The sequence below is a fragment of the Lethenteron reissneri genome, chromosome 62 (genome assembly GCF_015708825.2).
Source record: "Lethenteron reissneri isolate LAM-NWPU_2019-01 chromosome 62, ASM1570882v1, whole genome shotgun sequence".
Classification (NCBI taxonomy): Eukaryota; Metazoa; Chordata; class Hyperoartia; order Petromyzontiformes; family Petromyzontidae; genus Lethenteron; species Lethenteron reissneri.
In genome coordinates, this window is record NC_083840.1 from 935,108 (window position 1) to 1,007,196 (window position 72,089).

The window sequence follows — 72,089 nt, forward strand, 5'->3', positions numbered from 1 at the left end:
TTAAAAATTCCACGATATGACAGCTGTGCGCAGCAAGCTGGGGCTGTGCGTCTATCGTTGGTGGGGTTGTTATAACGTGACGGGGGATGCGTCTTGTGACCCCCAGCTAAGGGAAGCTGGGGTGCACGAATGGAGAAAACTGGCCACGTGTTCGCACGTTGGGCCGCCATTTTGCGCGCACGCGGGGTATGGCGACGATGCGCTTTGCGGAAAGGGCCGCCATTTTGAGTGCGCGCGAGAGATTGCGCGAACGCGCTGGGCGAAGGGGGACGCCATTTTTGAGCGCGCGGGAAAAACCGGGGTGGGGCAAATATTCCATCTGTTATGCCTGCCATTGTTGATTGGGTGATGCACGAGTTGTGGTCACATCGGCCTATGGCTGATGGCTGACCTGACAGCCCGGAGGCGAAACCTCCGTGGTATGTCTTAAACTAATGGGCCATGTGCTCATATGGCTCGGGGAGTCATGGTTCAGTTGTGCGGGGGCAGACTGAACCTGGTGTGCCGGGGGCTCACGGGATCTGGGTTAGGGTGTTATTGTCTCTATAAGAGAACATTGCCCCGTGGGGGGAGTACAGGGGGTCTGGCATTGCTGGGGGATGAACCTTCCCTGGGCTATAAAGCATCGGACTATACGAGGCTGGTGTGTGTCCATCTCTGATGGGATAGTAAGGGAGGAGCGTGGCCGAGTTGCTGCTCATCCCCGAAATTGCACTAGCTGAGAGTATGGTCAGTGGATGTTGCTGTGGGTTGACGACCACGGTGGGGGTTAGGGCGAGTTAAACGTTACCGCTGGGGAGCGTGGCTCTCTCCACGCGAGGGTGTGCGATTAGGCGTTTTGTTGGGTTGCTGAGAGTGACCGTGGGTACATGCTGTGTATGTGCGATGTCTGCTGGTCCTCAAGGGAGGACTGCTGGTGGGTAAGAGCAGGAAATTTTGTTGTTGTTGTTGTCACGTGTAAATAATATTGTTGTTAAAATGTAAATACTGGGGCATCCATTGCGTTATTTTGGGTATTTATGGGGAGTTTTTTTTAAGCGGGCTGGATTTACATCATCTCCACTACCCTGAGGCCGGGTGGCTGTCGTGTACGACATGCGGATGTGCGTTGTTGTGCTGTGCCTCAGGGGATTGGATTCTCCTTCTCGTCACAGATTCTTCAGCTCCCGTCGCACTGGGTGTTACCTGGTGTGCTAGCTGGATGAGGACTTGAAGGAGCAATTGAGCGCCGTTCGTCATTCTGCTCTACCACTTGCTCTTTGACGTTGGACTTGAGCCGAGCGGATGGAACTGCAACATGGACACGCACTAAAACATCACATTTCTGGGTTGTGCGCGTTGGCCGTTCTTGCGTGTCAGTTGCCGTTTTTGTTCATTGTGCCATTCTTATTCTTGTTGATGTTGCGCGGAGGACAGGCCGGTGTTCTGTTCCAGTTCCTGATACCTCCCCTTTCGTTGCTTGTGTTGTTGTTGTTATAATCTCCGTTGTGTCTGGGGGACCCCTGATTGTGATGCCTTCGCCCGCATTATTTTGTTCTGTTTCAGCCGAGGACGGCTGGGATTTTCTCTACGGGGGAGGGTAGTGTAATGCGGGCGTAAATGGGCGGGGCGGATATGACGATCCGAGAGGGAGGAGTCAGGGTGACGTGGGGGAGAAGTTATAGCGGGGAGACAGGAAGCTATCTGGGGAGTCGGGGGAGTGAAGGGTGGTGAACACTTTGGGTGGTCGCCGTGCCTCAGCCTGGTGGCTGAGGGGCTCATGACGGCGCCAGCCAGCGGGGTGGAAGAGAGAGTGGAGGATTGAGGTAGGAAGTGGCGAGATAGCCACAGAGGCCACGAAGGGCTGAGGTAGGAAATGGCGAGATAGCCACAGAGGCCACGAAGGGCTGAGGTAGGAAATGGCGAGATAGCCATAGAGGCCACGAAGGGCTGACATTGGGAGGTGGCGAGATCGCCACGCACGGAGGAACAGGGAGCAGAGATGGAGCTGCTGGGGGAGCAGCCAGAGGGCTGTACCAAGAGCCTGCAGCGGAGCTGCAGGAGCGTGGAAGGCTACGGGAGCGAAGGCAGATGTGGGGCTGCCAGGGAGAGAGTCTCAGGAGGAGTGCCGTGTGGGAAGGAGAACGCGAACCCCAAATAAAGGACACGGAGTCAGCAAGAAGTGTCTGAGTCCTTTTATTACATATGGTAACCAAAACTATCACGTTACCATACATAGCAGGCGTGACCAAAAAGATCTCCAAAATTCTAAACAAACATAAGATCCAAGTCCGATTCAGTACAGTGCATAAAATCCGTGATCTGATTCCATCTGTGAAGGATGTCGATCCTGACTTACAGTATCCTGGAGTCTACAAATTGAGTTGCATTTGTGGTGATTGCTACATTGGTGAAACGAAACGTCATGTTTCTGATCGTGTCCGCGAGCACAAGTCAGATCTGAAACACGGCAGAACTGATTCTTCGGCCGTTGCCGATCATTGCTACAACTCGGTGGGCTCTCATGAAATTGTCTTTTCCGAGACCAAGGTTCTCTGCAAACCTCCCGGCTACCATCAAAGGTTTGTACACGAAGCCATACAAATATACAAACACAGACATAATTTCAACCATGATGATGGGTACAAACTTAGTAATCATTGGAAAGATGTTATTAACCACGCAAAAAAGACTTAATTACACTTTTTTGGACCATCTTATCTGACAGCCACTATCTTACTTTACTTTACCGAGTGTTAACATCCCCAATATTTAACAGTACTCTCTTCATTGTTCAGCCAGCATTGGTATAAACATGGGCATTGTTGTTCTTTTCTATCATGTGTATCAGGCCTCCCCTCCCCCTCTCTGTCCAATGCGTTGGCGTTGTGCAACAGCGTCGATGCCGTCGTGCACTCTATGGTCCCGCCCTCCCCCTCCCGATGCGTTGCACAGTTTTGGCCCCGCCCCCCCCTCCCCCTCCCGATGCATTGTACGTTGGCACTCCTTGCCGTCTTTGAGCCCCGCCCCCCCTCCCTCCCGATACGTTCCATTCATTGGCTACCACATTCTGATTAGCTCCCCCACCCCACTCTTCCCCCTCAACTTGCTTGTTAAGGGATTACATCTTGAATCATTGCCTCACTTGATGCAGCTAATCCGGCTGTGACGGTCCCACCTGATGACGGAGACTTGTGTTGCCTCCGAAACGTCGTGATTTTTGTTTTATTTTATTTTTTATTAATTTTGATGTTTTACCTACGTGACTTTACCGAAAAAACCTAAGAATACATTAATAATGTGTGTGTGCAGACAACTAATATTTCGATTTCTTGCTTCTCTCGCTAAACTCACATTTAGAAAAACGTATTATTTAAATAATCACCTTGCAAATATTACACTAATCATGTTTGTATGCCGACAACTAATATTACTATTTATTGCTTCTTTCGCTAAACTCACGTACATAGAAACCTATTTAGTTAATAATCACCTTGTAAATATTATAATTTTTTTGTTTGTGTGCTGACAACTAATATTTCTACATTAACTTAGTGATTAATAATTTATTTATTATTGTGTCTAAGTTTTTGTGTGCGTGTGAGTCCATGTACGTGTCTGCGATGATGTTAGTGTGTGTACGTTCGTGTGTGCATAAGTCAATGTGTGTGTGTGCAAAAAAATAACTTTGCAAATATTAAATTAATGTTTGTATGTTGACAACTGCATATTACATTAATAATGTTTTTCATAATAAAGGTTTCTGGGTTAGATCGCGTTATTTATAAATGTGTCGCAACCCTCCACCACCCGACACGGCCAATCGGTAAAAAATGTGTCACGTTGACAAAAGATAAATAGTTAACTGCTTTAGCCCACCGGTGTGTTGAAGCGTGAATCGCTAACAGTATTCGCCCCAACAGTTTTTTTGAAGGCTATATGGGGATCTTTGTCTCTTGTGCGCTGTAGCCTGGTGATCGACGCCCTGCGTGACATCGACCCCGAGCGGCGCTGCTACCGCATGGTGGGGGGGGTGCTCGTGGAGCGCACCGTCAAGGAGGTGCTGCCCGCCCTGCAGAGCAACAAGGAGCAGGTGGGGATGGAGGGGTCTCCGCTCCGCATCCCACTGTGCGGCGTGTTGCGCCGTGTCGTGTGTCGTGTTGTGCCGTGTCGTGTTGTGCCGTGTGTTTTGTCACTTGTTGTATCGTGCCGTGTTGCGTGTTGTGAGGTGTTGTGCCATGCGTCGTATCCTGTTGTGTCTTGTGTCGTCAGGTGTTGTGTGTCTTGCCGCATGTTGTACCATGTCATGTATCATGTCGTGTGTCTTGTCGCGGGTTGTATTGTGTCATGCGTCGTACCGCGCCGTGTATTGTGCCGCCTGTTGCACCGCGCCACCTACCGTAACCGTCCGCCTATATCCCCGCGGTCCCGCCCCCGCAGATCTCGCGGCTGCTGGAGGCGCTCGCCCAGCAGGTGTCGGCCAAGGGGCGCGAGATCAACGAGTATCGCGAGAAGCACAACATCCGCGTGCGTGGCGAGGCCGACCCTATACCCCTCGCCGTCGCCGGCAGCAGCGGCGGCGGCGACGGCAGCGACGGCCAGATCCCCGCCAAGCCCAGTGCCGCCGGCGTGCTGGTGTCCGAGACCGGGTAGAAGACGCGGCGGCAACGGGCGCCACCGATGGAGAGCGGGGGGGGGGGGTGGCGTGGGGCTGCGGTGATGGGCAAATCTGGTGGAGCGTGCGTGTGCGGACATGCGTGGCAACTGGCGTGAGCGCAGCGTGTGCACCGCCTCGCACCGCCGTATGCGCAGCATAGCCGCGGCGCACAGTAACGCGTCGTGGAACGCAGCGTCCCTTTGTTGCACGTGTTTGTGTGTATGTGGACAGCAAATGAAACGCAACAACAAGCAGTTCAACACGGAACACTCGCACACACTGCACACACTGGACGAGCACACAGCATGGTACAGAGCTGCCCATTGCTGCACACATCCAGCACCACACTTAACACCGCACCACCCTTAACACCACACCACCCTTAACACCGTTCACTACTCTAAACACCGAACAGTTACATAGTGTTCCATAATTTTACACACTCTACGATGCAGCACCGCACCATTCAACGTAGCACTGCACTGCAGAACCGTTTACAGCACAGCAAATACACGCTATGCCGTACAGCATAGTGCAGAAGTCTAGTGCGTATCACTGGACTGCACACAGCATAGCACGCTTCACCCCACGAAGCGGCAACACACTGCGAGCTACGTACAACACAGCTAGTGCAGCATGCGACGGCACCACCGGCGAGACTGATGCACGCACCACACAACAGGTCTCCCCCGCCACGCGATCGTGTAATTTCTTACCGATAGTCACGAAACCCTTGCGACGAACGAGTTGAGCGCCCTGTGCGTGTGTGAGAATGTGTGCGTTTTTTTTTTATATAAGTTAATGTCAGCGTGTGAATCCCCCCCACCCCCTTCCAAATGCATGGGTTTTCTCCGGGCACTCCAGTTTACTCCCCTCCGAATGTTCGAATGCAGTGAGACTCTCCCACCAAAGAGCCTCGAGGCTTACGTGAGGGTTTGCCTGGGTCTTCTGAGAGAATTATATTTGCTTGGGCGCGATGGTCGTCGATTCTCTGCTCATGGCCAACACTACCAGTAAATATATCTGAGCCGGTCCGAGGCTTCCCCGAGGTCGACTCGGCCTCAAATGAATACCTGGTACGGTGGAGACAAAGGCGGCCGGGCGTGGTGCTGGCCACCCACCCCCTCGTGTGCTGTGCCGGCCTTCATAGGTGCTCCTCGCCAACGGCACTTGCCCCAACAATCTGTTGAGGCTATACGGGGGGGGGGGGGGGGGGAGTCTTTGTGCGTGCGTCAGTCCACAGCCGCTCCATGCACAGCTCGGCGACGTGGTGGAAACTGGAATCTAACCTCCCCTGTCACTTCGAGCAGCGTTCGTCGTCTTAAACCAGGGCTATGGGAAAACTATTGACTTCATTCCCCTGTGGCCACGCGGTGCCATTTCGCATGCGGCCCAGCACTTCCATTCGAGTGCGCAGATGACGGTGCTCCGTCGCTGCAACAAGTCGCATCGCGGCCTCGCTCGGGTGCTAGAGAAGGGGAATGACACGCGGCGAGCCTGACGCAGCTCTACTTTTCTCATATCCCAAGCTCTCAAGGCAATTTGCGTCACTGCAAGGAATTTTTTTTGCAGTGACAAAATCCCTGAGGTGTATTGTGTGTGTGTTAATGCCTGTTTTTTTCCAGTAATTGTTCCCCAGCCCTGCTCCTAAGCGCAGAGAAACCACGTTCACCAGAGCGCAGGGCTTCAGAGACACTGGTCCTCTCGGCCCCCAGCCGATGTACAAATACACACATACCGATTGTCGGCTACTGGCTTGCAATGACCCCGCGGAGTGGTGGGATGCTATGGTGAGAGAGCATGGCTCGCTTGTTGGAAAGTTCAGAGTTAAAATCCCGGCCAGTGGACAATTGGACTTTAAATCCCTCCAATGTAAAAATAAAGTATCGCTTTCTAAAAATGCAACAGTGACTGTTCACTACTGAGTGGGCACCCACCCCCACCATATGAATGTGGAGTTGCCACCACAGTCTGAGAGATTAGCACCTTACCACTCATTTAAGTGGGCAACCACTTTAGCATGACCACCCGTGATGTACCATGACTCTGGACTGGCTGCCGTACATCAAGGAGCCTGGTGAAAGTGTGGAACGTTGGGCCAACGGTTCCAACCGCATCGCAACGTTGGCTCGACGTTGCGTATTTTCCTGGGGGGGGGGAGGATGGGTGATCGGTTGCAGCGTTGGCTGCAGTGGGGGATGGGAGCTTTGGAAATCCTGCACCAGATGAAGCTGCCAGGCTGCTGCTCTTGCTGTCGGTGTCGATACAAGAGTGAACGATTAAACGGCAATGGTTTGTTGATATTGTAAGCTTTCAGTGTTGTGCTTATCATATGTGATCATGTCAACTTACAGTGCACTGCCGCACAGTACTCGATCGTAGAGAGAGAAAATTACTCGAGGGTGCTAAGAGGAACCACAGACAAGGCAGGTGGTGAGCCAACGCCAGGAATTGCCAAAGCCCTGTGGTCCTATACATATTAAGGTGTTCATTGGCCAATTAACCCGTTCCTGTCTGCAAGTTGCAGGGTGTGTTCGGTCGTCCCGTTCACCGCCGAATCTCGGAACGCGCGAGCGTCTGCATTAATTTTATTTAGAGAGGCGTCGTAGCAGCGCCGTTGTTTTTAAAGACGTACTCTCCAAAGAAAACCGTAGCGACACGACCGCCACTGCATCAGGTGCTCGTTTAAGGTGGAGTCGACCTAGGGTAAGACCCAGGACCAGTTCGGTTATTCTTTCAACGGTGTGAATGGGAATCAAACTGGCTACCAGAATTCGTAGCGTTGCACGCTTATCACCGTGCCATCGCTCGCCCAAAATTGTTATGAAAGAAAGGGTAGCACCGTTTAGAATATCCCTCGCAACCAGCTTGATGGACAGATCTAGCTCCATACAGCCCACAGGCATAATAATATAGCACAGCATTGCTACCGAATATGGGCGAGAGAAAACTTTTGCAACACACTGCAAGATACTAATTTCCAATCCAGCTGTCTCGTCCTTTGTTCTGTTATCTCCGCTGTCCGCCATATCTCTCGGAACTCTCCCTTGAACTCCTCGTTCCAAATTGCTGCTGCGCCCTCCCCCACCCCCGGGACGTCGTCTCCGTGCCCTGTTCTGTATCACGCGCTGAGCTCGTTCTTGAACCCTACTCATGTCCTCCGCTAACCTCTCCTTTCTGGATACCTTCCCACACCTCGAACCGACTTTCCTCCCCATGCGTCCAAGTTGAGCGGCGACTCTGTCCTCGCCTTGCCACCTTCCCCCAGCTCTGCTCCGACTCTTTGTCCTCTGTGGGGACTTCCAACTTATTTTTTTCTGCCCACCGCAACACTCCAATCCACCACGTCCCTCACCATCCTCACCCGGTTTTTCTCTGCACCGATGACTGGGGACCGCACTCAGCCGCGTCCCAACAACGCATGGAGGGAGAAGGGTGTGGATATTTCACCCAGGGGACTGCACCAAATTACGAATGTGGTGAGATGCAAACCACCATGCATATATATCAACGATGACTACCCAGTGCACCGCGAGTATTCTGGTGGAACAAGTGGACTCCACTCATCTTCCACCCCATACGCTGTCTTGGAGTGGCTTACACACAAATAACATAGCTTTCGTGACTGCAGGGATTCATCTTCTTGGTTCTTTCGGTAAAGTCACGTAGAAGGGAAATAATACAAATAAAACAATACAATTCTCACGACGTTTCAGCCACAACGCAAGAAGCCATCCTCAGGTGAAGAACAGGTCTGTCGGAAAGACAGCATCTGAATGAACACCACCAAGCTTGGCAGCCTATATTTAAGCTGGGTTAGGGGAGGAAGGGCGCCTTGACAAAGAAATTTGCATATCAACAGAGTAATTTAGCATATTTATGGAAAATGCAGATATGGGATTAGTCACCACTTGTGGATTGCGTAGGAGGGGGGGTCTCAAATTCATTATGCCCGTGCATTATGTAAGATTAGCAGCAATGTAATGCGGGCGTAAATGACCTTCCGGATGTGACGTCACGAGGGGGAGGAGTTACGTCACGTGGGGGTAAGGGTTCAGGTCTTAAAGGGGAGAAACCGGAAGAGGAGGGGAGTGATCGGAGACTGGGCTGGAGTGGGGCCACGCAGGGCGAGAGCTGGGGGTGGCGAGATCGCCACATACACAGAGTACGGTCGGCACCGTCGGCCAGCGGTGACCGACCCCGGAGGAACAGGGAGCAGCCGAGGGGGCTGTAACGAGAGCAGCCGGAGCGGCTGCCCGAGAGGACCAGCAGCGGGGCTGCCTACGAGAGGGAGAGACAGCAGCCGGAGAGGCTGCAGCGGGAGCGGCCGGAGAGGCTGCCTGAAGAGTCCAGCAGCGGGGCTGCTGGAGAAAGGAGAGATAGGCTACAGCAGCGACAACAGCGTCGGCCGCAGAGCGGAGAGTCTATGCGAGAGAGCCGTGTGGGGAAAGAGGAGGCGAACCCGAATAAAGGACACCAAGCCAGATACCGTAGTCGAGTCCTTTATTACAGCAACAAAGGAAGGAGGTAGGGTTATCCGTAATAAAGGGAAGGGATTTTAATAGCTGCAGCAGCCAAACCACCACGTAAAAAACTAAAATATAAACTACATCAATATCATCAATATATTAAATATACTCTCAAATAAGCTGAGCTACTAACAGTAAGTCATACATTACAATTCTACGTCACAAAACATATGCCTCCAGCTAAACTTTTTCCTTACATCACACGGATCTACCCCATACTATATACTGCCATAGACAAACCCAACATTAAATTATATACTGCATTACTATACACCACCCTATACCTTGGACTAATACATTGTAATATTACACTATTATTCTACCCACCCTACTGTATACCACACTGCTGTATATTCACTATACAATTACGATACTATATATTACCTTATACATTATATTAAACATTACACTTTTATACTATTTATTATTATACAATCTGCTATACACTATACCATTGACCGTCGCGTGAAAAGTACTAAGAGGAAGCAACGAAATATGCCAATGGGAGAGTGGTGGCAGGAGACTTGCAGCGGAGCAAAGACTCCATTTCCTGCGGAGAATACAAAAGATATATAGTCAATGCCAGTGAGTGGACTGTGGTCTGAAAGTCACCGTAAACGTGAACACAATCAGTTAAGATCCGAAATGGTTTATTACGTCCTTCCAATGATTGCTGAGCCAGAATCCATCTCGGTTGAAATTGTCTCTGTACTGTATATGTGTATCATGAACGAATCTCATGGTAGCCAGATGGCTTGCAGAGAACCTGTCTTGGAGAAGTCAATGTCACGTGAGCCCACTGAATTGTAACAGTGGTCTGCCACGGCTGAGGTGTTTGTCCTACCGTGTTTCAGGTCTGCTTTATGTTCACAGATGCAGTCCGAGACATGTCGTTTGATTTCTCCAATGTAACTGCTACCACAGAGGCAACTTAGTTTGTAGACACCAGGGTACTGTATGTCTGGTATCACATCTTTTACAGGCAGGACCAGATCACGGATTTTATGTACTGTGTTGAATCGGACCTGGATCTTGTGTTTATTCAGGATTTTGGAGATCTTTTTTGTGACCCCCGCAATGTAGAGTAAGGTGATTGTTTTGAATGGCTCCTCAACCGGATCCTTCTTGATGGTTGGAGTGATGGCTTTGCGGATTGTGTAGTCGGAGTAACCATTAGCCTTAAGAGCTTCACCTGAGGACGGCTGGTTGCGTTGTGGCCAAAGCGTCGTGAGAATTGTATTTTATTATGTTTTATGTTTATTATTTTATTATTTCCCTTCTATGTGACTTTACCGAAAGAAGCAAGAAGAAGAAATAACATAGCTGTCAACCCATACGGTTTACCCGTATTCTTGTACCGGGGGGGGGTGACCAATAAGGTCTGAATTGGGCTGTAATAAGGTAGCGAGCCACTGTATACACAGCACCACACGTGTTCACACTTCTCAGCGAGATCACACGAGGCCACGATCAGCTATTAATGATTTATTCTCGGCTACCTGGGAATTGATGTTAAATCAGTATGAATCGACGAGGCTGGTCTACCCTGATACCCCTGGGCCTATTCCCTATTTATCTGCTTACGATACTCTTTCACCTTCTTACTCACGGTTCGAAGTATTCGGCGTCCCGTGGGTTTTCCTCGCTGCTCGTCTTGACACGTCGCACGGACGTCCGGAGGGCAGAGCTGGGAGCCGTCTTGACCGCTGGCTGCTTGGAGTCCGACCTACCTTGCTACCTTCGCTTTTTATCCTATCTCCCCGTCCCAGGGCTCCGCCTCCCCGAGCACTCTTCGCTCCCTCCCGCGTTTATGCGCGGCGCATATTCTAATCAGCTCCATTCTCATGCCTCCCCATCACAATCGGCTTGACTGTGCCGGTGCATGCCTTTGTTATGCCAATTAGGTCGCGGTGTCCATCACAAAGGCTTGCCGTGGAAATTTGTGCACGAGCCTTCCGCGTGCCTCTGATTATTCGTAATTCCAGCTTTTACCCTTTAACTTCCCTAAATTCCCTTATAATGGCGATCACGCGCTCGAGCCCATTCTCGCTCCTCCCCTGCCTGTCTCGTCGATACGTGTGTGTGTGTTGGGGGTGCGTTTCAACCGCGGTGGCCGAGTGCCCCTCGCCGCGACCATGCAATCTTAATGCCTGTCACAGCGCCGTGGTGCGAAGTAGCATCGGGGGAGGTCGTCCAATTCCCTGGTCGCCGGAAACTGTGAAGGTTAACTCCGATAAGGGCTTCTCGGGTTAAAACCGGTCGGCCAGGTGATTTCCCCTCGGAGCTCTATTGGGGGGGGGGGGGGGGGATGCGTGCGGGTGTGTTTATGTGAGTTGAGGTGAGGGGGACGCGGGGTCGGCTCTGTCACTTGGTGGTGGCGAGGTCGGGGGTGGGGCGCCCGCCGAACGGCTTCATGACGGCGGCATCACATAAGTGGTGGGCAGCGACCGCGACGGTGGTGGGTTTTTCCACCAATCAAAGGGCTGCCCAGTAAAAATTTGCATGATAATGTAAGATCGTCGAGCGGCCTCCACAGCGGGCGTCCTGAGGAGGCGATGTTAATGTGAGAGATTAGCATGTTAATGCGGGATCGCAAAGCAAAAATCCTCGAGTTCAGTGAGCGAGGTAGCTGTGTTAGGGTGAGAAATTTTACCTATTAATGTAAAATCAGAGAGCCGAAAACAACTAATATCGGAAGGTGGTAGGATGGGAACATCACAGCCAGTTACAGTGAGGGAAAAAAGTATTTGATCCCCTGCTGATTTTGTACGTTTGCCCACTGACAAACAAATTATCTTAAGTCTTAAAGTCTTAAAGTCACTTTATTGTCAGGTGTGTTACATGCATGACATACAACACAGATGAAATTACAGTCCTCTCTCTTGGTCCCACGGTGTAACCAAGCAATTAAAAAATTAATCACAATTAACAGACATAAATAAACAATAAACAATCGGCGATCAACACAAGATAAATAATTAAAAATGTAATAAACTTAAAATAAACAAGTCAAGAATTTTTAAAATGTAAAATATTATTTAAATAAAGTATTTAAAGAAATAAGATATTTAAACCAGTGTGGTAGTGCGATGTAGTGCAATGTGCAGTCCAGAGATCAGGATGTACGAGTGAATGTGTGTGTGGGGGATGGGGTCAGGGGGCAAAGGGGGGTGGGTGGGCAGAGGGGGGGAGTGATGGTAGAGCAGGGAGGGAGTTGAGTCTCCTGACAGCCTGGTGAAAGAAACTGTCTTTGAGCCTGCTGGTCCTGGCTGGAAGACTCCGCAGTCTCCTCCCTGACGGCAGCAGGCTGAAGAGGCTGTGAGATGGGTGGGTGGGATCACCTGCAATCTTGATTGCTTTGCTGGTGATGCGGGTGTTATAAATGTCCAGAAGAGGGGGGAGAGAGACACGAATGATCCTCTCAGCTGCTCTCACTATGCGCTGCAGAGTCTTGCGGCAGGACACGGTGCAGGTGCCGTACCACACGGTGATGCAGCTCGTCAAGATGCTCTCAACGGTGCCTCTGTAGAAGGTGTGCATGATGGGGGGCGGGGGCTCCTGCTCTTCTCAGTTTGCGGAGAAAATACAGGCGCTGTTGGGCTTTTTTGGCCAGTGATGCAGTGTTGTGACTCCACGACAGGTCTTCAGAGATGTGCACACCCAGGAACTTGGTGCATCTCACCCTCTCCACTGCAGCACCGTTGATGGTTAGCGGAGTATGCTGGGTGTGCACTCTCCTGAAGTCCACGACAGTCTCCTTCGTCTTCTCAACATTCAGGTGGAGATTGTTGTCCTTGCACCACGTGGCCAGCCTGCTCACCTCACTCCTGTAGTTTGTCTCATCACCGTTTTTGATGGCACCCACCACAGTTGTGTCATCCGCAAACTTAATGAAGAGGTTGGAGCTGAATGATGGTGTGCAGTCGTGGGTCAGCAAAGTGAAGAGGAGGGGACTCAGCACACATCCTTGGGGGACCCCTGTGTTCAGTGTGATGGTGCTGGAGGTGTTGCTGCCAACTCGAACTGCCTGTGGTCTCCCTATCAGGAAGTCCAATAGCCAGTTGCACAGGGAGGTGTTGAGCCCCAGGTGGTCTAGTTTGTGGATGAGCTGCTGGGGAATGATTGTGTTGAATGCTGAGCTAAAGTCGATGAACAGCATTCTGACGTAGGAGTCTTTAGTCTCCAGATGGGTGAGAGCTGAGTGGAGGGTAGCCGAGATGGAGTCATCGGTTGAGCGGTTAGACCGATACGCAAACTGGAAAGGGTCCAGGGCGGGGGGAAGGACAGACTTGATGTGTTGTAGGACTAGCCGCTCGAAGCACTTCATAAGGATGGGAGTGAGTGCGACCGGGCAGTAGTCATTGTGGCAGGAGGGAGATGACTTCTTCGGGACCGGGATGATGGTGGTAGCTTTGAGGCACGTGGGTACAACAGCCTGTCTCAGCGAGGTGTTAAAGATGTCGGTGAAGACATCTGTGAGCTCCTCCGCACAGTCTCTCAGGACACGACCCGGAATGTTGTCAGGGCCCTGGGCTTTCCTTGGGTTCGTCCTTCTGAGGGATCTCCTCACGCTATCTGGGGATAGCGTCAGCACCTGATCACCGGGAGGTGGTGGAGTCTTCTGTGCTGGGGTGCTGTTGTCTGCCTCAAAGCGAGCGAAGAAGTCCTTCAGCTGGTTCAGCAGAGAGGTGGAGCTGTCACAGGTCTGCGGAGAGGGTTTATAGTCCGTGATGGTCTGCATCCCTCGCCACAGGTTCCTGGTGTCTCTGCTGTCATTGAAGCGGTCGGCGATCCTCCTGGAGTACTGCCTCTTGGCCAATCTGATGCCTCGCGACAGGTTGGCCCTGGCTGTCTTCAGGCCCATCTCCTCGCCAGCTTTGAAGGCGGCGTTCCGAGCCCTCAGGAGCCTGTGGACTTCCCCTGTCAGCCATGGCTTCTGGTTGGCCCGAATGGAGATGGTTCTGGTGACCGTGACATCCTCCATGCACTTCCTCATGTAGGAAGTGACGGTCTCCGTGTACTCCTGGAGGTCTACGGTGTTGTTGTAGGTGGCTGCCTTTCTGAACATGTTCCAGTCGGTGGTGGAGAAGCAGTCCTGGAGTGCCTCTGAAGACCCCTCAGGCCACACGCATATCCGCTTTATAACTGGTTTGGTGACTTTAACCAGCGGCCTGTACGCTGACGTTAGCAGAACAGTGGTGTGATCTGAGGCCCCAAGGTGGGGGAGGGGACGGGCTTTGTAGGCACCTTTGTGTGTAGTGTAGACATTGTCCAGGATATTGTTTCCTCGTGTGGGAAAGTTGATGTGTCCCTGGAGTTGTGGAAACACGATCTTGGGGTTGGCATGGTTGAAATCCCCAGCCAGAATGAGGAAGGCATCTGGGTGGGCTGTCTGCTGGTCACCGATGTGCTGATGGAGTTCATACAGTGCCTCGTTCCTGTTGTTTTCGGAGCCAGGGGGGATGTATAGTGCCACCAGCAATATGGCACTAAATTCCCTCGGCAGGTAGAATGGCCGGCATTTAATTACCATAAACTCTACCGATGATGAGCAGTGTTGGCAGACCACAACAGCGTCGCGGCACCAGGCATCGGTGATGTAAACACAGAGTCCCCCGCCGCGAGTCTTCCCCCCCTCGACGAGCGCTCTGTCCGCCCGGTAACATGTTAGCCCGGCTAGCTGAATGGCATGGTCCGGGACGCTGTCGTTAAGCCATGTCTCCACAAACACAAGGACACAGCACTCACTCACAGTCCTGGAAGTTGTACGAAGAAGGCGGATATAGTCCAGTTTGTTTTCCAGCGAGCGTACGTTGGCCAGTGTGATGGTAGGGATAGCCGGCCGGTGAGGGCTAGCCGCTCGCCTAGCCTCGATACCTCCGCGCTTTCCCCTCTTCTGCTTCCTCATACACCGCCTGTGGCGCTTCCACTGTAGGCTGGTTGCAGTAGTAGCGGTCGGTGGTAGAGCAGGCCTCTGGAGCAGACCGCAGTCGCGTAGCTCTTCCGCGTCTGCTGGGTTTATATCCATGAGTGTGGTTCTGCCGATGGCGAGCAGAAATTCGCGAGAGTATGTGCGCCTTACGTTTAATCGACGTGATGATGACGAACAAATGCACGTAGATGGATAACACAAAAAACATAAAAACACCGATCTGATGGCAGAGAGAGGAGCCGCTGCATGTATACGCGCCGCCATCTTGGGCCGAGCTATAAGTTTAATGGTAGGTTTATTTGAACAGTGAGAGACAGAATAACAACAACCGTCAAATCTTGGGTGAGAACCTCCTTCCCTCAGCCAGGGCATTGAAAATGGGTCGTGGATGGGTATTCCAGCATGAGAATGACCCAAAACACATGGCCAAGGCAACAAAGGAGTGGCTCAAGAAGAAGCACATTAAGGTCCAGGAGTGGCCTAGCAGTCTCCAGATCTTAATCCCATAGAAAATCTGTGGAGGGAGCTGAAGGTTCGAGTTGCCAAACGTCAGCCTCGAAACCTTAATGACTTGGAGAAGATCTGCAAAGAGGAGTGGGACAAAATCCCTCCTGAGATGTGTGCAAACCTGGTGGCAAACTGCAAGAAACGTATGACCTCTGTGATTGCCAACAAGGGGTTTGCCACCAAGTAATAAGTCATGTTTTGCAGAGGGGTCAAATACTTATTTCCCTCATTAAAATGCAAATCAATTTATAACATTTTTGACATGCGTTTTTCTGGATTTTGTTGTTGTTATTCTGTCTCTCACTGTTCAAATAAACCTACCATTAAAATTATAGACTGATAATTTATTTGTCCGTGGGCAAACGTACAAAATCAGCAGGGGATCAAATACTTTTTTCCCTCACTGTATAAGGAGAGGCAGGGGGAGGACTCGAGGTCGGTGTGGGAGCCTGGAGTCCGGACCGCATCTCCGCCATCTCGTCACGCCACCGGCCACGTGGCAACTTCGAGTAGGCCTCGGCAAGGTAAAGTAATTTACCATTTTTACCGGGTAAAAGGGAAAAGGTAAAGGGTAAAAGTGTCGACATGCCAAGGGGTAAGGTAAAGGGTAGGGTGAAGGTAGCTTGGAATAATCACCCGGTAGGGTAAAGGTAGCGCGAAGTATTACCCGGTAAATACGGTGCCTTGTTTACCGCTAAAAGCTCCGTGGCACAGTCCGTGGCCTCCATTTAATAATTAATATTTTAAAAAACTTTTTTAAACACACTTTAATGATACTAGCGGTAAGCGATCATGGGAACTGTGATAAAAATTTAACAATAAATGACTTCCACAACGGTTTGAGACTTGCGTCCTTTCTTTATTTAGTGACTAGCGGTAAGTACCCGGCGTTGCTCAGGCGAAAAAGGCAGAGACACACATTGACTTAACACGCAGACATCGACCCACACACATAGAAACACATCGACTTAGACGCACACACACATATATGGTTAAACCCAGGATGGATTGTTAGCAGGCCAGCCTAAATGTTTCTAACCGGCGAACATGTTCCATTAGGGGGGTCCAAGTTTTGCAAGGGTAGAGAAGGGAGGGAATGACCGTGGCCGAGAAGACCTGAAGCTTCATGCGGAGTGATAGATCAGGTAGCTTCCACACAGAGTTATGCAACCAATGAAAATATTATGTGGCTCGACTGATTCGGAGTGAGACCTCTGCTGTTAAACCGGAGCCGGTCATGCGCACAGTGGCCAGGTATGGGAATCTCGGCCATCTCTCCACAACTGCCGCATCACCAATTGTGAGTTATGGGGGTGGATTGTTCGATGGTACAAAATACCCAGGCAGGTGCTTAGTTTTGGTGGGGCTGATGGTAATGCCCCACCTCTTTGTGGCAAGCTCCAGGTTCAGCAGCAGTGAGCAGCAATCACCAGAGCATCGGCATACATAACATGGTTGAGCAATAGGGAGGCATCCTTTGACCGCACCCGGGTATCGATCAGCCTCCCATTGTATCTGTACCATATGGTAATTCCTCGGGTAGAGCCATTGAAGGCTTCACGAACTACGTGTTCAAAAGATGTTAATTAGCGGACATCCCTGTCACACCCCAAGGTGTAGAGGGAATTGCTCTGACTCACGGCCACGTAGTTAGACGTGGGGCCGCTCACCATCATGAAGGTCCTTAAGGATGGTGATCAGTGGGTCATTGACTTGGAAAGCACGAAGAGCAACCCAGAGGCCAGGCCTACTGATGGTATCATAGGCCTTGAGTAGGTCAATAAAGCACACGCATGGACTAAGATGCACACATGGAGCTACAGACACGCAAAAAAATAAAGTTACAAAGACTAACATGGAGGCATGCACACACAGCGACTAACACACGCACATGGATTGAGACACACACATATCGACTCACACACAAACACATCGACTTACAGACACACACACACATGGACGCACACACACATAGGCATGCACTTGAGATACACACACATGGAGTTACACATATCGACGTACACACATACAGGGACTTACACATACATACATAGAGTGACACACACATTGCCGTACACACACATACGGACTATCACACATAGACATCGACTTGAGATATACACACATGGAGTTACACACACATATATGGACGTACACACATACAGCGACTCACACACACACCGACTCACACACACATTGACGTAAACACACATATGTACTTACATCTTATATAGACTCAAAGACGCACACACGGACTAACACACATCGATGAGCACAACAACAGCTGCTGCCCGCTGCGCGGGTCACGTGGCGTGCCTCAACCCCGCACGTCGCACGCCTCGACCCGGGGCACCACCCTCCATGGGGGCAGCCCCCCACGTCCCCCGCCCCTCTCCCCCACGCCACCCGCCCCTCTCGCTTTGTTTCAGTCGTGAACGGGCATGCGCGGGTATTTAAGCGGTGACTCATCCCGATCCATACAGGTTCTAGCAAACGCATCGTATCCCAAGCAAGACGTCGTATTGTGGTAAGGTAAAAGGTAAGGCAAAGGTAGGCTTGTTTTTTTATGTTTTAACTTTTACCTTACTTTGCCGAGGCCTACCTCGAGGCCCGAAGCTCTCTCAACTCCCTGAGCGCCGTCAGCCAGCGGTGCGCGGGGGATAGAGCGAGGGGAGCCGCACGGGGACGGAGGACGAGTGAGCGCGCGCATGCGGCGACAGGGAGAGAGGGTGACCTTCCAGAAAGGGAGTGCTGAGCCGAGCAGTCATCTTATTCTCTTCTTCTTCTCTCTTCTCTTCTTCTTCTCTTCTTCTCTTCTCTTCTCTCTTCTCTTCTCTCTTCTCTTCTCTCTTTCTTATATATATAAGTCTCCACGCGCTCGCGCTTGCGGGGGATTTGGCTCTCGGACGGTGGCCTTAACGTAGAAAAAAAATTGCCGGGCGGCACGCCATAAGCCCCGCGGTGGGAATAGGCTATTTCATTTTCCCATCCCTAAACGCTAAAGTAGTTTAATTAACGCATTTGTGCCGTTTCTATGATTAATTATTTACTTTTGCGCGCCGTCGACCGTACCAAGTGACGCCAATTGTGTGGGGGGGGGGGGGGGGCAAACTCTGCCAAGTGATGCGCCTTAGCTCCATCTCACAGGGACATTTTCTTTTACGCGTTTAAAACCAACACATACACACATAACGCTGCGGATATTTCTTCACAGTGTCACGTCCTATTCGCTCCCCTACCCCCCAACACGATGTGTCCAGTTTATACTACAGATCATATTTTTGTTCTTCTTGCACGCCCGGGGGTCCGGGGGATTCTGGGGGATAGCGGCCCAGCCCCTAGCCTGGCAACGTGCCATCTCCGTCGCCTCGCCAATGTAGGCCAGGACGGGGCTACGCATGGCACAATGCCTCAGCATGGCTATGGTAAGTACAAAGTTCCTTGCTTCTTATGCTAACAACTCAAGTCCATTGTTTTCTATTGTTAAACACATTAGTTGACAAACATTACAATAATCATGTTTGTGTGCATATAATTTATCACGTTCATTGCTTAATATTATGAAACAAATACGTTGCCAGATATTACTATATTTATCTTTGTGTGTACATACCAACTCAGGTTCATTGTTTATCTTTCATTTATGCTTATTTCTGCTTATTTATTAAATGCATTTCTATTGTTTCCATCGCTCACGTCACGCTATTTACTCATACGTAGTACTGCGATACTGATAGCTGTGCCATCATCGGGGATTGTTGTGCCCATCGATGTGTGTTAGTTAATGTGTGCGTCTTTGAGTCCATACGTTTATGCGTGTAGAGCCATGCGTGTCTTTAACTCCATTTGGGTGTCTGTCTTTTTCGAACGGACAACGCCCGATGTGTGTGTGTACGTCGAAGTGTTTGTGTGTGTGTCAGTCCAAGTGTGCGTGTCAGTCCATTTGTGTGCGTATCAGTCGCTGTGTGTGTGTTAGTCCATGTGTGTGTGTTAGTCGATGTGTATGTGTGTGTCAGTCCATATGTGTGTGTGTCAGTCCATATGTGTGTGTGTCAGTCCATATGTGTGTGTGTAAGTCTACATGTATGTGTGTAAGTCCATGCATGTGTGTGTGTGTCACTCGATATGTGTGTGTCAGTCTATTTATGTATGTGTGTGTGAGTACATGTGTGTTTATGTCAATGTGTGTATGTGTCCACGTATGTCTGTGTGTGATTCCATGTGTGTGTGTCTGAGTCGCTGTATGTATGTACGTCGTTATATGTGTGTAACTCCATGTGTGTGTATCTCAAGTGCATGTCTATGTGTGTGTGAGTCCATGTGTGTGTCTGTAAGTCTATGTGTTTGTGTGTGTGTTAGAGTCAATATGTGTGCGTGTGTGTCTCAGTCTATGTGCGTGTGTGTTAGTCGCTGTGTGTGCATGCCTCCATGTTAGTCAGTGTAAGTCAATTTTAATTGCGTGTCTGTAGGTCCATGTGTGCGTCTTAGTCCATGTTTGTGCTTTATTTACCTGCTCAAGGCCTATGATACCATCAGTAGGCCTGGCCTCTGGGTTGTTCTTCGTGCTTTCCGAGTCCCTGACCCACTGCTCACCATCCTTAAGGACCTTCATGATGGTGAGCGGCCCCGCGTCAAACTACGTGGCCGTGAGTCACAGCCATTCCCTGTATACCTCGGGGTGCAACAGGGATGTCCTCTGGCACCCACTTTATTTTACATATATTTGGACCATGTAGTTCGTGGAGCCTTCAATGGCTGTACCAGAAGAATTCCCATCTCGTACAGATACAATGGGAGGCTGATCAATGCCCGGGTGCGGTCAAGGGATGGCTCCCTATTGCTCAACCACGTTATGTATATCGATGATCTGCTAATTGCTGCTCACTCGGAGGAGTTCGCGGTGCTGCTGCTGAACCTGGAGCTTTCCACAAAGAGGTGGGGCCTTATTCATATTCTTAGGTTTTTTCGGTAAAGTCACGTAGGTAACTAAACACCTGCCTGGGTATTTTCTACCATCGGACACTCCACCCCCCACAACTCCCAATTGGTGATGGGGCAGTTGTGGAGATAGTGGAGAGTTTCCCATACCTTGCCAGTGTGCTAATGACCGGCTCCGGTTTAACAGCAGAGGTCTCACTCCGAATCAGTCGAGCCACATAATATTTTCATTGATTGCATAACACTGTGTGGAAGCTACCTGATCTATCACTCCGCATGAAGCTTCAGGTCTTCTCGGCCACGGTCATTCCCTCCCTTCTCTACCCTTGCAAAACTTGGACCCCCCTAATGGAACATGTTCGCAGGTTAGAAACATTTAGGCTGGCCTGCTAACAATCCATCCTGGGTTTAACCATATATGTGTGTGTGTGCGTCTAAGTCGATGTGTTTCTATGTGTGTGGGTCGATGTCTGAGTGTTAAGTCCATGTGTGTCTCTGCTTTTTCGCCCGAGCAACGCCGGGTACTTGCCGCTAGTCACTAAATAAAGAAAGGACGCAAGTCTCAAACCGTCGTGGAAGTCGTTTATTGTTAAATTTTAATCACAGTTCCTATGATCGCTGTTACATTGTTTTTATAGCTTTATTTTTGTAATTTTGAAAACGTTTTGGTTTAGCCATGTTTGTTTGTTGTAGTACATAGTTAGCCTGATAACTTTAATCTAAATTGCCTTATGGTTGTTATTGTTTGACTTGCATCCCACTGGGATTTTTTGCACACAGCGTTGAAATGCGGTGTTTTTTCTGGAAGACTTTTGCTGTTTTTTCCTGGATTTTTCTGTTGCGTGCAGTCACTTTAAGATGTTTCTTGTTCATGTTTTTGTTTGTTGCGGTTGCACCCGAGTCAAGAGCTGCATGGTTCACAGGGTTATAACCTAATAAATGAAACTGAAATGTCGCAGGGATTGAGGAACCTACCTGCAAAATCCTTCTTCAAAGGGGGTCGACGATATGGGGCAATCCTTTACTGATGATAGGGGGAAACGTCATAAATTAGGACCGCTGGAAAATGTGTGGGCTGGACATGGTTTTTCATCTTTTACCTTTGGACGGAAGGGCGTTGAACACATTCCTGCGGAGGGAGCTGGTAGTAACGTTGGGTTACTCAGTCAATGGCCAGGGTCAACGGCGGCGTGGTGTATTCCGCAAATATGCCCGACTGTGAGGGCAGGCACAAGCCGGCGTGAGTAGGTTAAACGTTGATAAGGGCACCACGGGGTGAGCAGCCCCTCCCCACCCAGCCCCACCCCTGCCACCCCCCACCCAGCCCACCCTCCCCACCCAGCCCCTCCGCACCCTCCCCACTCAGCCCCTCCCCACCTTCCCCTCCCCACCAAGCCCCACCCGCCACACCCAGCCCCCCCCTCCCCACCCAGCTCCTCCCTGCACGACGGACGGACAAAATAATCCCCTGTGGGCTGGTGTAACCAGGAGGTTACTACCAGTACTTTTGTACATATGTAGTGACATCGCCAGATACCACAATGATGTGGGTGTAGTACCGGCCCTAGAGGGGCCCGGTGTGCGCTGAATAATAGCGCGAGATGGCACCACGCTTCAAGTGCAGTGCCGACCCTACAGGACAGGGTGCGTGGGTGCCGGCCGAAGAATGAGGCCGTGTGAGGCCATGGCACTCTGGTTGAACTCCCTGCGCGCCGTCAGCCAGCGGTGCACAGGGGATAGAGCGAGGGGAGCCGCGCGGAGACGGAGGACGAGTGAGCGCGCGCATGCGGCGAGAGGGAGAGAAAATAACCTTCCAGAAAGGGAGTGCTGAGCCGAGCAGTCATCACTAAATAAAGAAAGGACGCAAGTCTCAAACCGTCGTGGAAGTCGTTTATTGTTAAATTTTAATCACAGTTCCAATGATCGCTGTTACATTGTTTTTATAGCTTTATTTTTGTAATTTTGAAAAGGTTTTGGTTTAGCCATGTTTGTTTGTTGTAGTACATAGTTAGCCTGATAACTTTAATCAAAATTGCCTTATGGTTGTTATTGTTTGACTCGCATCCCACTGGGATTTTTTGCACACAGCGTTGAAATGCGGTGTTTTTTCTGGAAGACTTTTGCTGTTTTTTCCTGGATTTTTCTGTTGCGTGCAGTCACTTTAAGATGTTTTTTGTTCATGTTTTTGATTGTTGCGGTTACATCCGAGTCAAGAGCTGCATGGTTCACAGGGTTATAACCTAATAAATGAAACTGAAATGTCGCAGGGATTGAGGAACCTACCTGCAAACTCCTTCAAAGGGGGTCGACGATATGGGGCAATCCTTTACTGATGATAGGGGAAACGTCATAAATTAGGACCGCTGGAAAATGTGTGGGCTGGACATGGTTTTTGATCTTTTACCTTTGGACGGAAGGGTGTTGGCCTTTGAGGAGGTGTGAGCCAAATATGATATCCCCCATTCCTAATTTTCCAAATACCTTCAAATTAGGGACGCTATCGAGAAATCTCTGGACAATAACTTAGAGACACTAACCCACCCAATTATTAAATGGTTAGTGGCACATGAAGACAAATACAACTTATCCGAGGCCTACTGGCTCCAAGGAGAGGGAGACCCTGTTCTGAGACTGGCTACCAAAAAATTGTTGGATGGGTCTGTGCCCGATGAGATTGTACCATGGACATGGTGCAATAGATGGTGAGCCCCTAAAGGTCCATCCCCCCACCTTAAATTAATTCAATTTGAAATGTGTACACAGAGCATGACGTATTTAACTAATGAGAACAGGGCAAAATTCATGAAGCCTTCATCAGACTGCCCTCGATGTCCCCCAGATACGGTGCAAAACTATTTCCACACCTTCTGGCTCTGCCCAGATGTGGTGAAACGCTAAAACGAGATTGAGCTTTTTTAAATTACCTATGTGGTACAGACCTATCCCCATCAATAGAGGCCCTATGGGCACTGAAGCTTCCAGCGGACTCAAGGCATCACCACGCTCTCCTTCAAACCTTTGATATAGCCAGCAAGGTTATTCTGGTTCATTGGAAGAACCACGAACAACCCACATGGAAACAGTGGTATAGTATTGTAAGGGATGTCAGGGGAAGGATTCCCGCCAAAAGGAGATGGACAGTGGAGCGGGACAGTGGAAGGGGGAGGAGCAGGCAAGGAGATATAAGAGAAAGAACTGGCGGGAAAGAGGAAATAACTGGTGGGAAATGGACAGAGAAGGCTGGGCACGAGTGTGGACTGGGGGAAGCAATAAAGTACGAACCCCCTGCAACCTTGTGTCGGCTCTCCTTTACAATACGCTCCTAACACGTTGGTATGGAGCACCTGAGCCAAAAGCTTAAGGGAAAGGAGTGAGAATGTGAGGCCAGTTGGTCCCCTCATGCATCTGAAATTCGCTCGCTGGATGAAGGGGTCGGCAGATAGGGACTGATGATAAAGGGTACAACCCCTATGGATTAGATGAGAGACGGACTCGGAAGGGTGGAGGAAAAATATGATCGCTCTTTACCCGTCGCATGTTTTTCTTTGATTTAAGACGCGTTTTGGTTACACCCGTTGGCTTGTCACTCCCTCTCCCTTAAATACTTACCTTACCTCTTACGGTGGTGCCCCGGCATGTTGGGGGCTGCGGGCCAGCTCCCCATCTTCATACCACGCGGGTTTAGCTCATGTTGCTGACGCTTCCAGCACGCGACACAACGTGATGTATTGCATAAATGAAAAAAAAATCTTAAAATAAATGAAAGTTACAATAGGCTCATGACACATACTGATGGGTATGCAAGTGAAAACAGATGTGTTAAGAGGAGACCTAAGAGACTCAACCAACTTAGATTCCCTGTGAAGAGCTATTTACTATTTGTATTTAACCAGGTAAGGTCCCACTGATTTAGACAGCTCTTTTTCATAAGTGACCTGGCCACAAATGATAGTTCTGTGAAATGGTGTGGAAATTTATAGCAGCCAAATACAGCTCTCTAAACGCATTTTGATTAAAAATGCGGAGGGAAAAACCGGAGGACCCAGAGAAAAATCCACGCGACCACGAGGAGAGCGACATGCAAGCTTGAAATATACAGCAGGTGCCAGGGTCGGGATCGAACCCACGTACGCCTGTACATCACGCCAGGTAGTTAACATCTCGGCACCGTGGCGTCTCCACTGAAGCCAATGTTGTGGGGAATCGCGTTCCGCATACGAGTCCATGAAACAGGTATTTAAAACTTCTTTCCCGCCGTATGTAGCCAACTGTGCTAATCGGAGGCGAGGGGGAAGGACAACTAAACAGAAAAATAAGTTATAAAGAAAATAGTTTTTAACTTGAATTACTTTAAAAGTGCATGGCAGCAGCATGCAATCCCTCGTAAACACCAACAAGTGTACACCACACACCACAGGTAGCACTGTGCAGGTGGCATTGAATATTATCAGCAAGCGCCATGCAGAATAAACACGCGCGCATCACTCGAGAGCCAGCGATCACAACAGTTGACATGAATATGCAACAGTTCCCAGTAACACGAGAATACAAAACATTACCACGCTTCAGGAGATTATTCTGACAGTGGCGTTTCACCGACGTCCTGTGCATAACATGAATAAAGCTGCATTTACCTGCAGCTGGCAAGTGTGATGTAACATGCTAACCAGGGTTAGAATACGCTAATCTGGCGATGGCCTATGCCGATTATGTCGTGGAGTAATACTGATTCGGCGGTGCCATTGAATAATTAATCTCTGTATGAATGTGCGTCTGTTTCTCTTAATCAGTCTCTCTGTAGGTCTATTTTTCTGTATCTGTATAGATTCTCTTTTCCCTGTCTCTATGTCTCTATCTACAACTGCATCTTTGTTTGTGTCGATGTTTGTCTCTTATCGAGAGACATATCTTTGTAGGAATGTCTACGTATCTCTGTACGTGTCTATCATCTAATAACACACTCATGCGCGTGTAACACATTCCTGCGGAGGGAGCTGGTAGTAACGTTGGGTTACTCAGTCAATGGCCAAGGTTAACGGCGGCGTGGTGTATTCCGCAAATATGCCCGACTGTGAGGGCAGGCACAAGCCGGCGTGAGTAGGTTAAACGTTGATAAGGGCACCACGGGGTGAGCAGCCCCTCCCCACCCAGCCCCACCCCTGCCACCCCCCACCCAGCCCCACCCTCCCCACCCAGCCCCTCCGCACCCTCCCCACTCAGCCCCTCCCCACCCTCCCCTCCCCACCAAGCCCCACCCGCCGCACCGAGCCCCTCCCTCCCTACCCAGCTCCTCCCTGCACGACGGACGGACAAAATAATCCCCTGTGGGCTGGTGTAACCAGGAGGTTACTACCAGTACTATTGTACATATGTGGTGACATCGCCAGATACCACAATGATGTGGGTGTAGTACCGGCCCTAGAGGGGCCCGGTGTGCGCTGAATAATAGCGCGAGATGGCACCACGCTTCAAGTGCAGTGCCGACCCTACAGGACAGGGTGCGTGGGTGCCGGCCGAAGAATGAGGCCGTGTGAGGCCATGGCACTCTGGTTGAACTCCCTGCGCGCCGTCAGCCAGCGGTGCGCAGGGGAGAGAGCGAGGGGAGCCACGCGGGGACGGAGGACGAGTGAGCGCGCGCATGCGGCGAGAGGGAGAGAAAATAACCTTCCAGAAAGGGAGTGCTGAGCCGAGCAGTCATCACTAAATAAAGAAAGGACGCAAGTCTCAAACCGTCGTGGAAGTCGATTATTGTTAAATTTTAATCACAGTTCCAATGATCGCTGTTACATTGTTTTTATAGCTTTATTTTTGTCATTTTGAAAACGTTTTGGTTTAGCCATGTTTGTTTGTTGTAGTACATAGTTAGCCTGATAACTTTAATCTAAATTGCCTTATGGTTGTTATTGTTTGACTTGCATCCCACTGGGATTTTTTGCACACAGCGTTGAAATGCGGTGTTTTTTCTGGAAGACTTTTGCTGTTTTTTCCTGGATTTTTCTGTTGCGTGCAGTCACTTTAAGATGTTTTTTGTTCATGTTTTTGTTTGTTGCGGTTGCACCCGAGTCAAGAGCTGCATGGTTCACAGGGTTATAACCTAATAAATGAAACTGAAATGTCGCAGGGATTGAGGAACCTACCTGCAAAGTCGTTCTTTAAAGGGGGTCGACGATATGGGGCAATCCTTTACTGATGATAGGGGAAACGTCATAATTTAGGACCGCTGGAAAATGCGTGGGCTGGACATGGTTTTTGATCTTTTACCTTTGGACGGAAGGGTGTTGGCCTTTGAGGAGGTGTGAGCCAAATATGATATCCCCCATTCCCAATTTTCCAAATACCTTCAAATTAGGGACGCTATCGAGAAATCTCTGGACAATAACTTAGAGACACTAACCCACACAATTATTAAATGGTTAGTGGCACATGAAGACAAATACAACTTATCCGAGGCCTACTGGCTCCAGGGAGAGGGAGACCCTGTTCTGAGACTGGCTACCAAAAAATTGTTGGATGGGTCTGTGCCCGATGAGATTGTACCATGGACATGGGGCAAGAGATGGTGAGCCCCTAAAGGTCCATCCCCCCACCTTAAATTAATTCAATTTGAAATTTGTACACAGAGCATGACGTATTTAACTATGAGAACAGGGCAAAATTCATGAAGCCTTTGTAATGGGTTCCGGAGACACTTGTAGAGGTAACTTCTTTATTACAACACAACACTCCAACAGTCCTGATACTCTGTTACAGCCTAGGTACACAGCCTCGGTACACAGCCTAGATACTCTATTCTGGCTACGCTCTGGAACTCGCCCTCACCAGGTCGTAGAGTCGGGAGTTCCAGAGTCCCACCACTGGCTCTCACAGCATCCCAGGGTCTTCAGATGGCTGGTCGTGGGTCTTGGGTCTTGAGTTACAACTCGGCCCCGATCGTCCAGGGAGCTCTCCTTTTATGCCTGGTCCAAAAAGGGGTGGGGCCGTGTGCGCCACCAGACATCCCGCAGAGTACACACAGCCCCCCCCCCAGTTGGCGGCGCCTAGAGGCTTAAGCGTCTGGGAACCCAACGCCTGGCGCCCAGAGGCTTAAGCGTCTGGACCCCCTGGGAACCCAGCGCCTGGCGCCCAGAGGCTTAAGCGTCTGGACTCACCTGGGATCCCAGAGCCCCCAGCAGCCCCTCCCTTCTTATGTCACTACATTACCCCCCTCTACGTAGCCTCCAGCCGTCCCGGCTGTCAATAATTAGAAAGTTTAAATTTACGAAAGGGAGAGAGAGAGAAAAAAAATACGCGAGCCTCAACAGGAAAAGAAAAGAGAACAAGAAAAGCAACCATAAATACCATAACCAACCTGTATAACTTTACACTATATACAAGCATCAATCAACAAAAAGGTGAAGCAATGACACGTGAACAAACGATCCGCGGCACACCTAGCCCTCCTCGGGATCCGCATAGAAAACGGGGAATTAACAACAACAAATATACAGATTCCGACGCGTTGGATGCACAACCACCGCATGGATGGCAGGGTTCCACACCACCCTGCCAGCCTCCCATCCGTCAGGTGGAGAGAAGGCGAAGACCAACATGTCGAGCATCCCTCTACACACACTTATCCGGACGTCTGTCTACGTCCCGGGTCGAGAAGTCGTACTTCAGGGCCGACCCATGTACTGGGCAAAGAAGTCGCACTTCAGGGCTGCTCCAGTATCTACATTCAAAAAATATATATCTAAAATTTACATGACACAAACAAAATAAATCTGCCTGCTCCTGTCCATAAATGGTGGCCGCACGCATGAACCGCATCTCCAAAAGGCATCCCGTGCTTGCGTCCCAGCAGCCCTCAATGAGGACCACCACCGACATTACATGTCAACCGTTAGCACCCCCCGCCTTTCCAACGTGGCGCCTCCATCGTAAAACTGCGCACGTCGGCCATATCGGGGGGGAATTTCCGTGTTACCACCCCACCGCCTTTCTGATGCGGCATCACAACCAGTAGCACACGTCGGCCATATCGGGGGGCTTCAACCCAGTCTCTCTCCAAGACTCGCATCGCAGCATATAGCTGTACCGACCGAGCTGAGACCCAATCTCTCTCCAAGACTCGCATCGCAGCATATAGCTGTACCGACCGATCTGAGACCCAATCTCTCTCCAAGACTCGCATCGCAGCATATAGCTGTACCGACCGATCTGAGACCCAACCTCTCTCCAAGACTCGCATCGCAGCATATAGCTGTACCGACCGAGCTGAGACCCAATCTCTCTCCAAGACTCGCATCGCAGCATATAGCTGTACCGACCGATCTGAGACCCAATCTCTCTCCAAGACTCGCATCGCAGCATATAGCTGTACCGACCGATCTGAGACGACCCATCGTTCACTCCCTGCACAACATGCACCCTAACAACTGAGGGATACAGTCCCAACGTAACGGGACAACTACACCTGAACACCACGAATCTCCAGCCCACTGTTTCAACACGCCTCGGCGTGTTTCAATCTCCGGGCCGTCAGGGCGAGCCTACTGCTCCAGACGCACCACAGAGGGTCTCAACCTCCGGGCCGTCAGGTCAAGCCGTCAGCTATTCTATGACGGGACCACACTCTCCGAGCCCTGTGAGCGCACAGCCCATTAGGCTAGACATGCCACGGAGTGTCTCTATCTCCGGGCTGTCAGGTCAAGCCGTCAGCCATAGCATGACGGGACCACAACTCTCGTGTTAGACACGCAACATCCGCTGGGCCATCCTGGTCAGGATCTGCACCCCAAGATATTTGAGAGCCAGCATGACAATTCCAAATCCTTGGCAGCATGTCACCATCTCAAGATATATGCCCCATACAGTATATACATCGTTAACAATGACAGCACAAGCTATACATTAACAATCACGAACAAAGCTCAATACAAACCATACATTGTTAACAATCACAAGCAAAGTTTCGCACACACATTGACAACACTCACGGGCGAAGCTCCACACAGTTTACCCAACAACAGTCATGACTCGCCGACGACAACGAAGAAAATGTCAACAAAAAAATCATTAATCCGGAGCGCGTAAATGTACGAAATGTCAGGGGCCTGGTCTCCCGACCTCCAACCTTTGGCCAGAGCAGCAAAGGCGGCGACCAGCGTGTCAGTCGATGTGCCGGCCCCGGCGCTGGTTACAGTAAGAATGGCGCCCTCACTGTCCGGTCGCAGCGCTGATGACGCGGTATGCTAGGTTGCAAACAGCTGTCACCCGGCGGTGAGGGACGCAGCGCTGATGATGCGGCGTCTCCGGGTTGGCCCACGCTGGGCCCGGAAGTGACGTCGCTCCCAGCGGTCACTGCTACTCTGGTGGAAGTGATGTCATTCCCGGAAGTATCCCTCACATCCGTGGGGGGGACGCCGGTGGCGGGAATGGCGGCGGCGTCCACCATGTTTGTGGCGGCGGCGGCGGTGGGCTCGGGCGAGCGCCGCGCCTCCTCTCTCTCTCCCGCCATCGCCCGCGAGCACCGCATCTCGCCCAGGAGGGAGGCGGTGGCGCAGAGCAGCTCTGCGAGGCGAAGCAGCGCCTCCTCCATCTCTGCTCCCGACGCTGGAGAGGGGACGGTCGGCGGAGGAGACAGCTGCTTAGCCGGCGGTGCGGCGTTGTTGTCGGCCGGCGGTGCAGCGTCGCTGTCGGCCGGCGTTGGCCGCCCCATCGCTGCCTGCTCCTCTTCATCGCCGTCAGGACTGAAGGTACGTGGCTTACTTCTTGTCTCCATAGCTACTTCTGACGCCAAATGTAACGGGTTCCGGAGACACTTGTAGAGGTAACTTCTTTATTACAACACAACACTCCAACAGTCCTGATACTCTATTACAGCCTAGGTACACAGCCTAGGTACACAGCCTAGATACTCTACTCTGGCTACGCTCTGGAACTCGCCCTCACCAGGTCGTAGAGTCGGGAGTTCCAGAGTCCCACCACTGGCTCTCACAGCATCCCAGGGTCTTCAGATGGCTGGTCGTGGGTCTTGGGTCTTGAGTTACAACTCGGCCCCGATCGTCCAGGGAGCTCTCCTTTTATGCCTGGTCCAACAAGGGGTGGGGCCATATGCGTCACCAGACATCTCACAGAGCACACACAGCCCCCCCCCCCCCCCCCCGTTGGCGGCGCCCAGAGGCTTAAGCGTCTGGGAACCCAACGCCTGGCGCCCAGAGGCTTAAGCGTCTGGACCCCCTGGGAACCCAGCGTCTGGCGCCCAGAGGCTTAAGCGTCTGGACTCGCCTGGGATCCCAGAGCCCCCAGCAGCCCCTCCCTTCTTATGTCACTACACCTTCATCAGACTGCCCTCGATGTCCCCCAGATACGGTGCAAAACTATTTCCACACCTTCTGGCTCTGCCCAGATGTGGTGAAACGCTAAAACGAGATTGAGCTTTTTTTAATTACCTATGTGGTACAGACCTATCCCCATCAATAGAGGCCCTATGGGGACTGAAGCTTCCAGCGGACTCAAGGCATCAACACGCTCTCCTTAAAACCTTTGATATAGCCAGCAAGGTTATTCTGGTTCATTGGAAGAACCACGAACAACCCACATGGAAACAGTGGTATAGTATTGTAAGGGATGTCAGGGGAAGGATTCCCGCCAAAAGGAGATGGACAGTGGAGCGGGACAGTGGAAGGGGGAGGAGCAGGCAAGGAGATATAAGAGAAAGAACTGGCGGGAAAGAGGAAATAACTGGTGGGAAATGGACAGAGAAGGCTGGGTACGAGTGTGGACTGGGGGAAGCAACAAGTAAACCCGTAAAAACAAAGTTTTTCACTCTAAATCCTTTATATGCGTGGCAGCTAGAGTCCTCTCGTCCTCTGGCTTGAGATGGCTGCAATCTATGGGTCAGATGATTGTCTGCCAGTATTAAGCAATTGGTAATTAAATATTTAATTTGTTTTCCCTAAACAGTGTAAAATTTTGGAAAAAAATGTTCACGAAAATTAATTGTCACACACAAAGAGTCAGTGTGGAAAATGTCAGCTCGATTGGATCACGGGAAGTGGGTTAAAAAACGAGCGAAAGATTTGCACGGTCCTAAGCAAGCAAGCGAACTTAATATAAAGGATTTAAAATATATTCGCCTGTGGAGGACGCGGGGATCGAACCCGCGACCTTTGGCATGGGAAGCGAGGGCGCTACCAACTGCGCTACTCCGCCACGGCCTGTGGAGCGGTTACGCTCTGGGCTCCTATACTGTGACGTTCAGCCAAAGCCATGAATGAGTTCTATTTGAATAAATGTAAAATACATTTTTTTTGCCTAAACAGTGTAAAATTTTTGAATTTTTTTTTCACGAACATTAATTGTCTGTCACAACGAGTCTGTGTGGAAAATGTCAGCTCGATTGGATCACGGGAAGTGGGTTAAAAAACGACCGAAAGATTTGCACAGTCGTAAGCAAGCAAGCAAGCACGCACGCAAGCAAGCAAGCACGCAAGCAAGCGAACTTAATATAAAGGATTTAATAAAGTACGAACCCCCTGCATCCTTGTGTCGGCTCTCCTTTACAGTACGCTCCTAACACGTTGGTATGGGGCACCTGAGCCAAAAGCTTAAGGGAAAGGAGTGAGAATGTGAGGCCAGTTGGTCCCCTGATGCATCTGAAATTCGCTAGCTGGATAAAGGGGTCGGCAGATAGGGACTGATGATAAAGGGTACAACCCCTATGGATTAGATGAGAGACGGACTCGGAAGGGTGGAGGAAAAATATGATCGCTCTTAATGTGGAGGGAAAAACCGGAGGACCCAGAGAAAAATCCACGCGACCACGAGGAGAGCGACATGCAAGCTTGAAATATACAGCAGGTGCCAGGGTCGGGATCGAACCCACGTACGCCTGTACACCAGGCCAGGTAGTAAACATCTCGGCACCGTGGCGTCTCCACTGAAGCCAATGTTGTGGGGAATCGCGTTCCGCATACGAGTCCATGAAACAGGTATTTAAAACTTATTTTCCGCCGTATGTAGCCAACTGTGCTAATCGGAGGCGAGGGGGAAGGACAACTAAACAGAAAAATAAGTTATAAAGAAATTAGTTTTTAATTTGAATTACCTTAAAAGTGCATGGCAGCAGCATGCAATCCCTCGTAAACACCAACAAGTGTACACCACACACCACAGGTAGCACTGTGCAGGTGGCATTGAACATTATCAGCAAGCGCCATGCAGAATAAACACGCGCGCATCACTCGAGAGCCAGCGATCACAACAGTTGACATGAATATGCAACAGTTCCCAGTAACACGCGAATACAAAACATTACCACGCTTCAGGAGATTATTCTGACAGTGGCGTTTCACCGACGTCCTGTGCATAACATGAATAAAGCTGCATTTACCTGCAGCTGGCAAGTGTGATGTAACATGCTAACCAGGGTTAGAATACGCTAATCTGGCGATGGCCTATGCCGATTATGTCGTGGAGTAATACTGATTCGGCGGTGCCATTGAATAATTAATCTCTGTATGAATGTGCGTCTGTTTCTCTTAATCAGTCTCTCTGTAGGTCTATTTTTCTGTATCTATATCGATTTCTCTTTTCCCTGTCTCTATGTCTCTATATCTACAACTGCATCTTTGTTTGTGTCTATGTTTGTCTCTTATTGAGAGACATATCTTTGTAGGAATGTCTACGTATCTCTGTACGTGTCTATCATCTAATAACACACTCATGCGCGTTTAACACATTCCTGCCGAGGGAGCTGGTAGTAACGTTGGGTTACTCAGTCAATGGTCATGGTCAACGGCGGCGTGGTGTATTCCGCAAATATGCCTGACTGTGAGGGCAGGCACAAGCCGGCGTGAGTAGGTTAAACGTTGATAAGGGCACCACGTGGTGAGCAGCCCCTCCCCACCCAGCCCCACCCCTGCCACCCCCCACCCAGCCCCACCCTCCCCACCCAGCCCCTCCGCACCCTCCCCACTCAGCCCCTCCCCACCCTCCCCTCCCCACCAAGCCCCACCCGCCGCACCCAGCCCCTCCCTCCCCACCCAGCTCCTCCCTGCACGACGGACGGGCAAAATAATCCCCTGTGGGTTGGTGTAACCAGGAGGTTACTACCAGTACTATTGTACATATATGTGGTGACATCGCCAGATACCACAATGATGTGGGTGTAGTACCAGCCCTAGAGGGGCCCGGTGTGCGCTGAATAATAGCGCGAGATGGCACCACGCTTCAAGTGCAGTGCCGACCCTACAGGACAGGGCGCGTGGGTTCTGGAAGGTGGACGTGGCCAAGGGTGGAGCCGGCCATGCCGCAGAGAATATAAGCCGGGTCCCGAGAGGGACCAGGGTGGTTGTTCATCCAGGAAGAAACCCTTTGTCTACATTCTCCGTTCAACGAGTCTCCGACACGTGGACCTGGGCCGACGTCATTGGTTCCGGTCCGTAGTATCAGTTACGTTGTAACTAGTGTGGTCACCACCTTAGGTTGTTATTCTGTTAAGGGGAAGTTACCCCGTGTGTTGGAACTGAATGAATGTGTTCCCTCCAAATTTAAGTCTGCGACTCAGTTGAACCCATTACACATACACGAATAGAGACTGATGGGACAAATGCAGGTGCTGTCAGTGAGGATCTTATGAAAGTCGGTGTGACACACGAGGATGTGGCATGGACAGCAGAAGCACCATGCTCTGGCAACTTTTGTCTCCCAGTGGTGATGTTAACACATCGCTCCTGAGGCTAATTTTAGGCTATCCTAGAGGAGACCCAGACCCTCTTCAGATATTACTCGCAGTAGATGCTGGCTACCATGCAACTGCATTGTGGACGCGAAAAACACGTCCAGTATATATACACAAAGCATTTTATAGCACGCGAATGAACATAAACTACATTGACACGTGCAAAGACAAACGGATAGAGAGGTGGTGCAGTGGATAACGCGCTGCCATATAAACCTGGTGACCTGAGACTGATGCCTGGCCATTGCGATTGTCAGTGACGAGTGACATGGGCCTGTGCGCATGTTCGTTGACCATTATTTTGCACCGTACGTAGCTAACAGTGCGGGGGGACAACAACAAACTAAACACAAAAATCAGTTCTAAAGTAATGAGTTTTCAATCTGGATTATTTTAAAGTGCATGTCAGCAGCGTGCAATCCCTTTGTAAACATGGACACGTGTACACGATACACCACAGGCAGCAGCACTGGGCAGGTCCCGTGTAAACATTATTAGCGAGCGCCACGCAGAATAAACATGCGCATCGCATCACTCAAGAGGCAGCAATCATTACAACTGTTTGACGTTAAGAGCGGGCAACAATAAGTTCTGAGTGATGTGGGGGTCGCTGGCCCCCGAGATCCCTCCCTCGATAATGCTTACGGCCGGGATAACATCATTACTCGCCCCCCGCTACTAGGCGAACCGCTGCTGGGTTCCTCACCCATGGGGTGGGAGCCGTCGCTCGAGGATTCCCCTCCACCTCGGGTCCGCGTAGTAGGCATGGTTAGTTACCGAGTAGTATTACGTCCCCTTCACACTACCACGATACCTCCCTTTCTTAATCGCGCACCTGTATCCTACACGTAGTGAACGTACGCCCACACCCACACACAGCTCCGCGCGCTCTCACTCAACACTGACTACTCACGTTATGATCGCGCACCTGTATCATACACGTAGCGAATGCACGCGCACACACGCAGCTCCACACGCGACACCCTCTCTTGCGCCGCTCTGCGCAGCACTCCCACGTGGCGAGCCGCCGTATACACAGCACCACACGCGTTCACACTTCTCAGCGAGATCACACGAGGCCACGATCAGCTATTAATGATTTATTCTCGGATACCTGAGAATTATTGCTAAATCAGTATGAATCGACGAGGCTGGCCTATTCTGCTACCCCTGGACCTATTCCCTATTTATCGGCTTATGATACTATTTCACCTTCTTACTCACGGTTCGAAGTATTCGGTGTCCCGTGGATTTTCCTCGCTGCTCGTCTGGACACGTTGCACGGACGTCCAGAGGGCAGAGCTGGGAGCCGTCTTTGCCGCTGGTTTCTTGGAGTGAGAGAGCGTTCACCTCTCTCCCTCCTGCTTTTATACCCAAAACTACAAATAAATTCCCACTCGCCCGCCTTTCTAGCCAATCGGGTCGTCGCGTTCCCAGCTTTATTCTTGAATAATCCTAACAATGGGCGCATACGCGCTTGAGCCCGTTTTGTCATGCCAATTATGCCGCGGCATCCATCACAAAGGCTTGCCGTGGGAAGTTATGCACGGAGCTTCCGCGTGCCTCCGCCCCTCTGATTATTCATAATTCCAGCTTTACCCTTTAATTTCCCTAATAATGGCGCCTACACGCTCGAGCCCCTTTTGTCCTGCCAATTATGCCGTCTCGCTCCTCCCCTGCCTGTCTCGTCGATAAATGTGCATGTGTGGGGGGTGCGTTTCAACCGCGGTGGCCGAGTGGCCCCTTGCCGTGACCATGCAATCTTAATGCCGGTCACAGCGCCGCGGTGCGAAGTAGCACCGGGGGAGGTCGTCCAATTCCCTGGTCGCCGGGAACCGTGAAGGTTAATCCCGATAAGGGTTTCTCGGATTAAAACCGGTCGGCCAGGTGACTTCCCCTCAGAGTTCTATGGGGGGGGGGGGGGGAATGCGTGCGGGTGTGTTTATGTGAGGTGAGGTGAGGGGGACGCGGGGTCGGCTCCGGCACTCGGTGGTGGCGAGGTCGGGGATGGGGCGCCCGCCGAGCGGCTTCGTGGCGGCGGCATCACAGTGACTCGAGAGATTGTTGATCAATTGATTATTCCGATTATTGCTAAAGTATTCTTGGTTCTTTCGGTAAAGTCACGTAAAAAAAATAAACAAAGAACCACGACGTTTCGATCGCAACACAAGCGGTCTTCGTGAGGCAGAGAGAAAAGAGGGGGCAAGCCTCCAAATGCAACTACTTAAAAGGGCTTTCAGAGTGAGAAAACCTGTGCGGCGTAAACAGCATGGGCGGGGCAGCCAGCGCCAATGTCGGAGCAAAGCACCACAAGTACAGTGGAACCTCGGTATACGACCGCTTTGGAATAAGTCGAATTTGGTATACGTCGTGTTTTTTAGAGAAAAAAAATGTCTTCGGATACGACGTCTTGCTTGGGATACGATGCGTTTGCTAGAACTTGTATGGATCGGGATGAGTCACCGCGTACAGTACCCGCGCATGCCCGTTCACGACTGAAACAAAGCGAGAGGGGTGGGTGGCGTGGGGGAGAGGGGCGGGGGACGTGGGGGAGAGGGGCGGGGGACGTGGGGGGCTGCCCCCATGGAGGGTGGAGCCCCGGGTCGAGGCGCGCGACGTGCGGGGTTGAGGCACGCCACGTGACCAGCGCAGCGGGCAGCAGCACGGTTACGTGGCTTCTGTATGCATTTTAGTAATTAGTGTCTAAATTATTTTATACAACCACCATTAATGTATAATATGCCTTATAAAATATAATTTATTTTCCTCTGGAACGGATTATTTCCTTTCCCTTTATTTCTTATGGGAAAAATTCGTTTGGTATACGTCATTTTCGGTATAAGTCCTACCTTCTGGAACGAATTAATGACGTATATCGAGGTGCCACTGTACAAGTAGCGCAAGTAAAGTGAGTGCATTAGAAAACGGGGGGAGGGAGGGGGCAGAGACAGGGGGAGAGAGAGAGAGAGGGGTAAAGATATAGGTGGAGCTGAAGGCGAGGGCGCAGTCCAAGTGTGTTAGACATTGGGGGGAGGAAGAGGGTAGAGATATGGGGCAGAGAGAGGGGTGGTAAAGATAGGGGGGAGAGAGGGGGGTAGAGATGGGGGGGGGGGGCATTGCACCTCGCTACACCCATTCACGCTGCTGACGGTAGAGGTTGACAAGAAAACACAAATCAAGTCATGACCCAAAGTGTTTGATGACATCTTTCCAATGATGGCTGAGTTTAAAACCGTCATCTCGGTTGAAATTGTGTCTATCTTTTTCTTTCTTATCTTTCTTCTTATATATAAAAGTCTCCACGCGCTCGCACTTGCGGGGGATTTGGCTCTCGGACGGTGGCCTTAACGTAGAAAAAAAATTGCCGGGCGGCACGCCCTAAACCCCGCGGTGGGAATAGGCTATTTCATTTTCACATCCCTAAACGTTAAAGTAGTTTAATTAACGCATTTGTGCCGTTTCTATTATTAATTATTTACTTTTGCGCGCCGTCGACCGTACCAAGTGACGCCAATTGTGTGGGGGGGGGCAGACCCTGCCAAGTGATGCGCCTTGGCTCCATCTCACAGGGACATTTTCTTTTACGCGTTTAAAACCAACACATACACACATAACGCTGCGGATATTTCTTCACAGTGTCACGTCCTATTCGCTCCCCTCCCCCCAACACGATGTGTCCAGTTTATACTACAGACTCCGTAGATCATATTTTTGTGCTTACATAGCATTATTCTTGCACGCCCGGGGGATTCTGAGGGGGGGGGGGTAGCGGCCCAGCCCCTAGCCTGGCAACGTGCCAACTCCGTCGCCTCGCCAATGGAGGCCAGGGCGGGGCTACGCATGGCACAAGGCCTCAGCATGGCTATGGTAAGTACAAAGTTCCTTGCTTCTTACGCTAACAACTCAAGTCCATTGTTTTCTATTGTTAAACACATTAGTTGACAAACATTACAATAATCATGTTTGTGTGCAGATAATTTATCACGTTCATTGCTTAATATTATGAAACAAATACGTTGCCAGATATTACTATATTTATCTTTGTGTGCACATTCCAACTCAGGTTCATTGTTTATCTTTCATTTACACTTATTTCAGCTTATTTATTAAATGCATTTCTATTGTTTCCATCGCTCACGTCACGCTATTTACTCATACGTAGTACAGCGATACTGATAGCTGTGCCATCATCGGGGATTGTTGTGCCCATCGATGTGTGTTAGTCCATGTGTGCGTCTTTGAGTCCATACGTTTATGCGTGTAGAGCCATGCGTGTCTTTGACTCCATGTGGGTGTCTGTCTTTTTCGAACGGACAACGCCCGATGTGTGTGTGTACGTCGAAGTGTTTGTGTGTGTGTGTCAGTCCAAGTGTGCGTGTCAGTCCATTTGTGTGCGTATCAGTCACTGTGTGTGTGTTAGTCCATGTGTGTGTGTTAGTCGATGTGTGTGCATGGCTACATCTGAGTTTGTAAGTCAATGTGCATTTGTGTGTCTGTGTGTCAGTCAATGTGTATGTGTGTGTCAGTCCATATGTGTGTGTGTCAGTCCATATGTGTGTGTGTAAGTCCACATGTGTGTGTAAGTCCATACATGTGTGTGTGTTACTGGATGTGTGTGTGTAAGTCAGTGCGTGTGTGCGAGTCGATATGTGTGTGTCAGTCTATGTATGTGTGTGTGAGTACATGTGTGTTTATGTCAATGTGTGTATGTGTCCACGTATGTCTGTGTGTGATTCCATGTGTGTGTGTCTGAGTCGCTGTATGTGTGTACGTCGATATATGTGTGTAACTCCATGTGTGTGTATCTCAAGTGCATGTCTATGTGTGTGTGAGTCCATGTGTGTGTCTGTAAGTCGATGTGTTTGTGTGTGTGTTAGAGTCAATATGTATGCGTGTGTGTCAGTCTATGTGCGTGTGTGTTAGTCGCTGTGTGTGCATGCCTCCATGTTAGTCAGTGTAAGTCCATTTATTTGCGTGTCTGTAGGTCCATGTGTGCGTCTTAGTCCATGTTTGTGCTTTATTTACCTGCTCAAGGCCTATGATACCATCAGTAGGCCTGGCCTCTGGGTTGTTCTTCGTGCTTTCCGAGTCCCTGACCCACTGCTCACCATCCTTAAGGACCTTCATGATGGTGAGCGGCCCCGCGTCAAACTACGTGGCCGTGAGTCACAGCCATTCCCTGTATACCTCGGGGTGTAACAGGGATGTCCTCTGGCACCTACTTTATTTTACATATATTTGGACCATGTAGTTCGTGGAGCCATCAATGGCTGTACCAGAAGAATTCCCATCTCGTACAGATACAATGGGAAGCTGATCAATGCCCGGGTGCGGTCAAGGGATGGCTCCCTATTGTTCAACCACGTTATGTATGCCGATGATCTGCTAATTGCTGCTCACTCGGAGGAGTTCGCGGTGCTGCTGCTGAACCTGGGGCTTGCCACAAAGAGGTGGGGCCTTATTCATATTCTTAGGTTTTTTCAGTAAAGTCACATAGGTAACTAAACACCTGCCTGGGTATTTTCTACCATCGGACACTCCACCCCCCACAACTCCCAATTGGTGATGGGGCAGTTGTGGAGATAGTGGAGAGTTTCCCATACCTTGCCAGTGTGCTAATGACCGGCTCCGGTTTAACAGCAGAGGTCTCACTCCGAATCAGTCGAGCCACATAATATTTTCATTGGTTGCATAAGACTGTGTGGAAACTACCTGATCTATCACTCCGCATGAAGCTTCAGGTCTTCTCGGCCACGGTCATTCCCTCCCTTCTCTCCCCTTGCAAAACTTGGACCCCCCTAATGGAACATGTTCGCCGGTTAGAAACATTTAGGCTGGCCTGCTAACAATCCATCCTGGGTTTAACCATATATGTGTGTGTGCGTCTAAGTCGATGTGTTTCTATGTGTGTGGGTCGATGTCTGCGTGTTAAGTCCATGTGTGTCTCTGCCTTTTTCGCCCGAGCAACGCCGGGTACTTACCGCTAGTAAATCATTCAACGTTAAAGATGTAATTCCTCCTTTCACCACACGGTGGCAGCACCATTCTAATGCCATCTGGCTCTGCATTCGTGCCGCAAACTCTTCTCAAATAATTTCTGCCATGGCGACTGCAAAAAAAAAGAGAAACGTTGACAGTGAGGGCCGTCGCTTTCATTACAATACTTCTTCACTGAAAATCGAGGCATCTGTGTTTGTCTAATTTGTAAAGAGACGGTTGCCTTGTTTAAATATTTCAACGTAAAGAGACACTACGAGACTAAACATGCTACAACATACGACAAGCTAACAGGGAGTGACCACGCTGAAAAAGTGAAGCAACTCCAGCTGCTCTGGCATCGCAACAGCGATTCTTCACGCGGGCCTGTGAGTCAAAGTGAAACATCACAAAAGCCAGCTACGAAGTGGCCATGTTAATAGCTAAGCATGGCAAACCTTTTACTAAAGGTGCGTTTATCAAAGACTGTGTCATGAATATGGTGGAGAACATTGGCCCCGAGAAGAAGAAATACTTTATGAATGTTTGCCTGGCACGCAACACTGTGGCACGGAGAGTTGAGGACATATCGTCAGATATTCAGAGACAACTGGGGGACAGGGGAGTGGCTTTTGATTATTTCTCATTAGCCTGCGATGAAAGCACCAATGCATCTGACACTGCACAACTACTTACTTTTTTTAAAGAGGAGTTGATGACAACATGAACGTGACAGAGGAGCTGCTTGACCTCAAAAGCCTTAAAGGGCAAACCAGAGGAACAGATTTATTAGTTTCTGTTTGTGAAGCTGTTGATGATATGAAACTACCATGGAGTAAAGTTTCTGGGATCATTACCGATGGTGCGCCTGCTGGTGAGCGAAGTGGATTGTCCACACTGATCTGCAATAAAGTCAGCGAAGAAGCAGGTAACGCTATTAAACTTCACTGTATCATTCACCAGCAGGCTCTCTGCGCCAAACATCTCAAATTTGACGATATTATGAAACCTGTGGCAAAGGCAATCAATTCTATTCGCTGTTAAGCTCTATACCACCGACAGTTTCAGCAGTTCTTCCGTGACATCCAGGCTAAGTCGGGGGTCCGCACTGCAGCGATTTTTCTCTCTCAAAGAGAGAAATTGGACATTTTTTGGGTGAGAAGGGACAACTAATGGAAGAACTGTCCGATCCTGTATGGCTGGAAAATCTGGCATTTTTGGTTGACATAACGAAGCATCTGAATGCGCTGAATGGTAATCTTCAAGGAAAAGATGCAGTTGTGAGCCAGCTATACGCTCACATTAAGGCCTTTGGAACCAAACTGCAACTTTTCCAAAGACACTTGTCCCAAACAGAGCCCTGCACCGTGCACTTCCCAGCTTTGAAAGATGTCATTGACAGTTTCCCACAGGACAACATCGGTGCGCAAATGAAGAGTTATGCAACAGCTATCGCATCTCTTTCTGTGGAATTTAACAAGCGCTTTCGGGACTTTGCAGTTATTGAAAAGGACATGTTGCTTTTCTCTCCTCCCTTCTTCGTGGACCCTGATGATGCTCCTCCACAGCTGCAGCTGGAGCTCATTGAGCTGCAGTGTGACGATGAGTGCCGCGGAAAACACTACCAGTGTTCTCTTGTTGACTTTTACCGGCAGCTGGACAAAAGCATGTTTCCAGAAATGCGGTCATTCGCTAAGAAAATGCTGAGCTTATTTGGCTCCACATATTTGTGTGAGCAAACATTCTCAGTCATGAACTTAAACAACAACCGATTGAGGTCAAGGATGAGTGACTCCCACTTGCGTGACATTTTACACATCTCAACCACTGCCCTCAAGCCAGACCTGGTCTCTTTACTGAAATCTAGATCTCAGTATCACCCTTTTCATTAATGTCAGCAAGTTATCTGTTCCTTGATCAATCTTAAATTGAGTGTTTTGAACGGTAACATCTGTCACTATTAACAGTAAAAAGCCATAAGCACACTAATGCTCTTGGACTTATGGCACTTGTTTTTATTAAACTCTTGAATAAGATTTGGTTATAACTGTTGATGTTATGTACCTGTAGATGTGACACAAACTATTGCTTTCTGAAAGATTTTGTAAAAGACAAGGGCAAAATTCACTTGTTTTAAAGTTTAATGATAACAGACCACTTTGCATTACTTATAACTCCTGTTTAAAATGTTCATGAGACAAAGATATTTAACTCATGGAAATTTAAGGTATTCTATACAGTTTGTTCAATGTTATCTGACTGAATGAAAGGCAGAATTGTGTTTTTAGAGTTGTTCACGTCTGCCTGAGTAGCTTATATTTGGTTACATTGTCATTTGAAAAATAAAGGTAATTGTGACAATGAAAATAGTTTTCTAACAGTGTGTATTTTCACGTAACTTTTGTGGTTAAAAAAAGGTCAGAAGGAACTATTGGCCCCTGGGCATCTTCACGTTATTAAATTCGGCCCTCTTTGCAAAAAGTTTGGACACCCCTGCGCTAGTGCCACTATATTGCAGATGTACACGCTGCAGCATGCCCTGCCAAACTCATTAATCAAGCTGACATTGGCATATTTTTATGTGCCTACGTAAGATGGTAATGTGGGGGGTGCGAATGAACACCTATATAAGTGAAACGCGAAATTTTAGTTGTGTTCTTCTATCCCTGGCTGTGCATCCATGCATCCAACAACTGGCACCTGATACGGTGAGTTCTCATTTCATCCACATTGTAAAGCTTCAGGTTTTGGGAGCTATATTCTCTAAAATGCTTAAATGGAGAATCTCCAAAAATCCCAAACAAAGTTCATCTAAAGCAGTGGTTCCATCCGGCATGGTGTGGGCTTGTTTGCGGTCTTACGCTCCACAAGGAGTGAAGAGGAGTGTGTAAGTAAATCAGCGGTTCTTAAACTTTGCTCGTTTTAAATAAATCCATAGGTTTGAAAGAAAGTAGTTGTACTTACGTGCCTGTGCTTAAATTGTGTTTTCGATTATTTGCCTTCTAAAAAATAGTCTGTCGTCTCGCACCCCGAGAAAGGGCATCATGCACCCCCAGGGGGTGCGTGCACCCCAAGTTAAGAACCACTGATCTAAAGGGGTCTAAAGGGCTTGCGCATGGGCTGAGCAAAGTTCCAGAGGTTGTAAAGCTGAGTTGACCTGGGAATAGGCTAAGAGGTGATCTACTGTTGCTGACACTACACCACTGTAGTGGGTTAAACGGTAACGGGGCCTATAACGACTGTACTGAGATCTACTGTCACTAACAATACTGGAATCTACTGTCCCCGACACTAACACTCTCACGTTCACAATACGAACATTTGCACTTATTTGTTAACCATCCGACAATTGCGGCAAACAAGCATGACGATTGGCTGTGACTAGCACTTGCCCCAAGTGTTCAGGCAATACGAGGAATATTTGTATTTTTGCTGGTTTAACCAGGCTGGATTGTGTGAGTAGCTCAAAGCCTTGAAAGATCTGGACACGTACCCGTCAGTGAGCTCCTCCAGTAGACAAGGCTGCATTGGCTGGGTAATGTAGCCTACATGCCCAGCCACTACATTCCCAAGCAGCTTCTGTTTAGTCAGATAGAAGGGGCTAAACGGGCACGACACTCGCTGGAGAAGAGATGGGGCTGATGCAGTACGGGAGGATGTAGAGCTAAGTGGACTTGCTGAACACCGGTACAAGCGGTGTCAAGATCGGTCTCTGTGAAGGATGCTCGTGAAGGACGCTACTAGACAGTTGGAGGCACTCGCCCTCCCAACAATGGCTAATGAAAAATTTGGAGCTGTTGTGAGCTCACCTGTAATTTAATTGCACACAATTGTGCACACTGATAATAGCTACGGGAAGCCAGGTGCGGTTTAATTATTATGTGATTGCAATGGTGATATGCGATTGGATTCCGAGCCCAAAGTGAACAGAGTACGAGGCATGCCCTCAATTTAGATTTGGGCGGACTTGATATACTGGGGAGCTGCACGTTACATTAGCTGACATATATAACTGTTAAATGAATTTTTACTTGAATGGCAATCGACTGAAAGCAACTCGGTAATGTTAATTGACTGAGTTGTTGGTGATAATGAAAATATGCACAATTAAGACGTGTGACTTGGGTGTTTCTAATCGTTATTGCTGGTTCACTTACTATTACTGCACATTTTTATTGAACTTGTCCTGTTGTCTATATTCCTTCAAATCTTTGACTCTTAATATCTTAGGATCTACGACAATTCAAGATTTCACTTTAAAAACCCGGTCCGGGTCCTGCCGATCCTGGGCTGTTGGAGTTTTTTACTGAATTTTAATCATTAATACTCACATTCTGCCCCCACCCCCCATTTCAAAGCACAAATGTTCACGCACAGCTACTAGGGAAACGTCTTAATCAATCAGTGACTGTTGGTTGAAGTGCGTCACGTGACCACGAGCTTTATGTCATGCACGAATGCGCTGTCCAACCAAGTTCCTACCTGCCCACTCCAAAGGAACGTGTTTGCTAAAATAATGCCATAGCTATAATAGTAATACATCGTATTAACATTTGCTTTATCACGCCCGTTCCGACGCACTGAGGGGACTAGGATGCACTCGAGGTGGGTAGATGTTAAATGTTAAAATGTTTATTGTTTAATGTTTGTTCAAATGTTGTTAGATATGATAAGCAGCTGTTATAATTTTGATTTGGGCGGACTTGGTGCTGAGATTACGCTGCGGTGTTGTGACCTGGAGGGTGTTTCTGATCGCTATTGCAGATATGCAATTTCCCTTCTGAAGAATACTTTGAAATAAAGTTTTGGCATTTCACAAACCCCCTGGTGCTCCACTGTGGAGTCACCCACTTCTCCTGAGGATGGATCACAACGCAGAGTCCCTACTCATCGTCTCAGAAGTTTTATTATTCTGAGTGCTATTGCAAGTGTAATGCGAGCATGAAAGAGGTTGCTGCTGGACTCTAGCCCAATCACACGACCCGGGGTATTGGAGGTGGAGCCAGCAGGGCAGTGGGAGAAGAGCGGATCTGACGATCCGGAGGGGAGGAGTCAGGGTCACGTGAGAGAGAGGTTATAGAGGGGAGCCCGGAAGAGATCAGGGCCAGTCGATGGAGTGAAGAGGCGGGACCACGTTGGGTGGCCGCCGCACCATCAGCCACGTGGCTGATGGGGGCTTGGCGCACCGTCGGCCAGGGTGTGCGGAGCGAGAGAAGAGTGTGCGGGGCACACGGAGCTAGCGGGGTGGCTAGCGGAGCGTGCAGGGTGCACGGGGCTAGCGGAGTGGCTAGCGGAGCGTGCGGGGTGCACGGAGCTAGCGGAGTGGTTAGCGGAGCGTGCGGGGTGCACGGAGCAGCGGTGTGGCTGCAGAGCGTGCGGGGTGCACGGGGCTAGCGGAGGGGCTAGCAGGCCGTGCGTGGCACGGGGGAGGAGATGCTGGTCCGTGTCAGGACCAGCGGGGTGAAGGACGAGTGGAGGAGCTGAGGAGGAAGGGAGTGCGCGGGGTGCGTGAGAGACGATGCTGGTCCGAGGAGGAGGCCAGCGGGGTGCGAGGACAAGAACCCAAATAAAGGACGAATGGAGACTTACATCGCCTGCAGAGTCCTTTATTACACAAGGATTCACAATGGGAAGAGAGGGTACAGGGTGGACCGGCTATAGTGGCATAATAGGGGGGCACAGCTGGTGCATCTGCCAGTCATCTCAGTCAAACCATGGCACCTAAGTCTGCCCTGTGACCTGTTGGCGAGTCTTCGACACTCATGTGCACTTAAAGTGAACCTGGCCTGGCACAGGCGTTGTGGTGACGTCACCGTCACTTAGTGGCGAATGGCGCGCATACCCGTGTATGCAATTGTGAGTACTCATTCTGCCCCTTCCGACAAGCAATTAGGACTCAAGGAAAGTAAAAATATTAGATTTTTTTTCCAAACGGAACTCGTTCATAAGCCGAGGACAGCTCGAATTGAGTACCGTATTTTGCATTTGGTAGTGTGGCGCTTTTGGTTCTAGCCTACTTCAAGGCTCAACTTTATTGCCCCCACTATTATATTTTTGGTCAGCCAAGTCGCTCTCGTGTATAGTGTGGGTCGAGTCTAATGAGTAATGGATATCAAAACTAAGGCAATTTCAGAGGGTTGGTTCATCTTCAATTTGTAGACAAGCTCCCTCTGCCTGCTTTCACACCATAGCGTATATCTGCACCACACGGTAAGCTTACACGATACCCCAGGACGACCCCTTTGTCCCCACACTCACACCTGAGGCTACACGTTCCCGAACACACACCCTTAAGGCACGTTTATCCTTAGCTGGCATTTACCACCCACTTTTGGGCTACATTCACAAGAAAGCAAATTTCGAGGTGACGCTCGACATCGCTAACCAAGAGAGCCGGCGCCTGCTGGCTCCTCTCCACATGATAATCTTTCTATGATCCACCAATCCTGCTTTGAAATTTCTGGATTACAGGTATGTGCCACCGCGCCAGGAAATATTCTATCTCAGAATGACCACTTTTCCTCGTTTATTTCAGCAACAATGGAAGGTCAAGAGGTGGAAAAGTGGCAGAAACAAGACTACACCACAGACTTCAACCCACGCCTTTACCTGGATATGTACTACAGCACACCACCAGATGACTTGGCAGAAGGAGACACCTTACCACATGTCTTGCAGTTCCTACACTCAACGTTCAGCAAAGGTTCAAGTTCAAGTTAATTTATTACGTATAGCCCTGTGAGCCATTCGGCTCTTGAATCGGGTGCAACCGCAACACCCGATTCGTTTATGAGTTACATTCACTAACACAGCCACCATTAGCTGTGTTAGTAAATGGCGGCTTGCCATTCTTTTCCACCTCCATGTGGCGATGGCTCTTTTCTAGCTCTCTCCAAGCTTACATTTACAAGCATCTCTAAACCATTGTAAACAGCTCTTTGATTGGGGTAGACCTACTGCCGGGGATGTAGACTTCTCCTACATTAACATTAGCTGCCCCTACCATCTCTAAACCGTTGTAAACAGCCTGCCTCAGCAGCTTTTCCCCTTTTTTTCACCTGATGACGATTGCTTGTGTTGCGATCGAAACGTCGTGATATTGTTATTATTTTCATTATTTTTCTATTTACGTGGTTTTACCAAAAGACCCAAAGAATATGAATTCCTGCAGTCACGAAAGCTTTAAGTCAAGAATATATAAAGATGTTGATTCTGATATGATAACGGGCTTTATTTTTTAAATTGTATTAACCAACGTGAATGATTGTAATATAATTTACCCATACGGTAATTGACTTTACAGAGCTACTTCTGAGCTCACTTCAATGGCCCCTCGTGCAATGATGGCGAGTCCGCCGTTTTCATTTTTTCCAGGTGGGTTGTCGGGCCAGCGCCTCCTAGACATTGGTTCAGGCCCCACCATCTACCAGGTGCTGAGTGCGTGTGAGAGATTTTCCGAGATCTACCTCTCCGAATTCGTGAAGGGCAACCGAGAAGAGCTCCAAAGCTGGCTCAACCGCTCCCCCGGTGCCTTCGACTGGACAAGCATCATCCAGTTTGTGTGCCGCCTCGAGGGACACAGTCGGTAAATTCACTTTTGTTTCATCGATACTCATTGGCAGAGTGCGACCGATTGCCAGATTTTTGGGTCCGATACCAATTTTGGAGAATCCTAATCCATCGATTGCCAATATATCGACCTATATTTGGTTAACAAATAAAAAAAATTCTAATCAATTTGAAAAACTTACTTTTTATTAAACTTTAAATATTTGAGAATATTTTACTTAAATTATACTATGAACGAGCAAACAAATACGTAAAAATACACATCAATAATTATGTCATAGATTGAGCATAAACATTAGTTTAAAAAAAACACTTGCCAATTGAAATTAAGCCATTTTGGCAGTCTGGCAGTGCTCAAACATCAGAGTTCAGCGTTCTAGTTCTGCCACTTAAGCAGAAGCGGATTGTAGTGAAGAAAACACAGCTTCTCTGCAGTTTCACCACTTGAAGGAGCGTGATTCTATTGTCATCATAAACATATTAAAGCTCCCTTGACCGTATATTTTAGCAAATACCAAGTACAACTGCCAAACATACATTTAGAGGATCTAGAATCTATTTTTTTTGGTTTATTAATCATGTATAAAAAAGTTATCTTTTCGCACTGCATGTAGCCAACTGTGAGAATCGGAGCAAAACTTCAATACTGCTCTAAAACTGTTATTTTCCCATATTTTTACATCAGACTAGCATAAGTAGCGTTGCCCGGGTGAAAAATATATTTCTTAATAACCTGACATATATACACAGATGGGCTGCTACCCCTGCCCCCCCCCCCCCCAGCCACGATCTCCTCGGCCGCTGTGCAGTAATATGTACGGCCTATAGTGTGGTGGGGTGTCGAGGCCTAGTACCGTGCAGAGCCTCCGGCCTCGTCTAAATTGCCCACCCGGCTGAGGCTGGGTACCGGGGCCATTACCCCCCCCCCCCCCCCCCCCACGCTACAATAATACTGTCTAATCGCTATAATTTAATTATCTACCGACCCTATAATAGTAATTGCACACATTGGGGTGGCGGGGGAGTGAAGAGGACGTGAAACTTTGATGAATTTACCTCAGAGTCGCGTGGTGGGTGTCGAGGCCTAGTACCGTGCAGAGCCTCCGGCCTCGCCTAAATTGCCCACCCGGCTGAGGCTGGGTACGGGTGCCGTTCCCCCCCCCCCTCCCCCCGCGCTACAATAATACTGTCTAATCGCTATAATTTTATAATCTACCGACCCTATAATAGTAATTGCACACATTGTGGTGGGGGGGAGTGAAGAGAACGTGAAACGTTGATGAATTTACCTCAGAGTTGCGTGTTAATGCGTGCGCATATTTTAAACGGGAATTAAAAATGGCGTCCACCCCGCAGCGAATGCGTCGCTACCCGTTGCCAGGGGCAACCGCCGGACCAATCGTGTCTCGCAAATCCCTCACATTTCGTCCAATGAAACTGCGTATGGTCCGGCGCCACAGACACACACACAGACAGACAGACAGATTTGCGATTTTATATATATAGATTGTTAGGGTTTCTCATCCTACACACGTTATTTTACTTTATCTGATGTTCTCAACACCTATCAATTTTTTTTCTTACTCAAGGTCACTGACTAAATTTTCCCTTGCTCCATTTCTCCTCTTTTTCCACACCGACTTAATTTTTTATCAGGCCTAGCTCTTCCACCTTTCTCCTCATTGGTCTTCCCTGCACCTCTGACTAGCACGGTTAGCAACGACAGTGCGATATAACTTCTTCATACATACATACCCTTGTCCCCTCCAAATGATATATTGCAAAGCAACCTGGCCCTTTCCACATCTAGTTCCTTACATCATACATTATAATACACTCTATTCCAACAATCATATGAACAGATTTATATAAAAATCAGGGACAAAATAAGCGGGATAAAGATTGCATGCCAAAGTGATACCGAAAAGCAGCATTCTGGACTATTCTGGCTGAAAATGAATACACATAGCTCCAGCAAAGCAAGCTGGGTATAACAAGGTTGTGCTTGTGTGTATGCAGCAACCTTGAGAAGGCAGAGCATCTGCGCTCCACCGTGCAGGCTGTCCTGCCTTGCGATATCCTCCAGAACGATCCCCTGCTCGGGTGAGTTCTTACAAAATCAGCACTTCATGCAAGAACATAAAAGCAGTCTAGCAGACTCATTATTTATTGAGATTATTTTGTTGCTTTAAATTTCCACGTAATAAGCATCTTTGTTCAGCTTTTATTTGTGGTCAGGTCGCTTCTGAAAATTGTTTGCTTCTAAACTTTTTCAATGCACACACCTTTATTTGCACTCAAGTAGAACATTTATTATTTTCACCATCCACAACCAGCAGGTCTTAGGAAGGCCTTCATCCAGCAGTGGATTGACAAAATGTCTCTATGCTCCTCCGGGCGTTTTATGGTGCTCGTCTCCACCACATTCACATGGCAGGGACCATCTTTAACAACCACTGACGACTTCACACAAAATGGTACCTATTTTATAACACCTGTAGAGATGATAATTATGCTCTTTGTTTTTTGCGGTAAAGTCACGTAGGTAAAATAAATAAATTAATTAAATCACGACGTTTCGGGCGCAACACAAGCGTCCTTCTTCAGGAGGGGACAACTCAGCGAAAGCACACTGCTTAAGTGACTTAACCGAAAAAAACAAAGAGTATGAATCTTTGCAGTCACGAAAACTTCAAATCTTGAAAGAATGACAATTATGACTTGCCTATGTGAACCCTTGACCCTACAATAAATGAAAGCATGCGCATTGATATACAACATTCTACGTTATGAATAATGACTATTACAATTAGAATAACGATCACCCGATTACCAAGTAGCAAAATTACATTTAGAAAAACACGATACGTATAACGCGTTTAATGGTCGTATTTGCGATCATTTAAGTACTATATGAAAGATGGCAAGACACACCGACTGTAATGGTATAATAATGCTCGCATAGGCACAACGGTGCATATCGTGACACAGTGTTCAAAATGCACAGATTTAGAACTTTAATTTATACCATTTATATCGACAATCATGAGAACATTTTGGCGATCAAAATAGGGATAGTATTATGGAATTTAATTGTAAATCATGATCACGGTTCTCACCTGCTCGCTCAACTTGTGCATAACCATGTTGTGCTGAGCTCGTCGGAACGGGATGACAACGCAAACAAGAAAGCTATTAATTAAAATTATAACTATGTCATTATTTTAACAATAGCAATAGTAGTAATTATTACTTTAAATGTTGGTCTAGCACTAAGAGGGAACCAAAGGGCCACTCCTGCGCCATGACGAGCAGCGATATAAATCCGCCTTTCATTGGACATCGGCTTACGAAACAGCCGCTGTGATTGAACAAGACATTTCCCTGTGTAGCTGGGCTCGACCATTCGTGATTTTACACGTGAGGGGAGGGGGCAGAATGTAGGAATATTATATATTAAAATTAACTCAAAAACACGTAGGCGCAGGGTTGACGGGACATCCTTTGCCGTCCCCCTTCCACAGAAAATTACCCTCTGGGGCAACCGGACGCTGAAACGTGGGAAAGAGAAATAGCATGGCCCACCTGGAAAAAGCAGGTATAGAGAGTTGAAGATCTCTTGGATAAGGAGGGTCATGTGTAAACCAAATTTAAAATCTCACGTCTCCATTTCTTTAGATATCTACAGACCAGAGACACCATAACAAAATCCCATGACCAAAAATCTGGAAGGACCCCGCCCCCCAAACCTTATCACTGGCTGGAAGATCTAAGATCGAAATATACACTCTCAGAGGCTTACCACTTGCTGGGCAGGGTGTGAGTGTTGCTAATCTTTTTACTGGTAGGAACCTCCTGGTTACACCAGCCCACAGGGGATTATTGTGTCCGTCTGTCGTGCATTCAAAAATGGGAGGGGTGGGGCTGGGTGGAGAGGGGAGGGGCTGGGTGGGGAGAGTGGGGAGGGGTGGGGAGGGGAGGGGAGGGTGAGGAGGGGCTGGGTGGGACTGGGTGGGACTGGGTGGGAGGGTGGGGCTGGGTGGGGAGGGGCTGGTCACCCCGTGGTGCCCTTATAAAACTCAACGTTTAACCTACTCACGCCGGCTTGTGCCCGCCCTCACACTCGGCCATATTTGCGGAATACACCACGCCACCGTTGACCCTGCAGGCCATTGACCGAGCAACCCAACGTTCCTACCAGCTCCCTCCGCAGGAATGTTTTTTTTTTTTATTAGAGAGGGGAGTTCATGTTTATTTTCTCTCCCATGCAATTCCCTCAATATTTTTCATAGGGCACCAATGCGGATTTTTAAACGTGCTTTATTGGCGACAGAAAGGACAATAACTTGATCCAGAAAACAATCTTAACAAGATTTGGAATTTTTAACTATGAGTTGATTCATTATGCACTATTGAAACACTATGCAGGAGGATGTGAACCAACTGTGGTGGATAATAATTAATTTAAAACCAAATACAACCAATTCTTCAAAACTCTCGACAACAGTAACAGCACACATTTGAATTACCCTGTAGTTCACCAGCTTAACAAAGTGCCCCCGCATTTTGACAATCACAAAACACTGCGGCGACAAAACAGATAGAGAACACCGCAACGACCATTCATGCCAACCATTACACAAGCTCCACTCCCGGATGATGAGGCAAAGCAGCAGAAGCCCCAGGGTATGGAATGGCAGTCTCAGGATTTGATTGGCGCTATCAACAGCGCTCTGAGTGACTCAATTCAGTGGCAGTCCCGGCTTGCACTCACAACAGCACTCGCAGTGACTCCGTGCACCAGCAGCCCTGGGCACCGGCGCAACGACAACTGCAGCAGCACCCATAATGACCCATCGCAAACAGTCACGGTCACTGGGTTGCCGTGTGACAGCAGCTTCTCGCAACAGCCAGGCCGCGGCGAACACTGACCGCCCCGGCCCCAGTGAATGCCCTGGTACACGGGTAACGCTCACTTCAATACACACATTTGGTCCTGCCCTCACAGCCTCTGTCAATCAACTTGGCTCATGCAGCACCTCCCCATTATTACATAAGCCCTGAATTTTTGTTGACCTCACTTTCCACCAATCACACACCGCCTCGTCAACTAATCCTCTCACATCAGGTTAACTGGCCTGCCCTGACTGGCCAACTCATGTCTCACCCCCGGACCAGACAAGACTCTGGCGCCTCGGCTTCCGGAGATGAAGGGGGGTTTGGGGGATTTTCCACCCCCATAACCGGCCACCCCAACTGACCCCAGGGCGACGGCATTTGTCCACACCGTTACACAGGGAAGGTACTGGAACCAGATCAGCAACCAGGAAGCTTTGGAACAGAAGCGTTCCCCAAGAGATCCCACTGCAGAAATGGTGCCAAATCTGGCAAGCTCTGACATCCGGCCCAATGCATGGCACATACATGACAAACGAAAAAAGGGAAAAATTAATGACGACCCCTCCTGGCTGTCCAAGATGCACGCTAGGCACAACCCAAACCTACTTGGATGTGTTCTGGTCATGCCCGTTCATCGAAAAAACATACCCGAAGGTCTTGGCCGCCTTTTAATGATGTATGCAGCACCAATCTCTCTCCCATCAATTGAAACTGCCCTGGTGGGGCTAAAAACCGGGTACCCTTTCAAAACATCAATACGCCATACTCCAAACTTTCAACATCATAGCCAAGAAAAGCATATTGCCTAACTGGAAAGACCATGAACCCAATTCATGTGGACAATGGTGCAACGCTCTGCTTGCCAACGCGTGCCTACCGAACACCTGTCCCACAAACTTAAAGGGGAAACAAATGGAATTTGATATCAGGTGGTCTCCCTACAGAGTTTAAATTTAGAGGAATTGTGGAGAGAGGTGGGATAATGGAGTGGGCAAGGGAGGAAGGGAGGGGCAGAATCCCCCTCCCCCTTGTCAGCTAAGGGGAGATGGACCCAGAATTGAGGAGAGGCTGTCACTCCCACACACAAAACTGCGTGTATATTTTTATGATACAGTATATAGCATGTTCCTCTTACATCTCCCTTCCCACACCCGATATCCCTATAGAATACTGGTTACCTCTTCTCTTGCCCCTCTCTGCAGGTCATGGAACCAAGGCCCCTTTGACTGCATTCTCTCCATACTGTGCCTGGAGGTGGCATGTGTTTCGACGGATCAGTTCGTGGCCGCACTGGGACGCATGTGTAACCTGCTAAGGCCAGGCGGGTGGTTGGTTCTTGGCACAGACCTGGGCGAGACGTTCTACTACGTGGGCTCCAAGCGCTTCCATGTGCTGACCGTGGATCAGGCATGTGTCTTGCATGCAGTGGAAGCAGCAGGCCTTACTGTGCAGCACATGGAGACATATGTGCTGCCTGAGCCACCCCCTGGTGTCTATTTTGACCTTAAGGCCATGGTCTTCCTCAGAGCCCAGAAGATGTAATGGCCTGTGCTGGGATCTTTGATCATGGTGGCAGAGACACACACTTGTTATTTAGAATTGGGATTGGCAGACAAACACATATATCATCCGTATAGCCGTAACAAACTGTGGGGCAAGTGCTGTAAGCGAGGAACTTTGAAGGTCAGCCTGGCACACAAGGGGGTAAGTTGCCAACGCTACACCTGGCCACCTGTATTCACCTAATGACAGTGATGTAACTACATTATTAGCTCAGAGGGTGCTGCAATCGGTCAGGTGGGGCCCCAATAATGTTGTAGTGACATAGAATCGGTCACATAGCAGCATAGCGCTAGCTGCTGGCGGGGAAGGGGATCTGCAGCTTACAGCAGCCCTGACTGATAGCAGACCAGGTGATAGACCAGAGAAGGATCTAGGGGGAAGGTCACTGAAGGGCAAATCAAGAACCCGCTAGTAGGTTCCAGAAAGGGGGCGTGGCCGTGGGCGGAGCCAGGCCACACTGACGGTATTAAGAGGGGTCCCTGTAGGGGACCTCGGGGCTGTCGTGTGGAGTGGGATCCCATCGTGCTGCTGGAGTCTTCGCCGTCGTTTCCGTCTTCACCATTTCGGATTTCGGCGTCGCCAGTCAGGCAGTCTACCAGCTGTCCTGACTGGGATCCGTAGTTCATTTAGTGACGAGTTATAAAGTGTTAACTGTCAGGCTGTGTTAATAAACAGAGTGCCTCCTACTCTTAGTGTCTCCGAGTCTGTCACTATACTTTTGAAAACATATCTCATTGTGGTTTTCAAGGGGGCCCCCAACTTGTAGCTTTGGCCACCAGAGGGGGAAGGCATCCCCTGCCCCCATGCAAGTTACGCTACTGACGAGTGACAATGTATATTCATCGTACCAGGTACTCATCTCAGGCTGAATCGGCCCAGGGAGGAGGCCCAGGACTGGTTCAGATAAAACTGGAGTAACCGGGTTTGTGGTGCGGCGTGCCCACCACTACACTACCGCTCACGGACAGCAATTACTGGGATTGGCAGATAAGACACTTGCACACATATCATCTCGTGTGTAAAATACACATTTGCAAAGGTATTTTGATTACAGTAGAGGGCAGTTTTTGATCGAGACCAACATTGCAGAAATTGATTCCTCAACCCTGTGTTAGGTATTTGAGCTTCTTTTGTATGCATCCTTTTTAAGGGGTTTATCGGTGTACTCCAGTTGTGAGCTTTCATAAATTACTATCAGTATTCATGATTTTTCACATTGCATGGTTGTATTTTATAGAGGGGCACCACGATGACGTTATGTTAACTACCTCGCCTGGTATACAGGAGGTATATGTAGAGTTTTCATGTTCTCCCTCTGGTCGTGTGGATTTTTCTCTGGGTCTTCCTTTGTTTCTCTCATTTAGAAACATGCATTTCGAATATTTGGCTGATATAAATTTCCACATGATAAGCTACTTCGTTAAGCTATATCATGTTTGCCCAGGTAGTTTCTCAAAAATAACTATATGGCTCGGTGGGTCTTACCTAGTCAAATTAAAATTTTTATTGTATACAGGTGACCCCCGACTTATGACGGCATGACTTGCAACTCTTCCCCCCCCCGATTTTCTCTTATAGTTAGACCCCAACAGTAACGACCGAAACTCGTAACTACGACCCCCCAACGACTGCTACCGATCTATGTCATGCGCAGACTCGTCGCCAAATGGTGATGCTTTGCTTTCTGCCATATGGGTATGTACAGTATAGCCCGACAGTCTGCAGCTGTACTTAGAACGCAACTTTATTCGCAACACTCTTCACATTGCAAATTGTCTTCCAATTTGAGCCACCACACTTGGTATGCACTGCTGTTACCTGAGCGTTTAGTATATTTTTATAGGATTTTTAACGCGAAAGAAAATGTCCCCCTCACTCCCACCGAAGGCGTGCGACTTGGCATGGGCCGTCCCCCCCTCACCAAAGGCGTGTGAGTTGGTATGGTCGTGGACGTGTCATAAATAAATAAAGAAAAGGAAGCGCAAAAAATTGCACTAAATCGCTAATTAAACGAATTAAAAGTTGACGGATGTGAAAAAGGAATAGCGCTTGCTCACCGCGGGGCTTACCGCGTGGTACTTGGCTATTTATTATTTTACGTGAACCCCACCGTTGGAGAGGATAGCGCGCAACCACACACAAACCCCGCCACAAACAAACCCCGCCACAAACCCACACACAACTTTTGACTTTTATATATATAGAAGAAGAAGATAGATTTATATTACTGGAAAGTTCTAGAATGTTCTAGAAGTTACTCCAGTTTACTCAGCACTGAATCTATCTGTAATGTTCTGGGAAATAGCTACATTTCAAAATATCACTGTCCTGGTCACAAAAGCAAAGTTTGTGGGGAATAATAGCAATTTTCTGTACTTTTGAGGCATAAGCAATTAGGAAATAACGCTTACTACCCAGGAACAAAAAAAATGTTACACAGTTTCGATTTAAAGCTTTCGTGACTGCAGGAATTCATCTTCTTGGTTCTTTCGGTAAAGTCACGTAGAAGGGAAGTAATAAAATAATAAAAATAAAACATAATAAAATAATTCTCACGACGTTTCGGCCACAACGCAAGCAGCCGTCCTCAGGTGAAGAACATGTCTGTCGATAAGACAGAGTCTAAATGACACGTCTTAGGCTTGGAGTGTCTATTTAAGCTTAGAGTCGTGGCATAAGAAGGCTCAGTTAATCGAGTCTCTCACCTTTCTGAAGAGATGCCGCGACTCTAAGCTTAAATAGACACTCCAAGCCTAAGACGTGTCATTTAGACTCTGTCTTATCGACAGACATGTTCTTCACCTGAGGACGGCTGCTTGCGTTGTGGCCGAAACGTCGTGAGAATTATTTTATTATGTTTTATTTTTATTATTTTATTACTTCCCTTCTACATGACTTTACCGAAAGAACCAAGAAGATGTTACACAGTGTAATAATGTAACTAATATATATTAATAATTACAACACCCTTCAAATATTGTTGTTGGAAAATACAATCAAGTGGTAGTATTTTATAGTCTACTTGTACCTAAAGGCAGCTTTGAGTAGATAGAAGAAACATATATAAAAGCATGTCAAAGAAAAGAACCCTAACCCTTTAAAAAGGCTGTTAGAAAATAGCCATTCAGAGGGATTGTTGAACTCGTCTTTAAAAAGGCTGTTGTTTTAGAACATTATTTTAAAACATTATTTTAAAAGTCTCTGAATATATTACTGTGGTGTACCAAACAAGAGAACAGGCATCTGTCTGTGGCTTTTCCTACCAAGAAATGTCTTCTATACCTGCCTGACACAGAGATAATTATGTTGCTTGAAAAAAACAACTTTTTTTTAATTGGCTGAACAACCAACAAAGGTTTCTGACAAGTCAGTGAAATGACTTGGCCGAGACTCTGCACATAGGCCACACTCCATCGATGGAGAGGAGAAACAAATACCTCGTAAGAGCTGTCGACAGTTTGCATGCCAACGTTAGCAGTATCTACTTCCGTGGATCTAGAAACAGACGGTTTATGGAAAAAAATGAATGGGGGTTTCCTTAATCTTTAAGTATGGATTGGGTCTCTTATATATGGGTTAGTGTATGAAAAATATAGCTTTTGGCATATTTTTTTTTATGTTTTACAAAACCGCGGTGTATTTTTTATAATTGATTTGTCAACGGCTAACTAATCTCTCAACAAACGACGAGATCTTGGTCTCACTAGCTAGCTTTTTTTGCAGTTAATTTGGTTGTAAAGGTAGTTAGCTGGCAAAAATGACAACTAGCTAACTCATTTCTATCAACAAGCTAAATAATATGGGCAGCGAGCTAGGGAAAATGGCCAGCTTGCTAAAAAAATGGGATAGCTAGCTACGGTAAGTCAAATAATGAACGGCTTGCCATAATATGACACCCTTCAATCTGTCCTGTTATGCAGAATGAACTGACTTGTTGATAAATATTGTATCATGTCACAGTATATTGTAGCGTGCCAACCAGTGGCTCCGTTGTACAGAAGCACTGCACTCTCTGAGAGGCTCTCGTTTTAAGCATGCACTGTATGTACCAAGGGGCACCAGGTGTTACGCTCGATGTATGTGTAATATAGTAATTACGGCGGGAGACCACTTGACGGGTAGCACACTTTTATTAACATCTACTTAGCCACAATAACACGTGTAGCCGAGCTACAGCCTACGCTACGCGTTCCAACCCGGCTACACACACACGGGCTCTCCGGCCCCGTAGCTTCCAGGGGAACTCGCAGACCCACCCTAGCTGGGGTATGGGTCCCGACCACTGGGTCCCACAGCCCGGCGCTCACAAGGACGTCCGGCCGCGGGTCCCACGGTCTCGCCTCTGAGCCACACAGGGTCCCGGCCCTTACAAGGACAGCGGGGCTAGGGGTCTCAGGGCCCTATCTCTTCCTCCTCCGTCTGCTGTCTTCACTGGTTACCAACTCCTCGAGTGCTGCTGCACATCGCCCTATATAGCCCTCCGCTCCAGGGGGCGGGGCCTATGCGGACCGTGATGTGGACATCTGCCTGCGGACCGCGATGTAGCCATACCCGACGCGCTCTCACACGATCCCCCCCTGCCAGCACGTACCGCCACTACATCACCCCCCACCACATAGCTCGCAGCCGGCTCGGCTGCTACAAAAAACTCCCTCCCCGTGTGTGCCCCGTAACACCAACAATAACAACAACAACACAACAACATAACACAACACAACAAGAACTCCGCGAATCCCATAACAATCCGAACACGCAACCGCAACAACAACAATTATATGTACATACCGACGAGTGACAACAATAAACTATATACAAGAATGACCCGTACAGCGTCCCTTCATTACCGCTCGCCCCTTGAACGGGACATTAGAACGGACGGAAGGGGAACGCTGCGACGAGTTGACACGGCGGGACCCCCTCTCCACTCCCTTCAGGAAAAGTGTTGTGTCTTAGCACGAGTCCGCCTGGCCGGTCCGTCGTACGGCACCGGACGCGGTTGACCGTCAGGCAGCTCCGGCAGTCCAGGAAGGCACGGAGCAGGCTTCGGAGATCCGCGCGTGCCTTGGGGTTCCGGTTTCCGACGGTCAGCAGCCGTCAGGTCCGCGACACCTGGGAGCGGATCAGGCGGAGACACGTGAGGATCAGGCGGCGACATGTCCCTCCCTGAGTCGATGGCCACATCACATGCTCGGTCGTCACGACATAAAGGAAGGCCATGTGGCACTGCGAAAGGTTTCAGACGGGAGGGGTGAACGTACCAACGGCGTTTTTCCCACTTAATCTGAACGCACTGGGGTCGCGCAACACGCACGACTTCCACAGGTCCCCTCCATGGCCTCAGCAGTTTCGGGGACGTAGCCAACGGCGCATGTGGGCAGTGCAACCAGGCCCTATCGCCTGGTTTCCAATCGTGCGTATACACCTTCCGTGCACGCAATTTCTCGTTAGCGATCTGGCGAGACCTTGAATTCAACCTCGCAGCCTCCCGCGCCTCAGCCAGCTTAGCGATATTAAATTTGATGTGGTCGGCCAATTTAGAATTTGCACGTGGCTCGGAAATCCCCAGCTGGGCATCCATGGGCGGATCGGCCTCTCGACCATACATGAGAAAAAATGGGGAAAAGCCCGTCGCCGCGTGGGGGGCCATCCTATACGCTGCGAGGACTCCAGGTACCTGTAAGTCCCAGTCAACCTGATTGTCGCACACCTGTTGGCACAACATAGAAGTAATCGTTCTGTGGAGACGCTCCACCATTCCATCAGTCTGTGGGTGGTACGGGGAGGTACGCACTTTTTTCGTACCCAACAGGTCGCACACCTCGCGCAACAAAACGCTCGAAAAATGTTTTCCCTGGTCAGTCAGCAAGCGTTCGGGGGCACCCTTGTCCAAAACATAGCCCTGGACAAAGGCGTCCGCCACTGCAGCAGCCGACTGGTTGGCGAGCGGCCATGCCATGGGCCATCGGGTGAAGTATTCCACGCCAACCAGCAGGTACTTGTTACCCCTAGGCGTCGCGGGAAAGGGCCCCAAGATGTCGAGCGTGACCAGTTCGTTCGTGCGCGAGACCTGGATGGACTGTAGCGGCAGATTAGCCGCCACTGGCGGCGGTTTCCTTTGAGCGCACCCCACACACCCCTTGAAGATGTTTGCCACATCGCTCCCCATACCCGGCCAATAATAGTCCCGTTCGAGTAGGGCGAGCGTTTTGTGAAATCCCAAATGCAAGAGTCGTTCGTGAGCAGCTAGAACGACCCTACCCCGCATAGCAGATGGCACAACAAGCGCATGACGCCGGGACATACTGTCCCACTTCATCAGGAGGCCCTGTTTGACCACCCAGGAGCCGACCCCCGTCTCACCCCCCTTGGGACCCTCTGCCTTGCGATGCAACGTGAGTAGGGAGCTGTCGGCCATCTGGAGTCGGCCCCACTCAACAAGAGGCAATGCGAGTAACGAGTCCCCGCACGCGGGAGCGGCGGGGACGTCGACCCGCGGTGCGTCGGTGGCGGCGAGCAGAACTCCCGCGGGGACGGCGACAGGGGGTTTACAACGTGCCGATCCCAAAAGACATGCGCATTCCGAGCGAGGCGACAATCGCGACAAGGCATCCGCATTTGAGTGTCGCAATCCCTTACGGTAAATGGTCGTGAATTGGTAGTCCTGGAGGACCTCCAACCATCGGGATAATTGACCGGTGGGTTGGGCAACCCGCATTGCGTACTGAAGCGCCGCGTGGTCCGTACGAACAGTAAAATGACGGCCGTAGAGATACGGCCTGAATTGCTGGATAAAAAAAACGATCGCCAGCAATTCACGACGGGTCACACAGTAGCGCTGTTCCGCTGGTGACAAAACTCTGCTACCGTAGGCGACCACCCGTTCGACACCCCCGACCACCTGCGAGAGCACTCCCCCGATACCCGTGTTACTGGCATCCGTGTCAAGCAGGAACGGTTGCGTGAAATCGGGGTAACACAAGGGAGGAGCACTCACCAAGGCATCCCGAAGGGAGCAGAACGCGGCCTCCTCCTCCGGCCCCCAGTGAAACCTTACCCCTTTCGCCGTCAAAGCATGTAGGGGCCTGGCTATGGTGGCAAAATGCTCGACAAAATGGCGGTAGTAGGAGGCGAACCCGATGAAGCTGCGGACCTCAGTGACTGAGGTCGGCGTTGGCCACGAGCTGATGCAGTGCGTCTTAGCAGGGTCGGTAGAGATCCCTGAACGGCCGACAATGTGCCCCAAGTACCATACCGATTCCCGAAGCAGGTGGCATTTCCCCGGTTTAAACTTTAACTTAGCGGAACGCATCCTGAGGAACACCCCCCTCAATCGTTGGAGGTGCTCCTCAAAGGTCCGGCTGAAAACGATGATGTCATCGAGGTAAATCAAGCAGGTATCCCATTGGAGACCTGACAAAACCAATTCCATTAGCCTCTGGAACGTCGCGGGAGCAGAATGAAGCCCCATGGGCAATCGATTAAATTGAAACAGGCCTCCCGGTGTCCGGAAAGCGGTTTTTGGTTTCGATTCCTCATCAAGGGGCAATTGCCAAAATCCCGAAAGCAGGTCAAGCGTCGAAAAAAAACGTGCCCCTGCCAAGGCATCCAGAGATTCATCCATTCTGGGGAGAGGATACGCGTCGGCCACTGAGATTTTATTAAGGCGGCGGAAGTCTACACAAAAGCGCAAGGACCCGTCCTGCTTCTTAACAAGCACGATGGGAGCACCCCATTGACTGGAAGAGGGCGAAATGATGTCGGCAGCCAGCATGTCATTAACAGCCGACTGCACATGTTCCTTCTCGGCTGGGCTCAACTGGAAGGGATTCTGCCGAATTGGGGCCGCATCACCCGTCGCTATGTGGTGGCGCAACAGGTCCGTGCAGCCAATATCGTATTTGTGTCTGCTAAACACATCGGAAAATTCGAGTAGCAGGCCCCTCAGCGCTCCCAACTGAACACTAGACAGGGGACTGGAACCCGCACACAACGAGTCCAACCATTGTTGGTTCTCCCCCGATGGAGGATGCGGATCCAGGGTAGAATCAACTTGTGCAACGAGCTGCTCATCCACGGGCACCGGCGCCGCGTGAGCAAGCACGGTGCCCTGTGTAATAACGGCTGGTCGCGACCCCGCGTTCAGAACCATAACGAATGGATCCCTGTCCGCTCGCACCATGGTCTGAGCTACCGCCAAGTCGAGGCCCCCAACAGCATTGTTTGACGGGCCCAACAGAACACCCTGTCCCGCCGCATCCACCCCGAAGGGTTTTCTTAACCGAAGGGGTACCAGCATCTGCGATCCCAGGGGCACGTGCACCGTCTGAGTTGCCAGTGCCTGGACCGTTGCACAAACCGTGCGTAGCTTGGTAGGAATTGCCAAAAATGCAATACGCCGACCCGATGGAAGCTCGATACAGCCCTGATCGACGAGAATTTTAATGGGCATTTTAGCCAAAAAGTCCGTACCCAGTAAACATGGAACTGCCAGGGACGATGAGACCAAAACAGGACCCGCCAATTTAATATCTCCGATACAAATGTTCGCCCGAATCTGGCCGACAATCCCCAAGGAGCCCCCGTTCGCCGCGTAACATGGTATGTCCACCGGGAGTAGGGGTCGACATTGGACGGGGAGGATGTTATAAATAAGGTCCGAAATGATAGTGGCCGATGCACCCGTGTCCACCAGTACCCGGACCTCAACCCCCCCACTTCGGACACCAGTTGTAATATAGTAATTACGGCGGGAGACCACTTGACGGGTAGCACACTTTTATTAACATCTACTTAGCCACAATAACACGTGTAGCCGAACTACAGCCTACGCTACGCGTTCCAACCCGGCTACACACACACGGGCTCTCCGGCCCCGTAGCTTCCAGGGGAACTCGCAGACCTACCCTAGCTGGGGTATGGGTCCCGACCACTGGGTCCCACAGCCCGGCCCTCACAAGGACGTCCGGCCGCGGGTCCCACGGTCTCGCCTCTGAGCCACACAGGGTCCCGGCCCTTACAAGGACAGCAGGGCTAGGGGTCTCAGGGCCCTATCTCTTCCTCCTCCGTCTTATGTCTTCACTGGTTACCAACTCCTCGAGTGCTGCTGCACATCGCCCTATATAGCCCTCCGCTCCAGGGGGCGGGGCCTATGCGGACCGCGATGTGGACATCTGCCTGCGGACCGCAATGTAGCCACACCCGACGTGCTCTCACACGATCCCCCCCTGCCAGCACGTACCGCCACTACATATGCTCCGAGGGACCTGGGGGCCCTAGTGGTCAACTCACACTGTAAGCACCCAGGGGCCCGGGGGCCCTAGTGGTTACCTCATGCTTTAAACACGGAGGGGCCCAGGGACCCTCGCACTGTAGGTGCCGAGGGGCCAGAGGCCCTAGTAGTTAGATCACGCTTTAAGCCCCAGGGGCCTAGTGGCCCTAGTGGTCAGCTTATGTTTTAAACACCAAGGGGTTTGGGGGCCCTCACATTGTAAGCCCCGAGGGGTCTGGGGGGCAGCAGTGGTCAGCTCACGTTTTAAACACCAAGGGGTCTGGGGGCCCCTCACATTGTAAGCACTGAGGGGTCTGGGGGCCCTAATGGTGAGCTCACATTTTAAACACCAAGGTGCCTGGGGGCACTCAAATTGTAAGAGCTGAGGGGTCTGGGGGGCCCTAGTGACTCGCTCACGCTATAAGCACCCAGGGGCCTAGTGGTCAGCTTGCACTGTGCGCACTGAGGGCCCTGGAATTCAAATTCCTTCAGAAGTCTTGGGCCACGCACCGCATGCGGCCTGAGGCTTGGAGGCCCCCTGGCAGTCCGAGGCTCCGGGGCACTGGCCTCAATGGCCCGGTCTATAATCCAGCCTTGCCTACTGCCCTTTCCTCACCCTCCCAGTCACCCCTCACCACCTCACCTACTGCCCTTTCCTCACTGTCCCAGTCATCCCTCATCACCTCACCTACCACCCCTCCCTCACCCACCCAGTCACCCCTCCACCCCTCACCACCTCACCTACTGCCCCACCCTTACCCTCCCAGTCACCCCTCCACCCCTCACCATCTGCCCTTTCCTCACCCTCCCAGTCACCCCTCACCACTCACCTACTGCCCCTCCCTCACCCTCCCAGTCTCCCCTCAACACGCCACATGGCGGGCATATATGCCCATCATAATTTCCTGGCAGTGTCTCAAAACGCAGACCACGATGATGTATGTGAAAACGGAATAGGGAAACACACGACTTACCAACGATATCGTCTTTCAGCTCCCCAACCAAACCCCTTTCTGAGTTCTCGTTTCTCCACGCAAAACTGTGGACTGTGGGGGCACTATCTCCCACACACAATCGAAAGGTAAAAAATACGTACTTTCCAATGGCAGCTGTGTTAGTGGAACAAGGTGTAGTTGTGGTGCTACGACCGCGGAGCAACTCCGCAAGTGCCGCAATTCCCTGCCGGCCCCTGCACAAAACACAAACCCGCACGCAGCGCACTCACGTAGTGCCCTGGCGGGGGATTGCCTGGCACATCGGGTTTTAATCCGAAGAGCCCCTAGAAGGGAAGTCCCACGGTTTCCCAGTGCCAGGAGATTGGCCGACCCTCGCAGAACAGGTTACATTGCGGTGTCCCTAAAATTGGCTTAAACGTGTACGGGCGCAGAAAGGAAAGGTTCACTGGGCCAACCACAATGAGTTACTCACCACATTGGGGGGAGGTCAGAGCGCGGAATATTAAGCAAGAAAAGCGCAAGCCGGCCGCCCTTCCAGACAATGGGCAACGAGGGCCAATGGGTGGCTGACAACACGGAGTACACGATAACAGGGGGGCGGTAACCACAGGTAAGAGCACGATTGGCTGCGCGGGGTGACGTCACCCTGGGCCTTTGAAGTTTAGAGAATAAAATAGGTTCCCTGGGACGATTAGGTCAGTTGTCTTCAACCTCCAGGCCGTCGAGACCCACTGCCGTCATGCCTCTTCGAGCCACTCACAGCATCCGTGTGATGCCAGCGAGTGCTGCTGGAGACAGTGATAGGTTAAGTTTTCTCTCGTTCTTCTCCCTCTGACTCTCCCAGCGTCCGTGGGACACCGTGAGCAAACAAAAGATCCAGGTCCGATTCAACATAGTACATAAAATTCGTGATCTGATCCCATCTGTCAAGGATGCGATCCCTGACATGCAAAACCCCGGTGTCTACAAACTATTCTTAGGTTTTTTCGGTAAAGTCACGTAGGTAAAAAATTAAAATTAATAAAGTTAAATAAAATAAAAATCACGACGTTTCGGAGGCAACACAAGCTTCCGTCTTCAGGTGGAACCGTCACAGCCACGACAGCTGATACAGCTGATACAGCTGTCGTGGCTGTGACGGTTCCACCTGAAGACGGAAGCTTGTGTTGCCTCCGAAACGTCGTGATTTTTATTTTATTTTACTTTTATAAATTTAAATTTTTTTACCTACGTGACTTTACCGAAAAAACCTAAGAATATGAATCCTTGCAGTCACGAAAGCTTCAAATCTAGAAATAGTCTACAAACTATGCTGTGCCTGCGGCAGTAGTTACATCGGGGAAACTAAGCGACATGTCTCAGACCGTGTTCGCGAACACAAGGCGGATCTGAAACACGGTGGGACCAACACATTTGCCGTGGCTGATCATTGTTTTCACGCTGTGGGCACACATGAAATTGATTTCTCCAAGACGAAGGTACTATGCAAACCCACTGGCTATCAACAAAGATTTGTTCGTGAAGCTATCCAGATATATAAGCACAGACAGAATTTCAACCGAGAAGATGGGTACAAACTGAGCAATCATTGGAAGGACGTTATTACCCAGGTAAAGTCATAACTGGCTGTGATGCTTCCATCCTACCTGACTATGTTAGCAGTTATTTCCGACTCTTGAGTTACATTACCTTGTTAAATGTCTTTACATTAACAGGCTAAATGTCTAACATAGCTGCTGATGTTCCCTTTTCCTCGATGCGGCGGTGGCGCTCGTTGTTTAATAGTCTGAATGTCTCTCATTAACACAGCCGCTGCTTCGAGAGCCGTCTCACATTGACATGCTAATCTCTAATCTCGAGCAATACAATGGCTTCTTCAGCACCATAGCCGTGGGGTTACATTAACACAGGCATGTCCAAAGTCCGGCCCGCGGGCCAATCACGGCTCGCGGTCAGATTTCATACGGCCCGCAGCTTCAGTCTTATAATGTGTTATTTATGGCTCACTAGCTCTGTCAGAATAAATAAATCATAAAACTTTAAAGATGTTATTCCTCCTTCCGCCAAACGGTGGCAGCACCATTCTAATGCTCTCTGGCTCTGCATCCGTGCCGAGAACCTTTCTCAAATCATTTCTGCCATGGCTACTGCAAAAAAAAAGTTGACAGTGAGGGCCGCCACTTTCAGGAGCGGTGGGAATTACAATACTTCTTCACTGGAAATCAAGGCAATTGTGTTTGTCTAATTTGTAAAGAGACGGATGCCTTGTTTAAGGATTTCAACGTAAAGAGACACTACGAGACTAAACATGCGACAACATACGACAAGCTAACAGGGAGTGACCGCGCTGAAAAAGTGAAGCAACTCCAGGCTGCTCTGGCATCACAACAGCGATTCTTCACGCGGACCTGTGGGTCGAAGGAAAACATCACCAAAGCCAGCTACGAAGTGGCCATGTTAATAGCTAAACATGGCAAACCTTTTACTGAAAGTGCATTTATCAAAGACTGTGTCATGAAAATGGTGGAGAACATTTGCCCCGAGAAGAAGCAAAAATTTATGAATGTTTGCCTGGCACGCAACACTGTGGCACGGAGAGTTGAGGACATATCGTCAGATATTCAGAGACAACTGGGGGACAGGGGAGTGGCTTTTGATTATTTCTCATCAGCCTGCGATGAAAGCACCAATGCATCTGACACTGCACAACTACTTATTTTTTTAAAGAGGAGTTGATGACAACATGAACGTGACAGAGGAGCTGCTTGACCTCAAAAGCCTTAAAGAGCAAACCAGAGGAACATATTTATTTGTTTCTGTTTGTGAAGCTGTTGATGATATGAAACTACCATGGAGTAAAGTTTCTGGGATCATTACCGATGGTGCACCTGCCATAGCTGGTGAGCGAAGTGGATTGTCCACACTGATCTGCAATAAAGTCAGCGAAGAAGCAGGCAACACTTTTAAACTTCAATGTATCATTCACCAGCAGGCTCTCTGCGCCAAACATCTCAAATTTGACGATGTTGTGAAACTAGTGGCAAAGGCAATCAATTCTATTCGCTCTAAAGCTCTATACCACTGACAGTTTCAGCAGTTCTTGCGTGACATCCAGGCTGAATACGGTGACGTAATATATCACAACGATGTGAGGTGGCTAAGTCGGGGGTCCGCACAGCAGCGATTTTTATCTCTCAAAGAGGAAATTGGACATTTTTTGGGTGAGAAGGGACAACCAGTGGAAGAACTGTCCGATCCTGTATGGCTGGCAAATCTGGCTTTTTTGTTTGACATAACGAAGCATCTGAATGCGCTGAATGTTAATCTTCAAGGAAAAGATGCAGTGGTGAGCCAGCTATACGCTCACATCAAGGCCTTTGGAACCAAACTGCAACTTTTCCAAAGACACTTGTCCCAAACAGAGTCCTGCACCGCGCACTTCCCAGCTTTGAAAGAGGTCATTGACAGTTTCCCACAGGACAACATCGGTGCACAAATGAAGAGTTATGCAACAGCTATCACATCTCTTTCTGTGGAATTTAACAAACGCTTTCGGGACTTTGCAGTTATTGAAAAGGACATGTTGCTTTTCTCTTCTCCCTTCTCGTTGGACCCTGATGATACTCCTCCACAGCTGCAGCTGGAGCTCATTGAGTTGCAGTGTGACGATAAGTGCCGCGGAAAACACCAGCAGTGTTCTCTTGTTAACTTTTATCAGCAGCTGGACAAAAGCAGGTTTCCAGAAATGCGGTCATTCGCTAAGAAAATGCTGAGCTTATTCGGCTCCACATATTTGTGTGAGCAAACATTCTCAGTCATGAACTTAAAACAGAACCAATTGAGGTCAATGATGAGTGACTCCCACTTGCATGACATTTTACGCATCTCAACCACTGCCCTCAAGCCAGACCTGGTCTCTTTACTGAAATCTAGATCTCAGTATCACCCTTCTCATTAGTATCAGCAAGTTATCTGTTCCTTGATCAATCTGAAATTGAGTGTTTTGAACGGTAACATCTGTCACTATTAACAGTGAAAAGCCTAAAGCACACTAATGCACTTGGACTTATGGCACTTGTTTTATTAAACTCTTGAATAAGATTTGGTTATAACTGTTGATGTTATGTACCTGTAGATGTGACACAAACTATTGTTTTCTGAAAGATCTTGTAAAAGACAAGGGTAAAATTCACTCGTTTTAAAGTTTAATGATAATAGACCACTTTGCATTACTTATAACTCCTGTTTAAAATGTTCATGAGGTAAAGATATTTAACTCATGGAAATTTAAGGTATTCTATACAGTTTGTTCAATGTTATCTGACTGAATGAAAGGCAGAATTGTGTTTTTAGAGTTGTTCACGTCTGCCTGAGTGACTTATATTTGGTTACATTGTCATTTGAAAAATAAAGGTAATTGTGACAATGATAATTGTTGTATAACAGTGTGTGTTTTCACGTAACTTTTGTGGTAAAAAACATGTTGGAAGGAACTATTGGCCCCCGGGCATCTTCACTTTATCAAATTTGGCCCTCTTTGCAAAAAGTTTGGACACCCCTGCATTAACAGATCGTAATGCTAATCTCTAGCAACACAATAGCCGAGATATACCTCGCTCTGCGATCTTACATTTCCTTGAAAATTCCATCTCTAGCCCCGCCCAGTTACCCTTGGGTTGTACCCATGTCAAACCTTTATAACCTATGGCTGCAGTAGATCTCTCGCTATATTTCTTCCTGCCTCAGCAGTCTGCCTGCTGTACTTTTTCACCTGAAGATGATTGCTTATGTTGCGAAGCGTCGTGATTTTTATTATTATTTTTCCTATCTCCTGACTTTACCGAGAGACCCAAAGAGTATACCCTAAAGCATTAAACAAATGCCAAATTGATGGAGAGACCCAGGGGTCTGGTGTGGTAGCCCTACCTAGCCCATGGACTATTTCTGTACAGGGGCTTGAGATGTAATCACATTTAGACGCGATATAACTGCATACACTGACTCGCATCATACACTGGGAGTGTCATGCTGCCAGCTATGGCTGCACGTTTGTTCGTACATGTTATGTATATCCTTTATTGTTAATTTTTAAATTTGAATCGCAGTTCTTATGATTACTGTTGTTACAGTTTTATAGCTTTATTATGGTGATTTCGAAAACATGGTTAAGCCATGTTTCTTGCGGAAGTGCGGAGTTGGCCTGATAACTTTAATCTAAATTGTCTTATGGTTGTTATTGACTTGCATCACACTGGGATTTTTGCACACAGCGTTGTAATACGGTGGGTTTTTTTTGGAAGATTTGCTGGTTTGTCCAGGATGTTTCTGTTGCGCGTCGTCGCTTTAAGATGTTCTCTGTTCATATTTAGTTTGTTGCGGTTGCACCCGACTCAAGAGCCGCATGGCTCACAGGGCTATACCTAATACATGAAACTTGAAAAAACATTGTACTGTCGCGTCCAGCACATTATGCTGCATCGTGTCGCTCAAATGCGACACGTCGCTGCATCTTGTCGCTATGATGCGACGTACGTTATTGCTACATCTTGTCGCTTGCTGGGCAGTGAATGGGGTGGGGGGAGGTCACTTGCAGACAAAGACGGCAGCCTCGGCTGTTGCAGACACGGAGGAGGACACGGAGAAACGGACAACGCAGACAGAGACACAGACAGCGGGGACAGAGACACGGCCGAGCGTAGCGTCAGTCGCGTGTTGTCTGTCTCCGCACCCGGCAGGGCGCGTCCACGGTGAGCCGAGTGTGGCCCGCGGACACGGCGCCGACTCGAGGCCGACTCGCAGTCTCCGTGGAGACGTCGTCGTAGGGAGAGAGACACACAGAGACACACACAGAGACACACACAGTGACACACACAGTGACAGACACAGTGAGACACACAGAGACACACACAGTGACACACACAGTGACAGACACAGTGACACACACAGTGACAGACACAGAGACACACACAGTGACAGACACAGTGAGACACACAGAGACACACAGTGACACACACAGTGACAGACACAGAGACACACACAGTGACAGACACAGTGACACACACAGTGACAGACACAGTGACACACAGTGACACACACAGTGACAGACACAGAGACACACACAGTGACAGACACAGAGACACACACAGTGACACACACAGTGACAGACACAGAGACACACACAGTGACAGACACAGAGACACACACAGTGACAGACACAGAGACACACACAGTGACAGACACAGAGACACACACAGTGACAGACACAGAGACACACACAGTGACAGACACAGAGACACACACAGTGACAGACACAGAGACACACACAGACACAGTGACACACACAGACACAGTGACAGACACAGAGACACAGTGACACACCCAGTGACAGACACAGTGACACACACAGGCACAGAGACACACAGTGACACACAGACACAGGGACACACACAGACACGGTTACACACAGACAAAGAGACACACAGTGACACACAGAGACACACAGAGACACACACAGTGACAGACACAGTAACACAGACACGTACAGAGACACAGAGACAGTGACACACAGACACGTACAGACACACATAGACAGACACAGTAATACACACAGACACGTACAGAGACAGTGACACACGCAGACAGTGACACACACAGACACGTACAGAGACACACAGACACGTACAGAGACACAGTAAAACACACAGACACGTACAGAGACACAGATACATCAACACACTAATACAGATGTAATACAGAAACGTACATTCATACAGAGGGACAGAAACAGTGAGACGGAGAGAGATGAGGATACGAACTCTGAGATTTGTAGAGAGAAAGATAAACGGATACGACATAGCCACAGATACAGACAAACATACACAAAGACAAAACACAGACAACACAGAGAGATAACAGAGAGGCAGCTGTACATGGATTGACTGGAAGTGTTCTTACGAAGAGGGACACGTCTAACGAGGCCGTAGCAGCGCTACGAGAGAGACACGGAGACGAGAGATCTACAGATAGGGCTGTATGGAGATAGAGACACAGACACTGATGCAGTTGTAGATACGGAGAGATAAGAGGCAGGGACACAAAGGAATAGACAGATACAGAGAGACATAGAAAAGCATAGACATTCATTCTCTGACACCGCATAATCGCATACTCCATCGCATACTTAGCATACGCCGACACAGCATATTCTAATTCTAGATTTTAGGTTTTCGTAACGGCAAGGATCCATACTCTTTGGTTTTTTCGGTAAAGTCACGTAGGTAAAATGTATATATTAATATTCTAAGCCTGTGATTAGCAAATGTTATATCACACTACGTCTGAACAGTTATGCTTATTGTTTTACAGCTGCGTTTACATGATGCTCACTGCCGATGGGACGTCGTTAAGTCAGAATAATCAATAACAATTAATCATCTGCCAAAGACGCGGTAATGATATACTCGGGTCACTTGGAAGATGTGCGTCATGAAACTGCAATGAAAAAGCACCAGGGGAGGCAGCTACCACATCTGCCTCACTGAGGGGGCGTGTCTTGAGCCCACGTGATTGACGCTCGCTCTCCACGTTAGC

The 72,089-nt window shown here is 49.2% G+C and overlaps 3 protein-coding genes and 1 non-coding gene across 12 annotated transcripts in view; 3 read left to right on the forward strand and 1 right to left on the reverse strand.

Annotated features, from left to right (window-relative positions):
- Window positions 1-6,939, forward strand: part of PFDN2 (prefoldin subunit 2) — a 16,073-nt gene extending 9,134 nt beyond the window's left edge. The window contains exons 2-3 of the mRNA XM_061576740.1: window positions 3,949-4,072; window positions 4,420-6,939. Coding sequence (XP_061432724.1) covers window positions 3,949-4,072; window positions 4,420-4,632 — 337 coding nt within the window. The 3' untranslated portion in view covers window positions 4,633-6,939. The remainder of the gene's footprint in view (window positions 1-3,948; window positions 4,073-4,419) is intronic.
- An 11,078-nt stretch (window positions 6,940-18,017) lies between these two features.
- Window positions 18,018-54,931, forward strand: LOC133358598 (nicotinamide N-methyltransferase-like). 9 transcript variants are annotated; one of them, XM_061576972.1, is made up of 6 exons: window positions 18,018-18,143; window positions 18,932-19,029; window positions 46,780-46,947; window positions 47,619-47,829; window positions 49,833-49,916; window positions 53,915-54,931. In XM_061576972.1, the coding sequence occupies exons 2-6, from the start codon at window positions 19,011-19,013 to the stop codon at window positions 54,252-54,254; spliced, it is 822 nt and encodes a 273-aa protein (XP_061432956.1). In that variant the 5' UTR covers window positions 18,018-18,143; window positions 18,932-19,010; the 3' UTR covers window positions 54,255-54,931. The 9 variants fall into 9 exon arrangements, with proteins under 9 accessions (XP_061432956.1, XP_061432957.1, XP_061432955.1 ...); XM_061576971.1 differs by having other exon boundaries at window positions 18,037-18,143; window positions 18,865-19,029; XM_061576976.1 differs by lacking the exons at window positions 18,018-18,143; window positions 18,932-19,029 and adding exons at window positions 40,187-41,172; window positions 51,338-51,411 and having other exon boundaries at window positions 53,915-53,969.
- TRNAG-CCC (transfer RNA glycine (anticodon CCC)) lies at window positions 31,666-31,738 on the reverse strand. The gene has a single exon. It is a non-coding gene; the product is annotated as a tRNA-Gly (tRNA).
- Window positions 54,932-70,068: 15,137 nt separating the features above from the next.
- The window catches only part of LOC133358563 (zinc finger MYM-type protein 1-like), a 15,015-nt gene continuing 12,994 nt past the window's right edge, over window positions 70,069-72,089 (forward strand). The window contains exons 1-2 of the mRNA XM_061576928.1: window positions 70,069-70,246; window positions 71,865-72,089. The exon at window positions 71,865-72,089 is cut by the window's right edge and continues 2,179 nt beyond it. The gene's annotated coding sequence lies outside the window, so the exon portion shown is untranslated. The remainder of the gene's footprint in view (window positions 70,247-71,864) is intronic.

What these genes read in the sequence shown, in the direction of transcription:
- LOC133358598 (XM_061576968.1), top strand. Translation starts at nt 40,968, where the DNA reads ATGAACGTGACAGAGGAGCTGCTTGACCTCAAAAGCCTTAAAGGGCAA. An exon ending in ACACTCAACGTTCAGCAAAG is followed by an intron (nt 46,948 to 47,618) that starts GTTCAAGTTCAA and finishes CATTTTTTCCAG; the next exon opens with GTGGGTTGTCGGGCCAGCGC. An exon ending in CGCCTCGAGGGACACAGTCG is followed by an intron (nt 47,830 to 49,832) that starts GTAAATTCACTT and finishes GTGTGTATGCAG; the next exon opens with CAACCTTGAGAAGGCAGAGC.